This window comes from Triticum urartu, chromosome 7, assembly GCF_003073215.2.
Source record: "Triticum urartu cultivar G1812 chromosome 7, Tu2.1, whole genome shotgun sequence".
Classification (NCBI taxonomy): Eukaryota; Viridiplantae; Streptophyta; class Magnoliopsida; order Poales; family Poaceae; genus Triticum; species Triticum urartu.
Genome location: NC_053028.1, coordinates 121,617,876 through 121,689,964, shown reverse-complemented (window position 1 = coordinate 121,689,964; position 72,089 = coordinate 121,617,876). Strand labels below are relative to the sequence as shown.

At 44.6% G+C, this 72,089-nt stretch overlaps 1 protein-coding gene across 2 annotated transcripts; it reads right to left on the bottom strand.

The window, feature by feature from the left end:
* Positions 1–34,888: 34,888 nt before the first annotated feature.
* Positions 34,889–44,577, bottom strand: LOC125521202 (kinesin-like protein KIN-7D, chloroplastic). 2 transcript variants are annotated; one of them, XM_048686260.1, is made up of 23 exons: positions 44,179–44,577; positions 43,957–44,054; positions 43,514–43,603; positions 43,146–43,198; positions 42,775–42,840; positions 42,652–42,705; positions 41,741–41,800; positions 41,171–41,249; positions 40,516–40,583; positions 40,255–40,317; positions 39,978–40,082; positions 39,404–39,508; positions 39,215–39,322; positions 38,988–39,134; positions 38,667–38,849; positions 38,383–38,538; positions 37,653–37,883; positions 37,289–37,435; positions 37,094–37,213; positions 36,962–37,012; positions 36,342–36,389; positions 36,072–36,275; positions 34,889–35,627 (listed from the first exon to the last, which is right to left on the bottom strand). In XM_048686260.1, exons 1-23 carry the CDS (start codon positions 44,391–44,393, stop codon positions 35,112–35,114), a joined length of 2,967 nt encoding a protein of 988 aa, XP_048542217.1. In that variant the 5' UTR covers positions 44,394–44,577; the 3' UTR covers positions 34,889–35,111. The 2 variants fall into 2 exon arrangements, with proteins under 2 accessions (XP_048542217.1, XP_048542219.1); XM_048686262.1 differs by lacking the exon at positions 37,653–37,883.
* Positions 44,578–72,089: the final 27,512 nt, after the last annotated feature.

Sequence of the window (72,089 nt, the reverse complement as noted above, 5' to 3'; positions counted from 1 at the left end):
TCCCCTCATCCTGCCGACGACGCCGACGTGTTGTCCCAAGAAGCACCGGATCGAGGGGAAACAGTCCTGGAGGCGCCTCAAGGCGACCTTCCGGACTCCGGGAGCCGCGGGGACAGGGCCCCCGAGAGCTCCGAGTTCGGCCCTCAGCCGAACACCGCGCCGGACCCTCCAACGGTTCCGGGCTCGGGTAGGCGGCCTCCTTCTAAGAGGGGCAAGACGCCTGTGTCGGTGACTTCTGTCCATCCAGAGGCATCGGACAATCTGCTGGAAGCACTTCGCAGCGCTTCCATCGACGAGGAGCACCGCACTATCATGAGTGCGGTGATCCAGAAGGTTCAGTCCGCCAAGAGCGGATTGACTGAAGCCTGTGCCAGCCTTCTAACGAGATTTGAGGTAAGTGTTTTAAAATGTAGTAGAAATATTATCGCATAGACAGTAGCCCCTGATGCTTTGTTCGATGTTCACAAAGAAAAGCCGAACAGAGGATCAAATAATATCGCAGGAGTCTAATATAAGTATGTCAATATGCGTATGCAGGCTTCGCCGCTGGCGTCCGCCGCACTGACTGCGGAGGTTGCTGTGCTGAAGCAGGACCTCGAGGGGTCCAGGAAAGAGCTCGGCCTTGTCAAGAGGCAGCTCGAGGAGAACAAGGGTAAGTAATACCCTGTATATAGAAATGTATATATAAAAAAGGACGCGATTGCAAAATGACAGGATCATTGTATGTTTGCCAGGGGCCACGACCGAGGTGGCGACCCTGAAGCAAGCGCTAACCAAGGTCGAAGATACAGCGGCCAAGGAGCGCACCGAGCGAGAGAAGCACGAGGCTCGGGTGGGCGAGGTGCAGCAAGAGCTCCAGGCTCTCGTGACAAAGCACGAGGCGTTGGAGCTTGACTTGAAGACGCGAGAGTCTGAGCTTGCCGCGGCCCTTGAGAGCGCAAAGAGTGCCAAGGCCAAAGCCCAAAAGGCCCTCCAAGAGATCGACACGATGAAGAAGATAGCGGTGGGTAAGGCTTTCTATATGCAAAGCAAGCAAGTAAAAGTAAATTACCGATTACTTACCCGAATCCGGAGCTCTCCAGGAGCATTCACAGATCTGCCCCGCGGTGTGTCCGATGCCGCACAATTTTACCAAGCCGAGGACGGAAGCTCGACGGAGAAGCTGTTCTGGTCTCAGTATGTTGAGGCCGAACATCCGGTGCCAATGAGCGACCAGCTGAAGCAGATGGTCGAGCTACATAAGGCGGCCGATTAGGCCATGAAGAGCTTTATAGTCCGGCTGTGGCCTGGCGACGCTCTTCCGAACAGCTTCTTCGGCCTGGTGAGGCGGCTTGTGGATGCTTGCCCACGGCTGGAGGTCGTCAAGCGATCTGTCTGCATTGAAGGTGCATGCCGGGCTTTCGCCCGTGTGAAATTGCAGTGGGTCAAGCTAGACACCGTGAAGCTAATCAAGGAGGGGCCGCCGGAGGGCAAGGAGCACCGCCACCCTGAGATGTACTACAAGGGTGTTCTGCTGGTGCCCGTCTCATCGCGGACGAGTGTTCAAAAGATGTAATATTTGAATGAGACTTGCTCGTTTTATCCTGTATGTATGAAAACTTGTTTCATATGCGCTATGCAACGCTTGTTGGAATTTAAAATATTACCTTTTGTTTGGCTGTTTATCCAATCTGAGAGATGGCTAGTCCTCGGCTTCTTCCCCGATGCCATGAGTGCTGGGGTGTTCGGGATAAACCTGAGCACTCTTGTTCCCATGTTTGGGTCCTTCGAGGGAGGTGCTCAGCACAGCGAACAAGGCAACCGGACTAATAATGCTTTATCACTCTCACTTAGCCATAGAATTCTATAATTTTAAATTTCGGCGAAGCCCCTGGTATTCGAAAGGCCGAATTCGGGGCGCGATACACGCCTTTAAGCCGAACAGGGCCAGCCCCTCGCCCTAAGTGGCATAAGTCTTTAGGGACTCGAAAAACCTCGCCGAACAGCGACCAGTCTCTCGCCTTATCATGACAGTCAGTTTTAGCTTTCTCTACTGAGGTGCTAAGCCCGGCAGAACCGGGGCACAATCGCAGTAGTTCTCCTAGCGCTACCTTAGCCGATAGAGCGGAACGTAAGGTACCAAAACATAGGAGCCGGGCAAACCCAACATTTGACCAAAGACATGATTCGGAGCTGATGCATATAATGCTATAAGTTCGGGGTGCCGCACTTGTGAAAGTGTTCAGACTTTTCACACCGTATTGTGAGGTATGTAAGCCCCTGGTGTATTAGCCGTACCAAGGTGTACGGTTGCAAGGCGTCATTAATGAACACATAGATATATATATATAACAAGAATGCAATAATAGTCGTAATGTCATGCATTGTTTATTAAAAAATTGCATTAAAGCAGAGTGATACAGATAGTGCGATAAGCAAAGAGTAGGACTACGTCCCTTCCAAGGGCGAGCTGAGGAATGATATTAAATCGAATTTTTTGCTGGTTACTGTAATCAACCTGGGAATTCCGTGGTATGACGTAGTTTTCTGCCTCCTTGGTTGCTGCATCATGTGTTCGGCAATAGTGCTTCCGGACAGTGTTTCCAGAGATTAAGGTCCTGAGAGAAAAAAAGATAAATGACCAAATGGGAAGCCCCTAGTGCGGTTTACCGCGTTTTGGGGCGTGCTGCAGTTGTGCCCCCCTCCCCACCTGTGCCCATGGTACTTTTAATGCATAATTATGTACGCGCGGCACGAATATCGTCGTTGGGCTGAGATTGGGGTGGCCGCCGTATTGCTACACGAGCTCAGATCGCGCCAGGCGGTCTATTTGCCGATTGCCCCGAGCGCGCTTGAAGGTGTCCGGGCTTTGAAGCGCCGAACTGGTTGATTGCCTTGAAAGGCTGCTTTGCGCTTCTGCTGCGAGGTCGTGGTGTGCTCCTCTGTTCGGAGGGAGCGCTCTGTGTTTCCATTGACTGTAATAACTCCGTGAGGTCCTGGCATCTTTATCTTGAGGTATGCATAGTGCGGTACCGCATTGAATCTAGCAAATGCGGTTCCCCCGAGCAGCGCGTGATAACCACTGCGGAACGGGACTATGTCGAAGATTAACTCTTCGCTTTGGAAGTTATCCGGGGATCCGAAGACCACTTCCAGTGTAATTGAGCCTGTGCAATGGGCCTCTACACCTGGAATGATGCCCTTAAAGGTCGTTTTGGTGGGTTTGATCCTTGAGGGGTCTATACCCATTTTGCGCACTGTGTCCTGATAAAGCAGGTTCAGGCTGCTGCCGCCATCCATAAGGACTCGAGTGAGGTGAAATCCGTCGATGATTGGGTCTAGGACCAGTGCGGTGAATCTGCCATGACGGATACTAGTGGGGTGGTCCCTGCGATCGAAGGTGATCGGACAGGAGGACCAAGGGTTGAACTTTGGGGCGACTGGCTCCAACGCATATACGTCCCTGAGCGCACGCTTCCGCTCCCTCTTGGGGATGTGGGTTGCGTATATCATGTTCACCATCCGCACTTGCGGGGGAAACCTCTTTTGTCCTCCAGTGTGCGGCTGCCGGGGCTCCTCCTCGTCATCGCTATGCGACCCCTTGTCCTTGTTTTCGGTAATTAACTTGCCGGCCTGCTTGAACACCCAACAATCCCTATTGGTGTGATTGGCTGGCTTGTCTGGGGTGCCGTGTATTTGACACGAGCGATCGAGTATACGGTCCAAGCTGGACGGACTCGGCGTACTTTGTTTGAATGGCTTTTTCCGCTGACCGGGTTTAGAGCCTTTGAATCCGGCATTGACTGCCGTATCCTCAGTATTTTCGCTGTTAATGCGGCGCTTATGCTTGTTGCGACGTGACCTGCTATTGAGGTCCTTGGTATCTGAGGTACCATGGTTCTTTGATATGTTATTACTGCGAGCCAGCCAGCTGTCTTCTCCCGCACAAAAGCGGGTCATGAATGTCGTGAGAGCTGCCATAGATTTCGGCTTTTCTTGACCAAGGTGCCAGGCTAGCCACTCGTCTCGGATGTTGTGCTTGAAAGCTGCTAAGGCCTCTGCATCCGGACAGTCGACGATTTGATTTTTCTTTGTAAGGAACCGAGTCCAGAATTGCCTAGCCAACTCTTCTGGCTGCTGAATTATGTGGCTCAAATCATCGGCGTTTGGTGGTCGCACATAAGTGCCCTGAAAGTTGTCGAGGAATGCGGCTTCCAGATCTTCCCAACGGCTAATGGAGTCCGCTGGCAAGCTGTTAAGCCAATGCCGCGTTGGTCCTTTGAGCTTTAGTGGGAGGTATTTGATGGCGTGTAAGTTATCGCCGCGGGCCATGTGGATGTGGAGGAGGAATTCCTCAATCCATACTACGGGATCTGTTGTGCCATCGTATGATTCAATATTTACAGGTTTGAAACCTTCTGGGAATTGATGTTCCATTACCTCGTCTGTGAAGCATAAGGGGTGTGCGGTGCCTCTGTATTGGGCTATATCGCGACGCAGCTCAAATGGGTCTTGCCCACTGTGTTCAGCCCGGCCGGATTTGATTTTACTGTATCCGGCGTGACGTTTGTCATCTCGCAGAGTGGTGCGCCCTCGCGATCCGTAGATCGATCTTGAATGCTTTTCCTTGTCCTCCAATATGTCTCGCAGGTCTGGCGTATCTCCCCATGCCTTTTTATTTGAATGGCGTTGGGGTGGAGGCTGAGCTTTTGGCTGGAATGCCTCTCTATCGCGGCCACGAGGTGGCCGATCAGCCGTATCATACGCTTCTTCCTCCAGTCGGGGTAGTAACCTGCACCTTGGGTAACTCTTGGAGGGGCGCTCGAGTTTATATTCCTCGGCCATGAGGACTTCAGTCCATTTGTCAGCTAGCAGATCTTGATCAGCTTGAAGCTGCTGCTGCTTTTTCTTCAGGCTATTTGTCGTAGCCATATGCCGGTGCTTGAAGCGCTCTTGCTCGACGGGATCCTCTGGTACGGCGAATTCATCGTCGCCGAGGCTTGCCTCGTCTTCGGAGGGGGGCATGTGATTGTCATCCTCCTCCTCTCCTTCTGCCGCTCTCTCAGGAGAGCTGGCTCCTCCATCCTCCTGCTCTAAATCTTGCTGGAGGGGTTTGTTGTTTTCTTCGGCACTATCCGGAGTGTTATTATCTCCTGTGCCGGTATCACCACTTTTGCTTTGGCGGGACTTAGAGCGGCGCCACTGACGTCGGTGTTTGGGTTGCTTCTTGGAGGGGTCATCCTCCGCTATCCCGTCGCCATTGCCTTCTTTGGGTGTATCCACCATGTATATGTCATGTGACGAGGTGGCTTTCCAGTGCCCTATAGGTGCTGGTTCATGTTCGTCTCCTACATCGTCGTCCATACCGTCGATGTCTTCGGAGTCGAAGTCGAGCATGTCAGTTAAATCATCGACAGTGGCTACGAAGTGGGTGGTGGGTGGGCATCGAATTTCTTCGTCGTCCGCATCCCAGTCCTGTTGGCCATAATCCAGCCAGGGCTCTCCTGACAAAGAGAGAGACCTTAGTGAATTCAGAATATCGCCGAAGGGCGAGTGTTGAAAGATATCCGCGGCGGTGAATTCCATGATCGGCGCCCAATCGGATTCGATTGGCAGGGGCGCGGATGGTTCGGAGTCCGGAAAAGAGTCCGGCACCTTGGAGTCACGGGCTGCGCAGAGGGTTAGGCTGGTGTTTGGCTTGATCGCCGTTGAGACTGTAGCCCCTGAGGCGGTGTCTAACCACCCGTCCTCGACTGGCGCAGTTGGCTCCGAGCTAAGGGTTGGAGCTGATGCGGGCGCAGCCTCTGGGGTACTGTTCGGCGGCAGAGCTAGGTCATACCCATCGCGACAGTGCAGCGCGCCCAGCTGTGGCTCGAATCCGTCGAAGATCAAGTCTCCGCGAATGTCGGCCGTGTAGTTCAAACTTCCAAATCTGACCTGACGGCTAGGTGCGTAGCTTTCAATCTGCTCCAGATGGCCAAGCGAATTAGCCCGCAGTGCAAAGCCGCCGAATACGAAGATCTGTCCGGGGAGAAAAGTCTCACCCTGGACCGCATCGCTATCGATGATAGTAGGAGCCATCAAGCCTAACAGCGACAACACAGAGGAACTCTCAATGAAAGCACCAATGTCGGTGTCAAAACCGGCGGATCTCGGGTAGGGGGTCCCAAACTGTGCATCTAGGCCGGATGGTAACAGGAGGCAGGGGACACGAAGTTTTACCCAGGTTCGGCCCTCTTGATGGAGGTAAAACCCTATGTCCTGCTTGATTAATATTGATATTGATGATATGGGTAGTACAAGAGTAGATCTACCACAAGATTAGAGAGGCTAAACCCTAGAAGCTAGCCTATGGTATGATTGTATGTTGTGATTGTTGTCCTACTGACTAAAACCCTTCGGTTTATATAGACACCGGAGAGGGTTAGGGTTACACAAGGTCGGTTACAAAGGAGGAGATATCCATATACGTATTGCCTAGCTTGCCTTCCACGCCAAGTAGAGTTCCATCCGGACACGAAACGAAGTCTTCAATCTTGTATCTTCATAGTCTAACAGTCCGGCCAATGGAGATAGTCCGGCTGTCCGGAGACCCCCTAATCCAGGACTCCCTCAGTCACTCTAGCAACCCATCATCTACTTATTACTTCCCAATGCCTTCCTCTAGGCCCAAACAATGGTGAAGTGTCATGTAGTCGACGTTCACATGACACCACTACAGGAAAGACAACATACATCTCATCAAAATATCGAACGAATACCAAAATCCATGACTACTTATAGCAAGACTTCTCCCATGTCCTCAGGAACAAGCGTAACTACTCACAAAGCATATTCATGTTCGTAATCAGAGGGGTATTAATATGCATAATGGATCTGAACATATGATCTTCCACCAAGTAAACCAACTAGCATCAACAACAAGGAGTAATCAACACTACTAGCAACCCACAGGTACCAATCTGAGGTTTGGATACAAAGATTGGATACAAGAGATGAACTATGGTTTGAGATGAGATGGTGCTGGTGAAGATGTTGATGGAGATTGACCCCCTCCCGATGAGAGGATCGATGGTGATGACGTTGGTGATGATTTCCCCCTCCCGAAGGAAAGTTTCCCCGGCAGAATGGCTCCGCCGGAGCCCTAGATTGGTTCCGCCAAGGTTCCGCCTCGTGGCGGCGAAGTTTCGTCCCGTGAGCTAGCTTATGATTTTTTTCCTCCACGAAAGACTCCATATAGCCAAAGATGGGCATCAGAGGCCTGCCGGGGGCCCACGAGGTAGGGGGCGCGCCCAAGGGGGTAGGGCGCGCCACCCACCCTCGTGGATGGTGGGTGGCCCCCCTCTAGTACTTCTTTCGCCCAATATCTTTTATATATTCTGAAACGTGCTCCCGTGAAGTTTCAGGACTTTTGGAGATGTGCAGAATAGGTCTCTAATATTTGCTCCTTTTCCAGCCCGAAATTCCAGCTGCCGGCATTCCCCCTCTTCATGTAAACCTTGTAAAATAAGAGAGAATAGGCATAAGTATTGTGACATAATGTGTAATAACAACCCATAATGCAATAAGTATTGATATAAAAGCATGATGCAAAATGACGTATCAATATACCCATATCTGCTCAAATCATCTGTGAAGGTCAGGAATTAACGATACCTGCCACGAGCATCAACACTCATCGGTCCGCATACATCAGTATGTATTATTTCAAATAAGTCTGTTGCTCGGTCCATTGTTCCATACAACGGAGTCTTAGTAATCTTGCCCATGAGGCATGGTTCGCAAGCATCAAGTGATTCCAAAAGTCCATCAGCATGGAGTTTCTTCATGCGCTTTACACCAATATGACACAAACGGCAGTGCCACAAATAAGTTGCACTATCATTATTAAACTTATATCTTTTGGCTTCAATACTATGAATATGTGTATCACTACTATCAAGATTTAGTAAAAATAGACCACCCATCAAGGGTGCATGACCATAAAAGATATTACTCATATAAATAGAACAACCATTATTCTCAGATTTAAATGAATAACCGTCTCGCATCAAACAAGATCCAGATATAATGTTCATGCTTAACGCTGGCACCAAATAACAATTATTTAGGTCTAAAACTAATCCCGAAGGTAGATGTAGAGGTAGCGTGCCGACGGCGATCACATGGACTTTGGAACCATTTCCCACGCGCATCGTCACCTCGTCCTTAGCCAATCTTCGCTTAATCTGTAGCCCCTATTTCGAGTTGCAAATATTAGCAACAGAACCAGTATCAAATACCCAGGCGCTACTGCAAGCATTAGTAAGGTACACATTAATAACATGTATATCAAATATACCTTTCACTTTGCCATCCTTCTTATCCTCCAAATACTTGGGGCAGTTCCGCTTCTAGTGACCAGTCCCTTTGCAGTAGAAGCACTCAGTCTCAGGCTTAGGTCCAGACTTGGGCTTCTTCACTTGAGCAGCAACTTGTTTGCTGTTCTTCTTGAAGTTCCCCTTCTTCCCTTTGCCCTTCTTGAAACTGGTGGTCTTGTTGACCATCAACACTTGATGTTCCTTCTTGATTTCTACCTCCGCAACCTTTAGCATTGCGAAGAGCTCGGGAATTGTCTTATCCATCCCTTGCATATTATAGTTCATCACGAAGCTCTTGTAGCTTGGTGGTAGTGATTGAAGAACTCTGTCAATGACCCTATCATCAGGAAGATTAACTCCCAACTGAGTCAAGCGGTTGTGGTACCCAGACATTCTGAGTATATGTTCACTGACAGAACTATTCTCCTCAATTTTGCAGCTGTAGAACTTATTGGAGACTTCATATCACTCAATCCGGGCATTTGCTTGAAAAATTAACTTCAACTCCTGGAACATCTCATATGCTCCATGACGTTCAAAACGTCGTTGAAGTCCTGGTTCTAAGCCATAAAGCATGGCACACTAAACTATCGAGTAGTCATCAGCTTTGCTCTGCCAAACGTTCTTAACGTTGTCAGCAGCATCTGCAGCAGGCTTGTCACCCAGCTGTGCTTCCAGGACGTAATTCTTCCATGCAGGAATGAGGATAATCCTCAAGTTATGGACCTAGTCTGTGTAATTGCTACCATCATCTTTCAACTTAGTTTTCTCTAGGAACGCATTAAAATTCAACGGAACAACAGCACGGGTCATATATCTACAGCAACATAGACATGCAAAATACTATCAGGTACTAAGTTCATGATAAATTAAAGTTCAATTAATCATATTACTTAAGAACTCCCACTTAGATAGATATCCCTCTAATCATCTAAGTGATCACGTGATCCATATCAACTAAACCATGTCCGATCATCACGTGAGATGGAGTAGTTTTCAATGGTGAACATCACTATGTTGATCATATCTACTATATGATTCATGCTCGACCTTTCGGTCTCAGTGTTCCGAGGCCATATCTGCATATGCTAGGCTCGTCAAGTTTAACCCGAGTATTCTGTGTGTGCAAAACTGGCTTGCACCCGTTGTATGTGAACGTAGAGCTTATCACACCCGATAATCACATGGTGTGTCAGCACGACGAACTGTAGCAACGGTGCATACTCAGGGAGAATACTTATACCTTGAAATTTAGTGAGAGATCATCTTATAATGCTACCGCCAAACTAAGCAAAATAAGATGCATAAAGGATAAACATCACATGCAATCAATATAAGTGATATGACATGGCCATCATCATCTTGTGCCTTTGATCTCCATCTCCAAAGCACCGTCATGATCATCATCGTCGCCGGCTTGACACCTTGATCTCCACCGAAGCATCGATGTCATCTCGCCAACTATTGCTTCTACGACTATCGCTACCACTTAGTGATAAAGTAAAGCAATTACATGGTGATTGCATTTCATACAATAAAGCGACAACTATATGGCTCCTGCTAGTTGTCGATAACTGTGTTACAAAACATGATCATCTCATACAATAAAATTTAGCATCATGTCTTGACCATATCACATCACAACATGCCCTGCAAAAACAAGTTAGATGTCCTCTACTTTGTTGTTGCAAGTTTTACGTGGCTGCTACGGGCTGAGCAAGAACCGTTCTTACCTACGCATCAAAAACCACAACGCGGTATAGTGATTGCTTTTTGATCTTCAGAAAGAACCCTGTTCATTGAATTCGATTCAACTAAAGTTGGAGAAACTGACACCCACCAGCCACCTGTCTGCGAAACACATCGGTAGAACCAGTCTCGCGTAAGCGTACGCGTAATGTCGGTCTGAGATGCTTCATCCAACAATACGGCAGAATCAAGAATCAACTAGTGATGGCAAGAAATATATATATATATACCCATGCACACAACTCCTTTGTGTTCTACTCGTGCATATAACATCTACGCATAGACCTGGCTCTAATGCCACTGTTGGGGAACGTAATATTTCAAAATTTTCCTACGCACACGCAAGATCCATCTAGGTGATGCATAGCAATGAGAGGGGGAGAGTGTGTCTACATACCCTCATAGACCGAAAGTGGAAGCGTTATGAAATGCGGTTGATGTAGTCGAACGTCTTCGCGATCCAACCGATCAAGTACTGAACGCACGGCACCTCCGCGATCTGCACACGTTCAGCTCGGTGACGTCCCTCATACTCTTGATCCAGCTGAGGAAGAGGGAGAGTTTCGTCAGCACGACGGCGTGATGACGGTGATGATGAAGTTACTGACGCAGGGCTTCGCCTAAGCACTACAACGATATGAGTGAGGTGGAATTCTATGGAGGGGGCACCACTCACGGCTAAACAATCAACTTGTGTGTCTATGGGGTGCCCCCCTCCCCTGTATATAAAGGAGTGGAGGAGGGGAGGTGTAGCGACCCGACCTCAAACGGTCAAGCCTCTGTGTATCCGTGCCATCCCTGGATCGGTATGCTGGCACACACACAATACATCAATGTATATATCAAAGTGCAATCACATGTATAAATAACGTAAAACTGATATATACCTCATAAGTCTCAGCGGAAACAAACATAAGGGTGTGGAGTCCATCAACGCCAACGGCAAGTTGAGTGTAGACCGTAACCCTACAACGTAACTCTTACTCGTCGTAGAAAAATCCCTGCAACATAAGACGTTGCAGCCCTGTAGGTCAGTACATTGAACGTACTGGCAAGTCACATCATAAGAATAATGAACCTATTTGTACATGCAATTTGGCTGGTGGAAAGCTCTAAGTTTAGTTTTTGCATAAAGCTAGTTTTCCCTAGAATAAAATATATTATTCTACCACTACAACATAGGATGAGTTGGTAAACCCAACTAAATCCATTCCCAAAGTTTCATTTAAAACCCAACTGTTTAATTAAGAGTGATGAGATCTCCTAGTATTTCCACTACTAGATGCTCAAGTTGTCCGTAACCGGGGACACGGCTAATCGATTAGGTTTTAACACTCTGCAGAGGTTTGCGCACTTTTCCTCACAAGACTCGATCGCCTCCCTTGAAATTCTCGCACTACCTGGTGTTTGAGAACAGGATGACCGAGACATAGTCTTTCGAAAGTATTTCCCCTTAACCCACGGATAGGTCGGTACACCTACTCATTCTACATCTGCTAGCCCATCCCGGAAGGGGTCACACTAACTACTCAACTAAGCCACAGCCCATAGTGGCTTGTGGCTGCACACCTAAGCTTCTAGACATGAGAATACGATTGATCTCTTTGAGCCTGGGTGGCCGACCACTAGTGGTGCACCACCATGGATTAACCATGCATGTCCCCACTGTACTTCGCCACCATTCAAACCAAATACCGCCCAGGTAGTTCATTTACAAGTCTTCATCCTGATTACTACTTTGTCACTCATGTCTCACCATGAACACTTCCCAATTTCCACGTCTACATTTGCAAGGCAGAAATAAACTTACACGGTGGTGACAAGGTTGTATAGATCAGACCTACCTCAAAATGAACTACTAGGTAACGGCATAGCCATCTGGCAACAATAAATCCTACCATGCAATCCTACCACAAAAGACTAAGTGCATAATATAAAACATAGGTAATTGGAAGAATGGTCAAATGTGAACTTGCCAGTACGTTCAATGTACTGACCTACAGGGCTGCAACGTCTTATGTTGCAGGGATTTTCCTACGACGAGTAAGAGTTACGTTGTAGGGTTACGGTCTACACTCAACTTGCTGTTGGCGTTGATGGACTCCACACCCTTATGTTTGTTTTCGCTGAGACTTATGAGGTATATATCAGTTTTACATTATTTATACATGTGATTGCACTTTGATATATACATTGATGTACTGTGTGTGCCAGCATACCGATCCAGGGATGGCACGGATACACAGAGGCTTGACCCTTTGAGGTCAGGTCGCTACAGAGATGGTATCAGAGCACATGTTGACTGTAGGACGTGACCCTAGAAACTAGAAAGCCCTTAGGAAAGGATTTCTCTTTATTTCCAAAAAGATTCTTTACCTCTCTTCTTTTCTGAGCTTTACCAAATCTTTCCTTTTACCTCAAATAGTTAGACAATACCCTGTTCCCTTTGGACCACACGGAGGATGAAGTGAAGCCACTCCGAGAACGAGGATATCATACTTCACCATACACTATAAGAATTGAAGCTACAACAGTCGAAGCCTCTGAAGAATTGAAGAATTTGAAGACACTGACATATTCCAAGATTCATATGAACTTTAGAGGACCAAACCCTTGTTGTATACTCACGTTAGATGCGATGATTTGTGAGTTGTCATATTTCGTGTGTGTTTTTCCTGACAGCCACAAATAAAACTTGTTTTCAAAACAATATTGTGTGTATTGTGTGTATTGTGTGTATCTCTCTATCCCTCTCTCGTATCTCATCCCAAAACCCTTGGACCCAATAGATGATGAATGAAGATGGACTTGCATTCTCTGAACCGATCACTCAGTTGGAGGCAGAGCTATGGGTTCAAAACATGGAGAATCACTTCAGGAGCAATTTTGTTGCAAGGAAGAATGAGGTTCAATACGCTCTTCAGTACTTCACAAAAAGTGCTGCAACCTGGTGGAAAATGCATCAAGCCATACAAGGATGTGATGGAGCAAAAACCTGGGAGGAATTGAAGAAGACTCTATTGGGATCCCGTCTTATCCGGAAGCACGGTAATAAACCGATGAAGGAACCTTGTGCCTGCAAGATATGTGGAGATATAGGACATACCCATGAAGAACACAAGGATGGATGCCCTCATTGTGAAGCAAATCACCGAGCTGAAGAATGCCCAACTAGGCAGGTTACTTGTTTCTTGTGTGAAGGAACTACGCACTACCCTGCCCAGTGTCATATTTATCCCAAGGTACAAGAAATTACCAAGCAGCAGAAGGAAGCAAGGAAATAAGCCCTCAGGGAAAGTTTAAGAAAACCGGTGATGAAAGAAGATGTTGACGACCCTGCTGGAGAAAGCCTAAACCGATTTTACTCCAATGCTTGCTATTCATGTGGAGAAGGACATTTTTCACAGTATTGCACAAAGGAAAGCCAAGAGTATCTGGGAAACTTCCCGACAGAAGAAGTGGAGTTTGATCGACAAGAGATAGAGGAATTGATCGGAACAAAGAAGTCAAGGAAGAGAAAGAGCAAGTATCCCCAGAACAACACAATTTCCGCAGAAAAGGACCTGAGTCAAATCACTTGTTACAGGTGCAAGGATTTAGGTCATTACGCTAGCGAATGCCCAGCAAAGAAGCCAAGAACCCAAGGAGCCAAGATAACCACCAGGAAGCCCCTGGATTTGTCTGAAGTCATTCGTTTATGCTGCAAAGGAGTAGGACATTTTGCCAGAGAATGTTCAGACTCGAGGAAAGCTTGGGCTGAGTAGTTGAGATCTTGATATTGGAATAAAGCATGTAATAAGTCTGGGATACACTTTTATTTTGGGGATGTTGAGTTGAGTTATGAAATGGAAATTGTAATAGTTCGTGAAGAAATAAAAGTTGATATGTTTGAAATCTCATATGAGGTGTCATGAGTTCTTTGTTGATTGTGAGTGCCTCCCTCACCATGTCACCCAGACTTAAAACTTAAGCCCATGGGCAAGCTGACCCAAACCTTTCCCCCAAAATAACCACATTTCACCCAAGGAAATAGATACATTATCCTGAGTACCCCTTCTATCTTATACCTGCAGATGACAACCCTTTGTGAGTCTTTTATCAAGGGCCCGGAAACGATCATGACCCTGACCAGTGATCAGGATTACCCAAAAATCCTGAAGGACATGATGAAGCATATTCATCTTGAAGGAGATGCAGTCTACAAGGGTTATCCTTTCATGGAGAAGGGAGTTGAACTTTGGTATGTGGAGGTTCACCTCCACCGTGTGAAGGGAGTTTGCCCAAAGACTATGGGACGATACTTTTTCATTTCTCGAGTACCACGAGCAACATTCTTCGACTCTGTTTGTGAAGCTGCTATGGAAGCCATACATCAGATTGGAGAAATTCTTGAAGCGAGACTCCGTCACACTCAGGAATACCTGAGAGAGGTCCATGCAGAGATGATGGAGGTGAAGCTCATGGCCACCATGATGAAGCAAAACATCAATGATTTGAAGGATCACATAGCACAATTCTAGTGGGACTGAAGTATCTTCAAGTAGGACAAATGAATAAAGATGGAAGTAATGCTTGACCATACCAAACTTGTGGATGGCAGCTTCTGTAATAGAGTACTTGTGAAATTTGAGTTTTGAGTAGTGGTTAAGGATGTAATAAAGGATTTGATATGAAGAGAATATGAATTATGGATGAACCAATGCATTTTTTTGGCGATACTTGTCTGTGTGAACAATTGACCGATGGAAAGGAAAATGTTGTTCCATATAAAGTTGGAGTTTGGACAAATGGGTTGGAGTTTTGTTTTAGTTATGATGGTTACCCCAAGAGTATGAAGGAAAGAAGTACTATTGGATTTAAAGGAGATGTAATGTTGGAATATGGAACAATCGTAACTCCAAGGATGAGTTAAAGATATACAAGTGTTGAAGTGGGTCATAACCCACAGGACCCAGGATTTGATAAGGAAACAAGCACAATATTGTTGAAGAAAAGAAATTCTGGAAGAAGCTGTGAGTTCATCAGCAGCCGTTCCATAGGAGGTTACGTAAACCTGAGAGTTGTGAAGAAACAGTAGAGGTTTTGTTTGGCTTGCAGAACCAATGGAGTTACCCGAACCCAGTTCGTGGAGAAGAGAAGTTCTGCAATGCTTGTGAGGATGCCCAAGTGTTAGAATACGTGATTCACTATCTACGTATGTGGTAATGATTCAAGTACGGGATGGATTGGCCCCCATACCGGAGACTTCTATCATGAACTATCATATGTTGATGGAAAATTGGAGAGCCTTAAAACCCTAGAAGAGTGTTGATAGGACAAGCCAAAAGCCTTAGAATGGCAGGACGATGAAAACCCTGTACAGGCACCTGTTGCCAAATCGTAGGTTATGCGGTGAGGTTCAGCCCAGACCCATTTCCTGCAGGAGGAACCAATAATTGTTGACCACCATGAGATTTTTGATAGTTGTTTAGCATTCGCAACAGACCTGACAGCTAAGAAGCCCCAGTCTCGGAAGGATCATATTTTGATACAAGGACTCAAGATTTTGGGGAAAAGGTTATGCCCTACCGGAAGAGCCTCAAAGAAAGAGTTACTCCAAGGAGTATGAGAAGACCGACACCGCCAATGCAAAGGATGGAGTACATGAGTTTTGTTGGAACCGTGACCATACTTCTAAGGGTGGTAGCACCCCATACCTCTTGGGTTGATTAATGGATTTCCAAGAAGACCCCCCAAACCTACCTTCTTTCTAGCCTCTCTGAATCTCGAGGACGAGATTCATTTTAAGGGTGGTAGTTTGTAACATCCCAAAATTCTAAATTTTGGAATGTTATATTAATAAATTATTATGATTGTTTGTTTGATTGTTGTGTGATTGATTGTGTGAAAATGATTGGAAATTGAAAACTTTTTGAAAGTTGAATGAGAGGGAATAAAAGGACTTTCCCGAAACTTTCATCTTGCATTTTGGTCACCTGAGTTCAAATTCATTTCATTACAAAACCCTAGAGTGAAGATGATATGACTTCTTCCATTTAAAGAAATGAAAAGGGGTTTGAAAATGATTTGAATTCCATTTTGAAATATTCCAAACTTAGAAACTTTAAGCAACTCAATGAGTTCATGAGGGAAGAAAATGACTTCTTCATATTTGAAGAAAGAGAGTTGGAAGTTTCAAAGAAATAAATTGGAAGTCACTTTGAAGTTATTTGAAACTCATTTTTTCATTTGAAGTTGTTTGAAATTCCAAATTCAAATCCAATTGGGAGTTATTTGAGTTTCTATTCAAAATATTTTTTTCTCCTAAAAATAAATAAATGGAAATAAGGGTAAAATGATTCCCTTCAATAGAAAATTAGGAGAAAATAAATTTGAAATCATTTTGCTATTTTAAAAATGATTTTATTGATTTTAAATGCAACAGTAGCACTGTTTGACTTTTATGAATTTTTTTGGAATTTATTTGAACTTGGAAAATAGCTCATCTTATTCTTGGTATTTTTCTGAGCATTTTGGTATATAATATGCCTATGTAATTTTTTTGTTATTTTTGCTCTGTTATAGTTTTGTTCTGTAAAAAAAACACGCACGCACGCGCTCGCCAGCCGGCCCAGCCACAGGCCAGCGTGGCCATGGGCCAGCCGTAGCGCTAGGGCAGCTAGTGGCCTGCCAGGCCAGCGCCAGGAGGCCAGCGCCGCAAGCACGAGCCGCCGCTCCTCCCTTCGCTCGCTTACCCGCACCCACTGATGAATGGGGCCCGCTCCCCAGGTCACCCCCAACCTCCCGCTCCTCCCGCTGGATGAGCACGCGCACGCACCTGCCGGCCGAAGCTCTAGGGATAGAGCTTATCCCGCAGCCCCAAGCACCCCTCTCTGCGCCTATATAAGCCTCGAAGCCCCCTCTCTCCATTCTGCCACTTCGCATCGTCCCTCGCTCCTCACAGCCACCGCCTTCGTCAGTTGGATCTCGCCGGAGCCGAAACCCTCCGCCGACGATTACGTCACCGGTGGTGCACCCGAGCCGCTCTTTTCTTCGTCACCTAATCCCCAAGCCTGTGCGCATCGTTTTGACATATTGGTTTCCCCTAGGTCGCGCCGGCGCAGCCAAACCGACGACCCCGAGCCGCCGGAGTTCACGCAGCTCATCGGAGCTCCGTCGCCTCCCTCCGCCCCGTCCGGTGCACGCCGACACCCGCCGTCACCACCATCCGGTCGCCCACACCACGCCGGTCCCGTTTGCCTCCTTCCCCGCCGCCAAGGACCGCCGGAGCCGCCGCCCCGTCCGCCGCCCGACGCCCGACGCCAGCGCTGCCGCCCCTGTTCGCCGTCCTCGCCGTTGTAAGCCGAGCTGCCCGCTTCGTTCATTTAGATTAGGTTTTTTTGTTGTGTGTTTTGTTTTAGTTCGGTTAACCGCGGTTTTAGTTAAACCGGCCTCCGTTTTTCTTTTTATTTAACCGCGGTAGCTGTTTTCCTATTTAGTGGCCATTCGCCATGTAGCCACCGCAGCAAACGCTGCTTGTCCAGCCACGAGCCGCCACGTGGCCAGGGACCTAGTTGCTGTAGTTTTAATTACAGATTAGTCCCTGAGTTTTCAGTTTAGCCCCTAAACTTCGGATAGCCGTATCTTTTTAACCATAACTCCAAATTCGATGAAACCAGCGGCAAATTCTTCGTCATGATTAGATCTATCCAGTAGCATCATCTTTGTAAACTTTTTCCAAATTCAAGTTTGAACTTTATTCAGATTTGAATTCAAACTTCAACTGGCCATATCTCCTAAACCGTAGCTCCGATTGACGTGATTCTTTTTGCACCGTGTCACCATTACCAAACCCTATCACTTGGACCTATCTCACGATATTTTTCATACATTAGGATCTATCTATAGTAGTTTTACTCGTATGCCTAGTATGCACTATGGTCCACGTCACAATTTTTGGCACCCATGCCCTATGTTGTTTTGCACTTAGTATTTTCTTTTGATAGTTAAGTGTGTTGTGTGTTCATTTGGATTTTCCGAGTCTTTTCATGCTGCATGTTATTTGGTTCTACGAAATGATTGCTTATGTGGATGCAATGTTTTACTTTATAGATTTTCATCAGAGAGTGACGAATAGTTCTATTAAGTAAATTTCTGAGAGCGATATAATCTTCATCAACTATTACCAAGCAAGTTCACATTTGACCATTCTTCCAATTACCTATGTTTTATATTATGCACTTAGTCCTTTTGTGGTAGGATTGCATGGTAGGATTTATCGTTGCCAGATGGCTATGCCGTTACCTAGTAGTTCATTTTGAGGTAGGTCTGATCTATACAACCTTGTCACCACCGTGTAAGTTTATCTCTTCCTTGCAAATGTAGACGTGGAAATTGGGAACTGTTCATGGTGAGACATGAGTGACAAAGTAGTAATCAGGACGAAGACTTGTAAATGAACTACCTGGGCGGTATTTGGTTTGAATGGTGGCGAAGTACAGTGGGAGCATGCATGGTTAATCCATGGTGGTGCACCACTAGTGGTCGGCCGCCCAGGCTCAAAGAGATCAATCGTATTCTCATGTCTAGAAGCTTACGTGTGCAGCCACAAGCCACTATGGGCTCTGGCTTAGTTGAGTAGTTAGTGTGACCCCTTCCAGGATGGGCTAGCAGATGTAGAATGAGTAGGTGTACCGGCCTATCCACGGGTTAAGGGGAAATACTTTCGAAAAACTATGTCTCGGTCATCCTGTTCTCAAACACCAGGCAGTGCGAGAATTTCAAGGGAGGCGATCGAGTCTTGTGGGGAAAAGTGCGCAAACCTCTGCAGAGTGTTAAAACCTAATCGATTAGCCGTGTCCCCGGTTACGGACAACTTAAGCATCTAGTAGTGGAAATGCTGGGAGATCTCATCACTCTTAATTAAACAGTTGGGTTTTAGATAAAACTTTGGGAATGGATTGAGTTGGGTTTACCAACTCATCCTATGTTATACAGTAGTGGTAGAATAATATATTTTATTCTAGGGAAAACTAGCTTTATGCAAAAACTAAACTTAGAGCTTTCCACCAGCCAAATTGCATGTACAAATAGGTTCATTATTCTTATGATGTGACTTGCCAGTACGTTCAATGTACTGACCTACAGGGCTGCAACGTCTTATGTTGCAGGGATTTTTCTACGACGAGTAAGAGTTACGTTGGAGGGTTACGGTCTACACTCAACTTGCCGTTGGCATTGATGGACTCCACACCCTTGTGTTTGTTTCCGTTGAGACTTATGAGGTATATATCAGTTTTACGTTATTTATACATGTGGTTGCACGTTGATATATACATTGATGTACTGTGTGTGCCAGCATACCGATCCAGGGATGGCACGGATACACAGAGGTTTGACCGTTTGAGGTCGGGTCGCTACAGGAGGGCCGGCCCTCTCTATGGCGCGCCCAGGGGGGAGTCCTACTCCCAGTAGGAGTAGGTTCCCCCCCTTCCCTAGTTGGAGTAGGAGAAGAAGGAAGAGGGAGAGAGAGGGAAGGAAAGGGGAGGCCGGCCCCCCACCCAATTCGGATTGGGCTTGGGAGGGGGGCGCGCCCTCCACCTAGCCGCCTCCTCCTCTCTCCCAATAAGGCCCTATAAGGCCCATTGACTCCCCGAGGGGTTCCGGTAACCCCCCGGTACTCCGGTAAATGCCCGAACTCATCCGGAACCATTCCGATGTCCAAACATAGCCTTCCAATATATCGATCTGTATGTCTCGGCCATTTGGAGACTCCTAATCATGTCCATGATCACATCCGGGACTTCGAACTACCTTTGGTACATCAAAAACCATAAACTCATAATACCGATCGTCATCGAACGTTAAGCGTGCGGACCCTACGGGTTCGAGAACTATGTAGACATGACCGAGACTCACTTTCGGTCAATAACCAATAGCGGAACCTGGATGCTCATATTGGTTCCTACATATTCTACGGAGATCTTTATCGGTCAAACCGCATAACAACATACGTTGTTCCCTTTGTCATCAGTATGTTACTTGCCTGAGATTCGATCGTCGGTATCTCAATACCTCGTTCAATATCGTTACCGACAAGTCTCTTTACTCGTTCCGTAATGCATCATCCCACAACTAACTCATTAGTCACATTGTTTGCAAGGCTTATAGTGATGTGCATTACCGAGAGGGCCCAGAGATACCTCTCCGACAATCGTAGTGACAAATCCTAATCTCGATCTATGCCAACTCAACTAACACCATCGGAGATACCTATATAGCATCTTTATAGTCACCCAGTTACGTTGTGACGGTTGATAGCACACTAAGTGTCCCTCCAGTATTCGGGAGTTGCACAATCTCATAGTCATAGGAACATGTATAAGTTATGGAGAAAGCAATAGCAATAAACTAAACGATCATAGTGCTAAGCTAATGGATGGGTCAAGTCAATCACATCATTCTCTAATGATGCGATCCCGTTCATCAAATGACAACTCTTGTCCATGGCTAGGAAATTTAACCATCTTTGATTAACGAGCTAGTCAAGTAGAGGCATACTAGTGACACTCATTTTATCTATGTATTCACACAAGTACTAAGTTTCCGGTTAAAACAATTCTAGCATGAATAATAAACATTTATCATGATATAAGGAAATATAAATAGCAACTTTATTATTGCCTCTAGGGCATATTTCCTTCACATCAAACTCAACGTTCATGTTGCATTTCAGTGCGAGAAAAAATCAAGGGTGGAGGGGATACAATTGATGCCATTAGGGATACGCAAGGTAATTTTATTATTGTAGAATGCAATTACACCCCACACATATCAGATGTGGTTGTGGCTGAGGCGATTGCAATGAAGAATGGCCTTGCATTGGTCCAAGGTTGGGGTTTTATCACGCCATAGTCGAAACTGATACTCTAGAAGTTATAAATGCATGTTCGGGCTCGAAAACATAGTGGTGTGATGCACTGACAATCTTTATGAGTTGTGTGGATTTGGTAGTGGCAATTGGGAATGTTGAATGCAAGCATTGTCACCAACAAGTAAATCAACTAGCTCATGAGGTATCTAGGTCGTGTTTCGGTGTAAAACTCTGAGTACATTAGTTAATGAACCCCCTAGCCATATTCTTAGCGTCCCGTTGAACCATATAAGTGTCATTTGATGATCAATAAAGTTTGCATGTTGGTGTTCCCTAAAAAAATGTTTAGTATTTCCCAATGATATTATTCCAAATTGCCACCTTAACGAGACACAAATGCAAAGGGTTATAAATTAAATTTCATAGTCCCTAGGTAGACGTCAAGATGCGGGGACGGCCAGATAGACCGTAGGCGCGATGCTACAGTTCGAGTGGGGCAACATTGCTGCAGCCCACAGCTCGGTGCAACAATAGGAGCCTCGATGATGTACACGCCTGAGAGGGCGCATCGGCAAACAATAGCGTGGACCTTCGGGCGGCGACACTGTGGCCTGAAAGGGCAAAAGCAATGACAGCCTATTGCTCGATTGGTGGAGGTGTGTTTGTGCTTAGTGGTGATCTTCATGGGAACCTGTGGAGGTGCGTGCAGACGTTTGATCAGTCTAGTCAAGAGGCAAGGATGGATGCGTCCCGATCGAAGAAGGCAATGACGATGGCTGGCGTAGATTCATGTGTAGACGAAGCAACCTGTAAGGGTTGCTAGAACGTCACTCTCTTCTTTGTGCCGCGGTGTTGCGGAGGTGGCCGGTGTAGTCACCACCGACGTCGAAGTAACGACGTGTGAAGGTTTGATAGGTGGTGGGCAGTGCAAAGTGATCTCAACCCGGAACATGGAAAAAGAATTTGCCAGTCAAGCAACCAACAGGGAGAGAAAATGGTCAATGGATTAGAGATCGACCTCCTCGGGGCAGCGCGGCGCGGAAGTAGTGGTGAAGCTAAGAGCAATTCTAGCAGATGCCGCAAAACCTCACCGGCCCGCATAAATCCAGCAGTTTTTGCGTTTTTTTAGGCTCGAGTAGAAACGCTCTATCTAGCTCGGCCCGTAGTTTTTTTACAAGCGGCCTGCATATTTCCCCTCTGCCCCTATATCTATGGGTTGGGGCGTTTTAGGGTTCGCTAGTTCCATATCCTCCGCCCCTTCGTCGTCTCCTTTGCTCTCTCCAATGAGAGATTCCGAGTGGTCCCGTCCATTTCTCGCCGATCCATGGCCGGAGTGGCACGCAGGCGTGGGAGCCGAGGCAGATCGCCGTCGCACAAGTGCGCCTAACACAATGCGGAGGCCGACAGCTCCATACGGCCCGCCGTCGAGCCATGGCGCGCAAAATTGGCGGGCTCTACCACAGCAGCAGCCGGGGCACGTGGGCTCGCTTCTTCGAGCTTGGTGATGCTCTTTGGCCGCACGCCAAGAGTTGTCTCGAGGCGGAGGAGGAGCTCCTCGGTGCGCAAAAGGCGGTGGCGGCCGGAGAAGATGGCGCCGCCGAATGGCTCGCGGTAGCGAAGGAAGACCACGTGCTCGCCAACGCGTGTTGGAGGTCCGCCGAGGCCTTCTACCTCGGCGTCGAGCCATGGGCCGGTAATCCCTAGCTTTAATAAATTAGTTTACTACGTTTGTATGCTATGGAATGTAGATGAACTCCGGGGGTGAACTTTGTAGCGCGAAATTGGCGAAGCCACATATAAGCTAGGTAGTCAATTGACTACCCAACTTTTTGATAAAATCAACATATGCATGTGTACATCTTGTAGAAAATAAATAAAAATTCATATATCTGACTACACAACTTCAAATTGACTACACAATATTGAACTTATGGCACCACCAATCATTTTAAATTTGTAGTATCGTTTAGCATATTTGTTCTGTCGTGCCATGCGCGATACCACAAATTTGTTTTAGTCCTTTTGTGGTACACATTTTTACCGCATCTGCTAGAGTTGCTCTAAGTCTAAGAACTTATGGCTGATACCATGAAAGAGGGTTAATGAGAGAGAGAGAGAGAGAGAATTGACGTAATGCGATGTATGCATTATTGGGCCTCACCAGCGATTTATATATATAACAACTTTACAAGACTTAAAGAGTAAGATGTCTCTTCTAAAGATAAGGTAGAAGATTCATTACATTATGAGACGGAAAGGGTACCAAATATAGAAATTAAATTACTCCGGAAAAGAGGAAGTACATGCCATTATTCAGAAAAATGTACACGCCATTATTTAGCATGTTATAAAATGGCTGACCTGTACTTCAAAAGAAAATTGTGCAACCTGTACTCGCCATTTTTTTTAGCGGGGACCGAACTACTCACCTTCCCCGGTCCCTAGCCTGCCAAGCACAAGCTTCAACTCCGAGTGCACGACTAAAATGGATCAGTGCACGTGGCAAGCACGACAAAATCGAGACCGGGTCCAGCTAGACTAATTAATCGACAGGTCGATAAAGGTTATGAGTTTAGGGCATCTTCAACCGTTTATATATTAGTTTGTTGGTAAAATATGTCATGTCATCAACCAATATCTTAACATATACCAACTTCAATAGATTGTATCTAGTTTGTCCAATAAAATGTGAGATAATAAATAAAGTGCTCTTTCATTCTACATTGAAACTTATACAAGAGGTGTTGGTCATGTACATATAACATTCATCTCTTTCCTTATTTATTGTATGACACATCATCAAAAATTTTATATGATAAAATCAATCAACAACTATCTTATGACCATTGAAAATGCCCTTATGGACGGTCGTAGCCCATAACGCCCATCCCGTAATAATAAAATTGTGATTCATCAAGAACAGCTGAGATAGTAATAGCGGTTTGCTTCAGTGATGGTGTTTGTTGGCAGGTACTAGCTGTGAACAGGATAGCCACCAGCCACCAGCGACGGCTGCACGTTGCGAGCTGCAAGCCTGCAACCGTGTTCGCCATTTTTTTTTCCTTGGGGAGACCAGCTATTTTTTTAGGCTTGCAAATACTATTTTCGTCCTGATTTACCAGTCCAGCATGTATTTTGGGTCATATTCTGATCATAATTTTACCTGATAAAATAGTATAAGGTATACATCACAAAAAAAATCATTGGAAACTACTACACTAAAATTCGAATCCAACAATGCAATTTTGGTGACATGCATTAATTAATAATTTAATAGTTAAATATATGATTAAACTTTGACTAAAATTACGAGGGGGGCTAGTAAACCTGACCGGTCATTCGCATGTTTTCTTTGCGCTCGTTTTTTCTGCTGATGTTGATCGTTGACTAGTTCACCTGGTTGACCTGGTCGACAGTTGACCGCTTTACTTTTTTTAAGTTCCTATATTGGGAAATATTTAAAAATTGATTTTTTTCTGAAATTCATAAATTTTCCTGAATTCAAAGAAGTTCATGAACAAGATATTTTTTGGTGAAATTTTAAAAAAGTCCACGAAGTAAAAAAAAGATTGCAAATTCCGAAAAACTTCATGAACACAATTTTTTAAATCATGATTTTAAAAAACACTTGTGAATTCGAAAAGTTCACGAAGTTAAAAAAATCATGAAATTCAAGAAAATTAAATTAACATAAAATATTTCAAATAAACTAAAATAAAAATAAATAAAACGAAAAACATTAAAAGGCTGGGTTAGAATATCTCAGAAGCTTCCCGAAACAGCCTGGAAGTTTCGTAAAACTGGCGACAGCACTCTGTGGCAGCTTACATGGGCCGGCCCATCTACCTGCGGCTTGAGGGCCGGTATGCGGGTATGCCCGTATTTGGCACATAAAGCGAGTAATGGGCAACTAATCAGCGAGTACTCCTTGGGGAGCCTCCGCCAGGGTCACTTCAGCCGCCGTCACATGTCATGTGTTGGGTGCTCCCTCCAATTTTTTTATTAATACGTTTTCGGCTTTTAGATGTATTTTTCCTGATTTTTTCTTGGCTTTTCGATTTTCCCTGGTTTTCCTTACGTTTTGGACTAAAATAGAAAGAAACAAAAAAAATTGCATGAAAAACACATTTTCCTTTTTATTTTTATTTTTGTGACAGGCACATATTGACTTCTCGTGGAGACATGAAATTGCTTTCGCAAGAGGCACATTCGTACCTCTAAGAAAATAAAACGCGTTTTTTTTTTCTTTCACGAGAGGCACATATTTACTTCTCGTGGAGGCACGGATTTGCTTGCGCGAAAGGCATAGTCGTGTCGCTTAGAAAAGGAAATAAACATGATTTCTTTTTTTACTTTTGCAAAAGGCACAAATTTACTTCTCAAGGAGACGTATTTTCTTCCATGAGATGCATAGTCGTGTCACCTGGAAAAAGAAAAAAAAAGTGTTTTCCCATTTTTTGCGAGAAGCACATATTTACTTCTCACATAGGCATGGATTTGATTCGCGAGAGACACACTCAGAAAAAAGAAAAAACATGTTTTATTTTCTTTTTATTTTGCGAGAGGCACAAATACGCTTCTCGTGTAGGCACCGTTCTGCCTCAAGGAAAAAAGTGCTCCTGGTTCGGTTTTTTATCGTTTTTATTATGGAAAAAAGTTCAACGAAACCTAACAACATAGCATGTAGTTTGAAGATCTCGACGCAAGGAATCCAATGATGAAAATGGCTCGAGACTTAGACGCATGGTTTAAGAGATAATACATTTTGAATAAATGAATTTATGGAAAAAGGGAAAAGTCCATTTTGCGAAAAGTGGTGCACATGAAGTGAGCCACTTGTCACAACCTAGAAAAATGAAAATAACATTTTCAACTTAATTAGTGATTTCATCAAATAAGATTTGGCACCGGCTTAGAGCGACCCCGATGGTACCATCACGGACAGTGAGCTGGTCCACCAACCAAGGTAGGCTACGTGTTCTAAATAATGTTATCACGGTGTATAAAAAATGTTTGCATAACTTTGAAAAACATTGATATCATTTAGTAAAGTTTGTCCATTCAAAAAATGTTTGTGCATTCAAAAAATATCTTCTTCACATTTTTAACAAAAAAATATGAAATGTAAAAAAAATGCTTGTTTAGTATGAAAAATGTTTCGTATAATTCAAAAAATGCATGTGGCATTTTAAAAATATGTTCATATTTTTTTAAAAATGCTTATACGATGTTAAAAGAATGGTTTGCATAGCTAAAAAATGTACATGCCATTTATAAGCATGGTTCCCACAGTTTTTTTTATAAAAATGCCCGCATAGCTAAAAGTATATGTTCATGAAATTTGGCACAACAAATGTTTATACAATGTAAAAAAATGTTCCTGTAGTTTAAGAAAATGCTTCATGCCATCAAATAAATGTTAAATATGTATTTGGAAAATATTCTATTTGAAAGAGTGTTCGAAGCATGTATTTTGAAAAAATGTACAACCTGTATTTGGAAAATGTTCAACGTGTATCACAAAAATGTTCCACATGGGCTCTCAAAAAAAGATGTTCCACATGTATACAAAAATACACATTGTGTATGGAAAAAGTAGTGATGTGTCGGAAAAAACAAATAAAACCCGAAGATTACTAAAGAAAACTGGTGATGAAATGTGGAAAAAAACAAAGAACCCATTGAAACAAACTGAAAACCGAGTCGCTAGCTCGCTCAAGGGCGGATAAAGGAGAAGAAAATGGGCCTGCCCGGTAATGCATCGACACAAAATAGTCTTTTAGGCGAGACATATCGTACCATCGCAGTAAGTGATGTATAGCCCTGGAGGTCGCAGGCCTGTGGTCGCATGGTTTAATTCCTATTTGATGCCTGACGAAACGCATAGGGAGAGACATGTTGACCTTGCGTATTGATTCCACTGATTTTTCTTAGCATTCGTTCTATATGCTTCCATCGATTTTTCTTAGAGTTCGTTATGTAAGCCCGGTCTTTCTATTTCGTTTTCTTTGCTTTTTCCTATTCCTTTGATTCTGTCCGTTTTTCTTGGTTTTGGAGTGGGATTATTGTATTATTTTATGACTTTAGTATCATTTCAGTTTACTTATTTATATTTGTGTTGCTTTTGCTTCTATTATTTTATTCATGAATCTATTATTCTGTTCTTTTTGTATTTATATAATTTATATTTTTTATTAGTAAAAATACATTGTCTAAGTGTGTACATGAATATTTGAAAAATACAAGATGATTTTTATAAAAGTTTTGTAAACATTTTCCCTATACAATTTAAATAATTTTAAACATGGAGAACAATTTTTAAAACTTGACAACATTTTCCTATACATGTTGAACAATTTTTAACACACACACGTGGAAACTTTATTTAAACATGAAGAAAAAATTAAGTACAGAGTGAAAAATATTTAAAACTTTTCATGCATATGTTTCACAATTTTTTTAAAAAAATACTAATGTAATTTATAAAAGTTCATGTAACTAAATATGTTCAGAATTTTTTTGTTTTTAGCTAAAAAACGACAGAAAAAAGGTTCATTTTTTCAAAGTAAGTGAAACACTTTTCTTGAATTGCTGAACAATATATCATAACAACATATATTTTTTACATTTTGTTTTTTTGAAAATAAATATGTAGAAACAAAAAGAAGGGAAATTTTTCTGAAAACTGGAGGAGGAGGACAAGTAGCGGAAGAAGGAGAACTGGGGCGGCCCACTTGCCGAACGCATGTGCGTTTGCTCAACTATTTGAGGAAACATCTTCTAAAATGACATTTAAGGATGGCAGGGCATAGCAATTTTGTGATATTTACTCTATTTTATATGTTATGGAAAAGTAGTTGTGCAAACACCTATTTGGCAAGCAAGATTATAGTCTAATTGACCCCATACATTAAAAGACCTTTTTAACAACTGCTAATGGGTTTAAACTTTTTATTGTCGACTATACTAAAAAACATCATTTGGCAGAATAAATACATGTCTCAACCAAATAGCAGTTTTCATAATGTACCTGAATAACACTTACTGTAACAGGCATAAAGCTACTTTTGGTTATCCATCAAGCGGAGCCGAAAGAGAACGGGGATAGCTTCAAAAGTTCAAATCCTTGAGAGAAGGTGCTCCAAGATTCTTCTTGTATTTGATGTGGCTATCATTGGGACTCATTCTCTACTTTTAGTAAATAAAGAATGCATATATATGCAGAGTAAGAAATTGAAGTTGAATTTAGTTGATTGATCTTACCTGAGAATTAGCATTGCGTTCCAGAACATCCAGAACATTTTAAAACCATGCTTTATTTTTTCAGTTCTGCTAACTCGGTTGCCTGGACCTTTTATAAATCCTAGGCTCCTAGCCACCTAAAATTGCACACTAGTAAGCTTAAAGGTGCACTGTCCGAGATATTTGAAGTATGCAACTTTATTAAAATGTTGGTATTATAGTTTAAATTTTGGTTTGTAGTTATATGCAGAGTGATTGGAGCCATGAATGAGGATCAAATGCTAGAAATGAGACTGAGAGTTGATTTTTTTTTCTCCCCTGGCAACTGATAAATAGAGCTCTCTTTTTTTCCGTTTTGACAGAGGAAAGTAACAAACATTGAGATCTCGAGAACAGTGATAGATGATTCTTTCTATCTCTTGAGATGTGGTGAATGGCAAGTTGAAAAAAGATTCTAGATAACCTAAAGGGATCTTGATCTAAAAATACTCCTATATAGGACATTTTCTGGTCCTAGATCTGTAACTTTTTTGTGATGCTCCTGGCACTGTTAACCTTTCTGTTGTGCATAACTAGCGCCCATAAAGTCCACACTTCCGGAAAACCTTTAATTCCTATGGATGTAGTAACACTAATGTATGTGTACCTTTTCTGTACAATTATATGTGGTTTTGGCACAGATCAGCATCACCACAGATGGGCAGATGGACAGCCATAATAACGAAGTCAAAGATAGAAACAACCACCATAAATATGTGACCTGACTTTATCATGCTTTACGTCCAAATGTACTCCCAATTATAATTATGCCTCCTTTTGGACAGTGTATACGATAGTAGATCATATTTTCATGCCTTCTGCATCAGTTACATAATGAAAATATTGTAGTATCTTCTTGCCTTACACTCTCTCCGTCCTAAAAGGCTTGTTTTAAATTTGTCTAGATATGGATATATCTATACATGCTTTTTAAGACGGAGGTAATATAATATAAACTTATCTCAATACTATTTAATATTAGGGAGACCCACCGAAAGAAGTTAGAAAGATGCAAGAGCAACTCCAACTCGACAGTGGCGGCGGGGCTTTTTCGCCTATGGTTTGGATCCGAGGGTCCTGGGCCAGCGGCAACACGGTGCTTGGTGCACGTGTTGACGGTGGCGGCGAGAGATTCGAGTCTAGTCCCGATGGCGAGCCGATGGTCGGAGCTGCACTTGTTGCCAAAGCCGCTTTTGATGGCCAAGAATTCCCCGTTGTGCTATGATTTGGGTTACGGATTGATGAAGTTCATGATGGATCGACAGATGATATGTGGGCGGCCTCGCAAACTCGGGTGGCACAACGGGTTGTTTGCGAGTCGCATGGATCAACTGTCTTTACCGTGGGTTGTGTGCACGGTGGAGATTGAATCCTTTCTGTCACCCAAAGGCGGGTTGTTGATGGCAAGCAAGGCATGGGGCTACCAAATGGCCCTTTGAGGCTAACGCACGCGGCCTCCCATAGTGGCTGGTTAGCGGGATCCGTGAAGATCATCCGGCAATGGTGGAGGGTGTCCTCATACATAGTCGGTGGCTTCTCTTGACACTGCTCGACATCTCATGTATGTGGAAATGTTCGGTCATGTTATGATGCCTATGTCAGGGTTGTGCGAATGAGCGATTTTCGCTGTGCAGTTTCGTGGTGCCTTTTGAGCACATGCTCTCGAATTCTTGAGTGAAAACTCTGAGTCTAATCTTCATTTATTGTACATAACGGGTGTTTCCACATCATTCTCTTGTTGAAGACATTGTCCAGAGATTGCTCGTAATTTCTCTTCCGGGTGAAAACCTATGATCTAGTTTACATGGTTGGATCTTCAACGACAGCGTTTGTGCGTATTTCTCTTCTTAAGGCGTTGTTGTTCGAGAAACTCTCCGGGTGACGCTAAGGGTGGTGTTGATATTAATGGTTGTTGCATTGCGTCGTCGATCTTTTCGGCATGACTTTTGGGTGTCATGTATTTTTTTCCTTTTTAATAATTTTATTGTGTGCTACACGCCTACACATGTCTTAAAATTTTGAGATTATGTTGTTGTGAAGACCCATTGTATTTTAGGATGAAACAAGAATATATTTGCTCATTCAACCAGAGAAACAAATCCGCTTCATGTGAAATTCTTGCATCTCTAACTAAGCTGTATGAAAACCAGCAGAACCCTGCATCTAGATGTAGGGATTCATGGCATTATAAAGGCCATGCCAACCATGGCTAGCTCCTCCGACAACACAACAGAGTGGTTCATGCCAACCATGGCCCTGATCACGCAAGCAGCTCCATGCACGCCGACGCAGCCTAACTTCACGCCGTTCATCGCACCTCTTCACCGGCCGCGCAGCGGGAACAACCGCCACTCCTGGAACGAAGACTGGTACGAGACCAAGATCAGGACGAGCACGAGCACCACCGCCACGCCCCACGGCGACGAGCCGGCGTCCCACCGGCCGTACGAGGTGCCGCTCCTGTAGTACTGGTCCGACGGAGCCACCTGCTCGAGGAGGTACGCGAGTGCGCCCCCGCCTCGCCCTTGATGATCCCCGCTGGTCGCCACCCAGAGCTGCACGGCGACGATGAGCAGCAGCGGGGACAGGATGAGCAGCGGCCGGAGCTGCTGGACCATGCCCTCCACCGCCGCCTCGCACCGCGCGTACAGCGAGGTGGCGGCGAGGAGGAGGAGCGTCGCGAGCAGCAGGAAGAGGTGGAGCGGCGGGCGCGAGCCGCCGCCCCTCGCCGGCCGCTGCGCGTAGTAGAAGGGCGCGGCCGCAGGCTGGTAGGAGGAGTAGGGGCCGCCGTAGCCGTAGCCGCCGCTCGCCATCGTTCGTGTCTGCGAGAGCTAATAATCCTGGCGAAAAAGAGTTCCGATTCTTCTCTGGATCTCTGGATGAATCTGATCTGCTGGCTCCTCTTTTTCTTGCTTGCGCTGCTAATATGGTCGTGGTCGTGGAGAAGGGGCTCGTGTATATATATGGCAGGAAAAGAGATGGTATGGAAGTTGAAGGCGATATGATATGATGGGGACGCGAGAGGTAGCTTTACTTGGGATGAGAGGATTCCTTCCAAGTGATGGTATCCCTACCAAAGCGCAGCAACCGCAAATCCGTAGCGCATTGGAAAACAATTCTGCGAGGACCACATGTCATGATGGAATAAAATACTCCCTCCATTCCTTGAGAGTGAAGTGCATCCTAGGTCCTCGAACTATTTCGATGGTGTCATGTAGGTCCTCAAACTATGAAAAATGTCATCTAGGTCCTCGAAAATCTTTAAAGTGTAATAAGCGTGTGTGTATATGTGACACCTCTAAAATAGTTCAAGAACCTACGTGACACCTTTGAAATAGTTTGAGGACTAGGATAACTCACATATTGCACTTTGAGGATCTGAATAACGATTTTCACAGTTCGACGACCTACGTGACACCTCTGAAATAGTTCGAGGACCTATGACGCACTTCACTTATCCCATAATATAAGAGTGTTTTTTGATAAAGTTTTTTTTTTCATTCCATATCATTGGTAAAGAAAACAAATCATCCCCGGAGCAAAATTTTGAACCATCACGTTCACAACGACGCCTAGACGCCGGTGCACTAGAACATGTTGCTGACGTGATAACGGCAGAAGCGGCGGCTCTGGTTGTAGGACTGAAGCTTGCTCTCTCGATTGGTCTTCACACTGTTGTCGTTCGAATGGATAATCAAGCTGTTGTGGATGCTATGAATCTCAACACAGGCTATTCTATGGTTGCTGACCCAGTACTGGAAGAATGTCGATAGTTAAGTAATGAGTTCCGGAATGTCTTTTTTGAATTTTGTAATAGAGAGTCGGATATGGTAGCTCATTCTTTAGCTCAACAGGGACGTGTTGATCCACCATTTGTGTGGTCGGACTCACCCCCTAGTTTTGTCTCTCGTTACCTTGCGGATGATGTAAGCATTATTTGATGTTAATAAAGCCAACCGTAAGGCCTTCTTGTCGGAATTTGTTTTTAAACCAGCACCTTCACAACGACGCCTAGACGTCGGTGCACTATGTCACCGCATAATCGCCATCCAACACTCTACTGACCTACTCACACAGAACTAGCCGTCAAGAGCAGAAATCATCGGAAGGGAAGAGGCCATCTTGTCGTTTGCGACGGCCATATCGGCGTTGCCTAGATGCCATTCTGCAAGGGCCCTGATCCAAAACCGGGCAATTGGTATCTCTCGGCCGATGCCTTGGTCTTGTCAAGTTGTGCCCACCCTGGCCACCTTCTTCCTTCCCGAGCTCCTCCGCAAGCAGCGCTTCCTCTACGGCACCTCCCCTTCATAGCTCGCCCATGCGTGCATAATGCCTCCCCTGAGTGCCTCTGTCTCTTGCATTGCTTCCTTCCGAGCACATTTATCTGCTGCGACATGCCGACATCTCCCTTCCCAACACCTCCTCCTCCTAAGCACCACAGATAGCAGCTGTGTCATATATGTTTGATCATCGCCATAATAGTCGCTAGTATGATGATCAACACACAAAGAACACTCTAGCAGAGCCGTCATATGCATCAAGATCGCCAAAATATATGAAGCTCTATCATAAAATGACCTCGTAGCCTCCAAATATGGAGGTTGTGGAGGCCTCGTATGGAGATCGTCGTGATGTTTACATTGCTTTTTCATGTCGCATGTATTGCAATATGACACAGAGACGGATTTTATATTTCCGCTAAGAAGTTAATGGAAATGGGCGGTTGGAAATGAACAGTTTTTTTACGCCCACTCGACCACTCCAGCCTTCACTGTCTCTGTTTGCCTGTTCCGGTCGTCAAAGTAGTTGACCCTAGGGGCCGGCGTAAATTACCGCTGCCCAACGATTATGCGAGCCAATGGAGCGGCGACGGCGTCTGCTAGGTAGTACGACGACGAGGGTCCTTGGAAAGTGTCCTCGGCGTCGCTGTCGCCCGTAGTGCCTTGCCTGTGTCATAGCCTCATAGGTGCCGCAAGTACTTTAGGTGATGGCAAAAGTCGGGGATCTTTGTCACCAGATGGGGCTTTTGAGTTTTGATGATACCTTTGGGCGGTTGATCGTGCACTCACTACGCTCACGCCTACAATTATCGTACATGGAAAAGGCGGTTATCATCCGATTTCCGTTGGTACTTCAAAGTGAGTATATTATTGCTGCTGTTGCGTAGTGTACAGACGCATACTTGCTCCACTATTATTCCTGCAATCATTTGGCGGCCTGCCCTGATCGTGGGTGAGGGGGTCGCCGGACGCACGCACATGCGCGCGGCGACCCCGCCAACTTTTCGGGGTGCATGCCGTGCATGGACGTAGTATATGCGAGCCCGCGAGAAACAGTACAAGGAACATGTTACACGGCTAGATCAGCAGAGCCTCCGTAGTTTTGTATACGCGATTTCGTGTTTCGGTTTCGCCAAGTCTGACCTGCAGGCTGCAGCTGCTCTGAAACGGACCAGTCCAAAGCCAGAGCAAATAACTTACAAACTTGCACTCCACGACACTGCAGGCTAAGTTTGAAAACCGCGGCCCTGCGGCATGTTTCACTTTCACGCACTGTTTGCGTCCCCATGACCCCCATCGACGTTGAAAAACAGAAGAAGGGAGCCACTGCATGCACCAGGCTTGACTTGCAAGCTGCCACTTCTGCCACAGTATGTACTGTAGATCAGTAGACGATGTTACAGGGCAATGTCGCTTCGCCACGCACGCACGCATGGCGGCGGCGGCGTCAACGAACCGCAGCGGCGGCACGTAAGCGCGGTGCACAAAAGCGGGACTTTCGGCGTGGCGCGGCGACCGGCGAGGGTGGCTTGTCCAGATGCGCTTGTAAAGTTGCTCTGCGCCTCGTTTCCACGACCTGGCCGGTGCCTGCCTGCCTGCCTTGCACTGCACAGGATGAAGAAGTCTGCGGTCCCTGTGATCTGACCTGACCTCACCGATGGGAGCCGTCGCCGTTGCTTTCTCTGTTCGATAACGATGGCCACCAACGGCCAGCTGCGGCTCCGGTTCGGCCGACGACCAAGGAGAGATAGCTCGCACCCGTGGCCACACGATAACCAGAAAAGTGTTTGGCAAAGGAAACGGGCCGCGTACGCTTCTTTGCGATGAACAGGAAACAAGATACTCCATACATACTCGTATGTTTGAAGTTGATTGTAAGCCACAACACTGAACGTATAACCACATTCCACGTACTACGCTACATTGCCGGTCGCCAATGACCAAAAGTTGCAGTCACCAATCAGACCCGCAATGGGAATCGAACTGAAATTTTGATTTGGGCCAGTCAATTTGGCCTGGATCAGTTTGAAGTGTTAGATGAAAAACAAACAGCCCAGATTATGCCTTCTTCCTCCATGCGTTTTCCAGATCGCATATTTTTCATGCTGCCACCGCCACGCCGTCGCGCCCTCCCCTCAACCTACCCCCACCACCGGTCTTGCCGCCGCCCCCGGCCATCCCTCTAGCCCCGCCAACGTCCATTTTTTTCCTTCGGCAAAGCCCCACCCTAAGCCCTAAGATAGAAAATGGGATGATGATGGCGAGCCTTTTCTTTCTCTCAGGCAAGGCCCTTCCTTCTCCTTCATTCAAAATCAACTGACTCGAATTTGAAATTCAGCTGACTGACATTGTAGCTAAAGTGCAATACAATCATCACAGCATAGGCATAAAACCTGCATCACGATACCCACTGATTTGCACTAAAAACGAGTATTCCACAAATATACAAACTCATTCACACCATGGTACAGGTACAGTTCTCTTACACACAAAACCCCCACAACCTGCAAGCACAACACACGTACCGAAGATCGGGTGATCATATATATACAAACGACTATCGCTACCATCATCAATTGGATAATCTCGAGGGTCGTGGCTTGTGGTCCACTATACAATCGTGTGTATGGCATCTGAATCATCTTCGCAATTTCCCTCAGCCTTCCTCAGTTTCGCCACCAGGGTCCATATATTTGCGAGCTCGCCCTCCAGGAACGCCTCCTTCTGCTTCGACTCCTCGATTTTCTTCTGAAGTTCAGCTTCTCTCTGGTCCTTCTCCGCGAGCATGGCCTCCAGAGCTTGCTCCCTCTGGCTGCTTGAGTTCGTGTCCCTTTTACCACCCGGTTCGTGCCGTTCGATGTGGCCGCCCTTTCGAGCTGCCTTCGGGCTATGGCTTGCTCTTCGTGGAGTCGAGTTTCTCGCCGACTCCAACTCGCCGGCGAGCTTCTCGTTCTGCTTGACGAGCTTGGTGACTTCTTCAGAAAGTGCTCTCAGTTCCACACCCGCGGCTGAGGCCAGGCCCTTGGCGTACGTGCTTTCCTCCAGAAGTTCCTGGTTACGGGCCTCTAGCTGAGCTTTGGCTTCAGTCAGTTCGCACAATCTCTGCTTCAGTTCGCCGATCTCTGACTGAAGAGGAATACAAGTAACATAAGAGCACCATATATACTTTTGGTCCCCAATCACATAAACTAGCTAAATGAGTAACGTATAAACTAAAAAGAGGTAATGTGCCGTATTAGATAAATGGAAGAGCAGCATCCGCGACAGGCTAATTGTGTGATGCCCTGTTTTGAAGCACTAATTTGCAGGATTATATTGGATTTGAAGAAAACTAAAAACTGTATTGCTAATTAGCAATAACTAAGGACATGACAAGTGTACGTGCAGTATCATGACAAGCAAAGGGCAAAAGGTATAATGTCATCTAGGCCAATCTTATCATCAGATGCATGACAAACAGAATACATGTGCCAAGCACCGGGCTATATAGGCTTCAGTTCAGAGGATAGGAAAACTGGACTTGCATCTGAACGGAAGGATGATGGACCAGAGTGTAGAGACAAGCCAAACCTGTGATGTGTTTTCCAGTGGCTTTTCAGACACATCACTGGATAATGGATTATCATTATGAACTTGCGATCCAACGTCATGGCCGATGCCTGTTTGCTGCTGCAATCTGATTCTTTCTGGTAAAAACTCGTCAATTTGAAGAGCTTGGACGATCTGTTCTTTCAAGTAAACAACCGTTTCTCGCAACTCTTCACATTCGATTGCCTGATAAAGAAAACTTGTAAGTTACAAACTTTTGCGCTTATTTCTAAACATATAATCAAATATAACCTTTTTCTCTAGCTGGTCTTCCAGTATCCTGTTATCTGCTGTTTTCACCTGCAGTACATACAGAAAATGACCTTGCAATAACTGAAAGAAACTTATAGCAGCACATTCAACATACAAACTTTTTTTGTTACCAGCCATACAGTTCAATAAGAGAGGATGAGCATATAGCAGGCCAACTTGGGTAAACAAAGGGGTGCTCTCTTGTGAAGGAAATACAGTTTTGGGTGAGAGAACACCAGTACATAACTGAAAATTTGGAATCGCTGCATCAAAATTTCTAGTTTCAGTGCTCCTTCCCAACAATACTACACCAATTCAAAACGCAATGGATTCAGTATGGTTTTACTACAGAAATTCGGAATACTTTGGTTTTCATGTATGTGTCCCCTCTTTTGGAGTATATGCTAATGTGGACAATTTTGTACCTGACAATTGCAATTTGTAGTTTCAAATACCTTAACTTTAGTGCTCATTCCATTTTTCTGATAAAAAGCTGAAATAGCTCTTTTCGAGAGAGGGTTGAGCTTCATCAAACAGTATTCATAACATGCAGCAAAACTGGTCACATTTGTATTAAGAAGAGAATAAAAGAGGAAAGATTCAGTAGAACGCCTCCATACCTCAAGTTGAAAGGCCTTCTCATTGAGTTGCTTAAGTATCTTAGTGTAATACTGAAGACAATGAAATAGTCTGTTATGTATGCATATCAAAAGAGCAAGATCAAAACCGCATATAGTGCACATAAACATTACCGATGAAAGTTTTGAAGTGTCAAGCTTTTCTTGACTGTCTAACACTGAATGAACATTTTGATTTTCCAAAGATATTATCTGCCGCTTGCATTTAATCTCATCATTGGCCATCTTTTCCATCTTCAGACAAAGGCACAATTTTGAAGAACAAGTGTGCTAATAAAATAGCGAAAAGTGTACCAGGGAGAGGTTTACCTCAATCTGTTTGTTCATTCCGCTTATTCCAGCTTCCTCTGTGAGGTGCTTTACAACGTTTGCGTGGAGCACAGCCTCCCCTGACGAAATCTTTAACTGCTCCCTCAGTAGATCAACATCATCTAAGATTTCACTTTTTCTGCTGACCTGAGCCATACAATAGAGCAGATTATGTGAAACGATAACATGCTTTTAGGCTATCTACGCACGCTTGCACTAGACTACTTATATCAATTACTTGCTTTGATTCCCAGTCTGCTAAAGTTCATCTTCTGTATTTCTCCTACTTTTTCGTTTTGTGTTTAGAAATGCAACCCATTTTGTTTGTCTAAATGGAATGCAAACAAAGGGAAAATGTGCTCACACTTTGTACGGACAGTATTTCTTCTACAGGAGAGCTGTCAGAAGGAATTCCAAGATCAACGCTCAAAAAATCAGCTGGTACATTCTCATCAAGCATAGAATTCCACGTCCTCTGTTCTGATAGAAAATTAATCCCATCCTCCAGACGTGTTGGAGGAGCAGTGAATGATTTGGTCAAACTAGATTTACCACCATCAGAACATGCCAGGGTAGCAGAACCACTATCACGCTTCTGCATACAGTTAAAATATAAAGATCAGAGTGAAGGAGAACTCTGACAAAGCAGATGGGTCATTCGTTCTGGCTTGGCTCCGGAAAAAGAACTATAACCTTATCCATACTAAAAAGTTTCTCACGGAATCTGAGATGACACATATACGGCCACGCACATCATGTTGTGATGCACTACATCTATACACCACATTGTCTAAACTAACCATTCTTATGAGGCCATATGGCTTGATATAAGCTGGGTTCTGACATGTAATATCAGAAGGAAAACACAACTGTTCACCATGCTAAATACTCCCTCCGTTCCCAAATATTTGTCTTTCTAAACATTTCAACAAGTGACTACATACGAAGCAAAATGAGTTAATCTGCACTCTAAGATATGTCTACATACATCCGTATGTTGTATCCATTTGAAATGTCTAGAAAGACAAATATTTGGGAACGGAGGGAGTATAATGTTTAAATACAGTTAATTAAAAAGTATCTGATTTGTGTACCCGAAGTTTGAACCAGTTAAGGAGTCCTTTACGACTTTGCTTCTCCTCCTTAGGAGACATTTCAAGTGCTTCACCAAATCCTTCCATCGGCATAACCAGCTCATTTCTATAGTTATTCATGACAATATCTCGCCTTCTATGCGGGAGATATGCCAGCTGCAATTTTAGCAGACAAACTTTAGAAAAATAAAGGCATTACAACTAATGAAAAAGACATCATGGTAAAAGATAAATGCAAGCTGATTGAATTATATTATTTTGTAACATTATCTGAATATTCAAACCTCTCCTTCACCAAAAGAATGTCTGCGCCTTGTGCCAGGATGTTGAGATGATCTAGTAGTCTGGGTTGCTCTGGTGGAAACCAGGATTAGTTTTGTTAGACGCTGTATCCTGCCAAGCAAAGCAGCTTTGGCTTCTTCTTCTTGTTCCAGTCTAGATTGAAGCTTGACATTACCATCTTCTAGCTTTTCATGTGATGAATAAGTAGTTACGAACTTAGAATCCATCAGTGATGCACCGAAATATTTCCTTCAAACATGATAAATAAAGTGAAAGACAACAAATCCATAAAGCACTAAATGAGACAATAAAAAAAGTATCACCTTCTGTTTCCAAAGAATGATATTATCTTCTGTGACATCTTTCAAAGGAGTGGCAGTAAAGATCCCTCTTTTCAGTTGTTCTAGCTCTTCCCTTAGTTGACGAATTTCACTTTGGTACTTCTTTATTAGAGATTTCTCATCAATAATCTGAAAACCATGAATACAGTTACAAAAGAAGTCAGAGATAAACACATAAGGCGGAGAATCTGTTAAGCAAGCATGTCCACCTTGTTTTGTAATGCTTGGATCTCAATGTGCTTTGATCGGTGGGCAAATTTTAACGTGTTATGAGTTTCTTCAGAGTTGCTCGATGCTGGAGTAACCGTGCAAATCAGCTGCACAAAATCAATACACAAATGATTGCGATACCAAAAATGAAAGAATATAACTTTTAAGCAGTATCCTGAAGAACTCACAGAAACACGTCCTTGGCCACTCAAGGATGACTGCAGCAAACGTGTTAATTTTGAGTTCCGGAATGGAACATGAGTAGCTTTTCCGTCAGTCAGTTTTGATATCACCTGGAATATCCACAAAAAATTATGTTAGATAAGAAACTAAGAAAGTACAACTAATCCTCATGACTTGACCAGCTTCTGCCCTAAATCACTAGGAAAAATTATAAACAATAAATAAATAAATACACATGGAATGGAATAATAGTGGTTCTGCTAAATTTTTAATACACTGTCTTGTTTTTCCGTGATGTTGTTACTAATACACTGTGCACATTGAACCCTTTCTAATTTTCTTACAAATGCCTCTAGAAAGTGAAATAACTAACCGACATCAGGGATGTAGAGCTGTGGCATTGGGAGCATAGACAGGGTTTAGGCTATAAAATCCCAAAGCCACGGTCTACACACACAATGCGCAGGCAACAACATATATAAGTTTATAGAATTTTAGTATCATGAGCATAACATGTTTATAGCTCTATATTAGGAAAGATTCTTGTCATCAAATTGTGATTACAGGACCGAGGCCCACCGTTCCAAGAGTCAGCAGACTTTTATTGATATAAGACCCTTCCTTCCGGCGTGCTCCTGTTGTTTCAGCCCTTGAACTCTCTGAACCTGCCAGATCGATGAGGTTCTGCAAATGAGTGACAAAACTAAGAAATGATTATGTTTTGGGTGCATGAATGCACATAATGTTCAGATGCTGCAATAAATGGACACAAGTGCATATGGAGCGTGCATATAGATATGTACAATTAATTAGAGTAATGAGAGTGATTGTGAACAGGAGGGGGGGGGGATCTCACCAGCTGCGAAAAAGTAACCGTTTCTCCTTCATTAGACTCACAGAAGGGGCTGCTCTCTACTGTCTGTGTGAAACAATAAATTGAAAAGTTATAGAAGATGTATGCCGAAAGAAATATGTTAAAGACTTCCATGTAACTACACATATTATGACAAAAATATCACAAAATTACATTGAAAAAGGTTTGCACGGAGCGCACATTCTTTGACGTGCCTACTGCAGAATCATTAGTTTATGAACATAAAGAAATCACTTGTATTACCAGTGTGAAAATTGTGTGGCTTCTGCTACTTAGAAGATTAAAGTTAGTGGATCCAACATGCCTATGCTCTGAAAAAAATAGAACACAGTAAAGTCATAAGTACATTGTTCCGCATGTGCATTTCACCCTAAGAACAGCAGTAAACGAAGTCCGAGGAGCCGTATACCAACAAGTGCAATTTGTGTGTTTATCATAGTGCATTTTTCAATTAACCTGGATTATATGTTTGCAGTAAATTATTTGGGATACCATCTAGTAAGTCAAGGCAACATATACTGTTTATCCAAAATATAAAATGAACAAGTGACATGTTTGCAATCTGTATATATAAATATACTCATTCTTCTGTCGATGTGTTGATATATGGCGAACTAGACATGTGCAGATGTGCTATATCAGCAATCCACGGGTATTCTACAGTAGCTAGAAAGAAATATCCAAATGGCTGTGTTCCCTTATGAAGTATCATCAGATTTACTTTTATACAAAATTTAACATCGTTACATGATAGTTTGTTCCAGGCATATTAACGAAAGACTATTAGATAAGAATTATCCTCATAACTACTGTCGACTCATAGTGATATCCTGATATTCTTCATACAACCTTGCTGGTAAAGGTACATCAAAGAAACAACAAAATAAATAAAAGGAACCTTCTCCGGCTGCAATAAGGGACAAAACATGGGTAGGAGATAACACTACTTCTTCCTTTATGCCCTCAACAAATGTTCCCTGTGAGAATGAACTATAATCAAGAAAATACGGTAATATAGTTCAAGACAGTCACGTGCTGCATATGCTGTAAGCAATTGGCATTTTATGTGTGATTGCCCGTGTTATAAGATTTCAAAATAATGTCATCATGTTCCTGCATCATCCATCAAGCAGTTTTCATATGTTGGGAAAAAACACTCCAGGAAGTACACGAATTTGTGGTCTAAATTAACTTAAATGTTTGAGTAGGAAAACGATGACCTGTACTTAGACCAATACTTAGCAACCTGCATTCTTGTGTACCATGGACAACACTATATGGAGACAATCAACCAGTAATAGTCCTCAAGAAAGTTCAGTGTTCAGTTAGTTAAATTAACTTTTAGAAGCAGTAAAAAAATATTTCAGAAGAATTATCTCAGTAACTTTTAAAATTTACTAGTTAACTAGAAAAGTACACAGATTGTGTGATAGAGACACCTGTTACTTGAAAAAGAGATGTTTCAAACCTGAAGATCCTCCCTAATTCGTAAATTCTTCCCTGCAGGATTTAGGAGATCGTTCACAACCTATAAAGGTTGAGGCTCCCAATTAATACAAGATAGAAAATTATTATAGAAAAATGCACATTTAGTTGACTGTTCAGAATGAGTCACTCAGTTCAAAATAAATATTATGGAGAAATTATTTCAGAAAAACCATGTTCCTAGATAATAAATGTGTAACTCCCCAGGGTACGTGCAAAAAAGTAAGAAAACCAGGTAGGCATAAAAAGGTAAGTTTTACACTTGCATCAACCAATTTCCGTCTTTCAGGAACTACTCTTTATTGGTAACTTGCCAAAGTTATTGTTACAAAAATGGATTATAGTATCACTCAGGATCCAGACGACATGGTTATGTTGGTTTTCTCTTTTTGTAATTTACTCTTCAGCGGTTGGCTTGATAATAAATAAAAGGGCCCAGATTATAGCCTATAGGAAACTAAAAGTTGAGCTTCATCCTCATCTTAGCTTAATGACCACCGTTGGGCCTAAATGAGACTTAGCATTACTGATCAGTGCATAACTACACTAATACCGGCTCGACTACTATGATTTGTGTATATCATTAACAAACCTCTTTCACATGCTTCCTAGTACTATTAGCATGTTTCTATTCCAGGCTAAGCTATAAGCAAGAAGCAAAATAAATACTGTGTTAAGAACCCAGGAAAAAAACTGCATTTACATGTGTGACGTTCATGCCCATCGCTTTAAGGTTATCTAAACTGAAGTTTGTTACATCTTACTGTGACATAGAAACACTGGTTAGCTGCGGGTGTTATGAAAACAATCAGGGAGTACAAACCAACCTAGGTGCTGACTAGAATTAAATTTATCAAGGCTGCACAATGAAATGCAGAATTGGGAACAACCAACCTCGTTATAAATTTCCAGGTATGATACACGAAGAAGAAACTCCCGATTCAGGGTCTACAAAGTAAAACCAAATCAATACAATGATTTGGTCGAATCATCATAGGGTATGGATTCGAGTAGTACCTCTTGTATTATGCCAAACGCATCTTTCACGGCCAAAGGTATAATCCCTGGGGATCTTTGATCTCCCTGCTTGTAGCGCAGCGCAAGTGTATGTGAAGAAATCAAAAATGTTTGGCATATACACATTATAGTTTAATGTTTGTATAGAGAAAAGGGCATACATGGTTATCATCACTAGTTATAATGAAAACTGAAAACAAAATGCTATGTTACACATCTGATGATTAGAAGAACAAACTCTACATCTCAGCAAAAGGTGTATGTCAAACAATTCGGGCTGCATAGCATTGCCCAAGCACAAGACTGGGATTCCATGAATTTTTGAGGAAGGATGGTATCTAAAACAAGCTTCTTGCTACAAATGTACGTACATGCATCGTGTGTGTCTTCCCACTGCTTGTAACCCCATATGCAAATATTGTACCTGACAGAGTGACAGTGAAAACAAAAGGGAAGTTTATCATTCCTCCCCAGCAATTGAGAGCAGTAATTGTGTAATGGCATCCTAAGTTCACCACTGAAGACTAATATGAATAAATGAACTTTCACATGAATCAGTAATTTATTGAGTTCAACCTGACAGACTACAGTGATGCTCATAAATTACCCCAAAGCAATTTTGCATTCAGATAAACTAGTGCAACATTTAACAAATTACCAAGAGAACACCAATATGTAGCCCAACAAGAATCCTTTACAAAACAGAAAGCAGAGGAACAAGAGTATACATGATCAGTACCATTTATTCCTTGCATGGCACCACTGACAACATGTTGAGCCGCAACATCATATACCTGTTGTGTTGTCGTAGTTGGTCCAAACACACGATCTGGTTGTAAAACCTCCCATTAGCCACTTAGAAAAGAAATTTGAAATTGACAACAGAACTTTGTTGTTGTCACTTATGAATACGGCTTCGGTACTGACTTCAAGAAGAAACATTTGATGATTCCATTGAATACTCTGCCTACACAGTTATATATCAACATTGCTGTATAATTTATCTATTGTGTTACGCTGTTACTCCAGCTGTCTAGCATATATGCAGAGCACCAGAATTGTGTCATTGTTCAGAAGGTAGCAATTATTGTTCTGTTACTGCTTGCCGTCCGCAAGCGTTCCACTGATTCTCCGACACTTCAAATTCAGTGAGTCTCGTCATCAATCACTCAGTTTACATACCATAGGCATAGGCGATGTTGGGATTGTGCTCGCTCCGCACGATGGTCTCGCCGTCCGCGTACCACGCGATCTCCTCCCCCTGCCGAATCTCCCGCGAACTTCCACACACACACACACACACACACACACACACACAAACAAAACCACCAGCAGGGTCACTCCACATTGCCCGAATCCAAAACCCAGCCAAACCACGTACGCGGTGGTGCAGCCGAAGCAAACCTGAGCGGCCGGAAGCGGACGGTGGCGGTGACGCTCTCCTTGGCCGACGGCGCCTCCCCGGCCCCCGGCTCGTCGAACGCCTCGGGCGAGAACTCCACCGCGAACCGCGACCGGGGCGTCGCGGTGGTGTACGTCGGCGAGTCCGACTGAGCCCCATCCCGCCCCGCCGCCGCCGCCGCCGCCCCACGGGAGGCATTCCGGCGCGGCGACGCCATGGCCGCCACCACCGCAGACGCGCGGGCTCGGGCCTAGCGGCGCGTGCGAATGGGAGTCGCCATTGGCGCTGGCGCAACCGGCATTGGATCTATGCGGCCGTGCGGGAGGGGAGGCGAGGCGAGGCCGCGCGCGCGCGCGGTTTGGCTTGGCCTTTTGGCCGTGGCGTGGCCGTGGGGCGTGATACGGTTTGGTTCGCTTGGCTTTGAAGCGATGCGGGGGAGCAGGTAAAAAGGATTGATTTCTCGAAGGGAAACGGGCGAAAAGGTGAAAAAGACGGCCACCTTTTGGTTGAATTTCCAACCCACTTTTGCAAATTTTAATTGCGCGTTGGTTACTCGATGCAATGTGTGCCTTTTCTTCTAAAATCACAGTTTTTTTTCTTTTGTTGAGGGAAGCTAAAAATCGCGGCTAATGTGGGATCATGAACTGAGGATGGTTAGATCGACGATCCCCGTGATGAAGAGTGTTGCTACACGTACGATGAAAATTCATCCGAAGTTGTGTACGATAAGACTAATCTGTGCTTGTGGGCCACATCAGATTGAATCAAGCCTCTCTCTTGTCGTACAGAATCGGATGAGAAAAATTGTATGTAAGACAATTTCGCGCGATGAAAGCTGCTGGTTTCAAGTCCTAGACTTGCATGGATACGCGTATGCTTCTGAATTTATTTCAGACTTTTAGACTTTATTCGTTTAGTGAGAGACGGACGTTTTCATCGGACTGCATGATGTCTGTGAGGCGTAGTTTTCGAAGATGCTCATATGTACACACACGGCAAAACTTCATCCCGAGCTAGCTGCCCAACCCATTCACAATCAGCGCTCATGCGGAGAGACTGTTGCCGTTGTCGACTCGTTGACCCCTCCAAAATACTGTACAACAACGAACTCGCCAGACTGACTGGTGATTTTGTCTTGGCAGTTGACGACGCAAGTCCGGACCTGGCAGAGCAGGTAGGTTCCGACAGATTAGAGCGCGCTGTACATCTCGTGGACGCGGGACGGCAACAAACGTCGGCTCGGTGCGTGCATATGCATGCATGCCCGCGGGGACCGGCGGCTTGGCGTCTCGCGCGGCCGGCCAGCGATCCACCGCCGGCCGTGTGCCCCGTTGCTTCCGGCTCAGGGCAGCCAGCGTGCCCGGTCGCGGTCTGCTGCCAACGCACGCGACGCGACCTAACGGGTCGCAAAACTGGCAGTGGCCGTACGTGCGCCACTCGAACGTTCTGTATTGACTCGATCGATGAACGGCACTCGTGTTCGTGCGTGGTGCTTTGACATTTCATTGACGACGCTGGGTTTTGGTGCCGTGTCGGCGCTGTCGGCCCTGACAGCGGGCCCCGCCTGTCACATTTCGCGCCAGACGACTCCCAACCGTGCGTTTGGTGCTATCGGCAAAAAAAAAACATTACGTTCGTAGTACCAAATACCGATGGCTTTCGCAAACGGTTAGTCAAACGGCGGTTTTCTGAGAGCCCTACGCTCTAAGTTTTTTCCCCTAACCCTAAAACCTCTGGCGGCGCTGGAGGCGATTAGGGTTTGGACGTGGAAACAGCCTTCGTCCGGTGATCTATCGCCGGTGCGAGAAATCCGTCGAAGGGGAGTACTTGCGCATGGCAGGATCCACCTCTGCGGCGGGGGCGGCGCCGGAGAGCGACCCTTTGGCGGGCCGCGCGGCCAGGAAACAACTGGAGGAAGCTTTAGGGAAACTTGATATCTCCGAGAAAGAGGCTACTCCTTTGATACTTGATGATCGCATCGAGGACGGACCGGGGAAGTGGTTGTTGGCTGGTAAGGTGCTACACCGTAATCAACTCCATATACAGACTATCACCAACGCCCTGCGTCCGGCATGGGGAAATCCACGAGGTCTTCAGTTCAGATCTGCCGGGATTAACATCTTTGTGGCAGAGTTTGAGAACCAGAGAGATAGGGATCGTGTTTGGGGGGGATCCCCATGGCATATCAATAAGAATGTGGTGGTGCTAGCGGAATTTGATGACTGCATGAGGCCGGATGAGGTGAAGTTTGATAAGTTGCAAGTATGGGCTAGGGTTGTTAACCTGCCATACAATTTGCGTGAAGAGGCATGGTGGAAACCAATAGCTCAACAGATAGACAAGAACGCTCTTTCAGTTAAATTTGACCACAATGGTGGGTTTCTGCGAGCGAGAATTTCCATCGATGTTGCAAAGCCGATCAGGCGTTGGATCTTGATAGACTCTGCCAGGAGGGAGAAGGTAGATATGTACGATATCCAGTATGAAAATATACCTTACTTCTGTTTCTCCTGTGGTAGGTTAGGGCACTCAGACTTGTATTGCCCAACTCCTGGTTCTAGGGACGAGAAGGGAGAGCTCCCGTTCGGCCCAAAATTACGAGCTCCTGACGAGTCCCGGAAGTCACCGAGTAGTGATAATTCTTCTAAGGATCCATAGAAGGGTGCCAGCAACAAGCCAACGACTAGAAACTCAAGCACCAATAAGGAGCCGAGGGAAGAGGTTATTTCCCCGATTAAGCACAGGCCTCCACCAAAGAGGAAAGATGCTCCGAACCAAGTATACAGACCGGTGGTGAAAACCTTGTTGCTCACAGATGGGGAACCGAGTACAGCCAATGGAGGTGATACTGTTGGCAAGGATGGTGAGACTTCTGCTAGCAATGAAGTGGAAGGTGATGACTTTGTACGGGACCCAAAGAAAAAGAAGCCCACTCCAGAGAATTCGGCAGAGACCGCGCCGCGGTCCTGCCCGATATAATGACATGCTTGAGCTGGAACTGCCGGGGGCTTGGGAACCCCGAGGCAGTTCGCGAGCTTCGCAGTATAGTGAAGCTAGAATGTGACGCCCCAAGACCGGAGCTTCAGAGTCCTTCCAGGGTTTCCGAGATTCGTTGTGTGATTTGTTTCGTCTGTTGCATTCATCTTTGCATCGTGTGCATTGCATCATGTCATCATGCCATCATGTCATTTCTTTTTCTTAGCTCAACTAAATAAATTGTATGGATCTCCGATCCATTTAAATCGAGGGAAGAGTGACTTCTCTTTATAACTTTATCCTCCTAATATTTAAGGAGCTATTATAAATATTCCATTATTTTGGAATCATCGTAACACAGGTGCAAATAATTCCTCATGTCTATTCCTCTTCGAGTTTGACCTTCAAACCTTGCCAATATCTCTCATCTCTTTTATCGAGGCTCCTCCTAAAACCTCAACATTTTTGGACACTTCTATAACCAAGCCCTAGTTCAAACCCATTTGAATTAAATTCAAATGTGTTTGAATGACATCTTTCAATCATGTCTCCCCTATTTTTTGTGGACCGTGCACATTTTTACGAGCCCGTGAAAATTATCCCTGTGCCCAAACTCTTTCTCTAACCTTTCTTTTCTTCCCTTTTTATTTCTCTTTATTTTTTCTGTTTTGAAAAGGGCGAGAAGAGGAGTGAGAAGAGGGAGCTAGGCCGGCCATTTACCTCTAAGCCCATCAGCCAGCCCACTTGGGCCTCCCCACTCTAGCCGGTCAGGCCCAACCCGCACCGGACCTAACCCTAGCAGCCTTAGCCCTCTCCCTCGATCCCCATCTCCCACTCCCTCGCATCTTCCCTCGCGCCGCCAGAGTCCTCTCGCCCGAACCCCATCTCCTCGATCCCCATCTCTCCTCCTCTCCGTTCGTCTTCCTCACCGGGAGCCCGAGCTCCGCCGGAAGCCGCACGCCCGCTGGAGCAGAGTCTTCGTCAGCCACTGCCTCGTTCCCCTTCAAGCTCGAGCCGAGCTGTTCATCTCCTGCCGCAGGAGCTCTGCACCGCCCCACGCCCTCAAGTGCCCCGCCGGCCTGCGACGCCGCCGCCAACCTCCACCAGGAGCCCGCGACCCCTACGCCTCCTTCCGCACCCATTCCCGGTGCCACGAGACCGCTACTTCGCCTTCCACTCGCAAGTCCGCCCACCACCGGTGTCGTTGTTGACCGCCGCCAAGCGCCATCCCATTCCCCTGCCTCCCTGCTTCGTCCGCCGTGCCTCCATGCTGCAGCGCCACCGTCCTCGACCTCCCCGTGTTCCCGACCTCCTCGCGTCCCCTGGTTGCCTCTCTCTGCAGCGAACAGCTGCAGCTCAGCGCCTCAGCACCCCTGCACCCCAAGTCCGTCGCTACCTTGCTGGAGAACGTTGTCCTCGCCAGAATCCTCTTCGTCAGCCGATGCCTCCGCTTCGCCTGACCCGGGCCCCTGATTCATCTCGAACAGCAGCAGTAGCTCGCCAGCTTGTCCCCGTGGGCTCGAATTCAGTCAAACGCCATGGTCAAGACCACCTCCGTGAGGAATGCAAGATGCATCCTCCGTGCACCCCCGCTTGTGGCTATTAACATCAAGACCGTCTAGGTTTTTCTCCAAGCACCACCCTCGTCAAGTACTACTACAAACCCGGAGATTTCGGATGCATCAAGTCCCCGAGGAGACCCGTTTTTCATCAAGTTCGACTACCCGTATCATCAAGTACCACTACGGCCAAAGATCTCGGAAACGCCAAGCACCCCTTCGAGATGAGGAGACCGACAAGTTCAAATGACCCCAAGTACCTCTCCGAAAACGAGACGTATACTGCTACCGTCGCAAGAATCGAGACCGACAAGTCCGAAGAAGCAAGTACCACTCCGAACCATGTACGACGACCGTCGCCGAAGACCCGTGTAACGCAAATGTCAAGTTCAACTACCGTCGCGTGAACCGCTACTTCCCACGGCGACCCCGTGAACAACTACTTCCCCTTCGACACGTGTACCCCTACCGCCGAACTCGATCCGTTCCGATAATGCATGCTTCGAAGGTATAACCCCGAGACGACGTCCTTGAACGAATGCTTGCGATGTATGAGATGCTCGTGCTTGCACTGTGCTCGATTTGTCGGTGCACGTTGCCCTATTTTACCTTGTCACCGTCATGTGGGAACCCGGTAACCGGGAGCACCCCACCTTCCCTCTTTTGCACGCTCCCGTCACACTTTCTTTTGCACCGACGTCTCAATCGAGTTACCGGAACCGGAACGCTGTCGTGGCACCGTTTTCGTTATCGTTGCCGTGGCACCCCTTTCCTTTCTACCACGGTGACAAATGTTTCATAATGCTCTTGTCAACTTTTAATAAAAATTGCATAATCTTGTTCATGTTATCCGCATCATGATAACAACAATTAAAATGTTTAGATTGTTGTTGCACCAAATTACTAATGCATATGGGGATTTACCGGATTTGTTGTTTGTTATATCCGGCCCCATTTAAATGGGTATAGTTTTCTTATGCTTCACCTCTTGTTAGGTTAACCAACATTTAAATTTGTTGAGTACCTAACCGGAGAGAACTAAATAATTAATGTGGTGTTTTGTCAATATGCATCCCGATGCATATTGAGCTCCACTTAATTTGTAGGATTGCTTGTGCACTTTGCCATGCCATGCCCTCTTTAAACCGGACATGCATCATACTTATTTGTGCATCATGCCATGTCTATGTGGTGGTTGTTTACTATGTTGTTTGCTTTCTTCCGGTGTTGCTTTCGGTTGGTCCGATAACGTCGCGTTTGTGAGACCCGTCGTCTACGTCCGTTTGTCTTCTTCATGGACTCGTTTCTTCTTCCTTGCGGGATTTCAGGCCAAGATGATTTACCCTCGAATCACTTCTATTCTTGCTTGCTTAGTTGCTCGCTCTTTTGCTATGGCCTATGCTGCGATACCTACACTGCTTATCATGCCTCCATATTGTTAAACCAAGCTCTAACCCACCTTGTCCTAGCAAACCGTTGTTTGGCTATGTTACCGCTTTGCTCAGCCCCTCTTATAGCGTTGTTAGTTGCAGGTGAAGATTGAAGTTTGTTCCTTGTTGGAACATGGAGATGTTCCTTGTTGGAACATGTTTACTTGTTGGGATATCACAATATATCTTATTTAATTAATGCATCTATATACTTGGTAAAGGGTGGAAGGCTCCGGCCTTATGCCCTGGTGTTTTGTTCCACTCTTGCCGCCCTAGTTTTCCGTCCATATCGGTGTTATGTTCCCGGATTTTTGCGTTCCTTACGCGGTTGGTAATAATGGGAAACCCCTTGGCAGTTCGCCTTGAATAAACTCCTCCAGCAATGCCCAACCTTGTTTTACCATTTGCCCACCTAGCCTTCTTTTCCCTTGGGGTCCTTCGTCAGGTCATCTTATTTTAACCCCCCGGGCCAGTGCTCCTCTGAGTGTTGGTCCGACGAGCTGCTGCGGGGCCACCTCGGGCAACTCGAGGGTTTGGTTTTACTCATAGAGTCTCATCTGAGTGTGCCCTGAGAACGAGATATGTGCAGCTCTATCGGGATTTCTCGGCACATTCGGGCGGTGTTGCTGGATTTGTTTTAACCATTGTCGAAGTTGTCTTGTAGAACCGGGATACCGAGTCTGATCGGAATGTCTCGGGAGAAGGTTTATCCTTCGTTGACCGTGAGAGCTTGTCATGGGCTAAGTTGGGACACCCCTGCAGGGATTTGAACTTTCGAAAGCCGTGCCCGCAGTTATGGGCAGATGGGAATTTGTTAATGTCCGGTTGTAGAAAACCTGAAGTTGACCTTAATTAAAATGCATCAACTGTGTGTGTTACCGTGATGGTCTCTTCTCGCCGGAGTCCGGGAAGTGAACACGGTGTTGGAGTTATGCTTGACGTAGGTTGCACTAGGATCACTTCTTGATCATAGTTTCTCGATCGTGCTTTGCCTTCTCTTCTCGCTCTCATTTGCGTATGGTAGTCCACCATATATGCTAGTCGCTTGCTGCAGCTCTACCTCATACCTTTACCTTACCCATAAGCTTATATAGTCTTGATCGCGAGGGTGTGAGATTGCGAGTCCCCGTGACTCACAGATACTTCCAAAACAGTTTGCAGGTGCCGATGACCGTGCAGATGAGACAACCAAGCTCAGGAGGAGCTCGATGAAGACTGTCCTTTGTGTTGTTTCGTTTGAAGTTGATCAGTAGTGGAGCCCAGTTGGGGTCGATCGGGGATCTTGTAGCATTTGGAGTCTTCTTTTATTTTGGTTCCGTAGTCGGACCTTGATGTATTGGTGGTAGTTTTTGTATTTGTGTGAAGTGGCGATTGTAAGCACATGTATCTCTTTCCCTTATTACGATGTTGGTCCGACCGAGCAGACTGCGGGGCCACCTCGGGGCAAATCGAGGTTTGTGTGAAGTGGCGATTTGTAAGCCAACTTGTCGATGTCTTGTAGAACCAGGATCTCTGATCGGAATGTCCCTTATGTATTACATGGGTTGTTTGAAGATTACCTCACTTGCGACATTGCTTTCAATGCGGTTATGCCTCTAAGTCGTGCTTCGACACGTGGGAGATATAGCCGCATCGAGGGCGTTACATAGAAGGACCCACTCTTCTCTTTGTGATGGAAACAAAAATTCAAGCTAAAAGAGTTGAGGCTTTGAAGTTTACCCTCGGTTTTGGAGGGTGTTTTGCAGTCGACAGTGTCGGCCTAGGTGGTGGCATTGGTCTGTTTTGGTCACGTGATGTGACTGTTGAGTTGAAAAATTTCAGCAAGTGTCACATTGATGTGGTGGTTCATAGTAACCATCAGAGTGCTTCGGTATTGGAGGTTTACTGGTTTTTACGGGGCGCCGAGAGCTTCAGATCGTGGTGAAAGCTGGCAGCTCATGCGCACTCTCTTTGCTATACCCCATGTAGCATGGTTGTGTATGGGGGATTTTAATAAAACTCTCTATGCATCCGAACACTTTAGCAGAAGAGCAAGATCGGAAACACACATGCGAGCGTTTCGGACTGTTATGGATGAGGTTTCCATGCAAGATTTAGGCTGGTCGGGTACACCATATACGTGGGACAACCAGCAAGCAGGTGCAGCAAATGTAAAGGCACGCCTAGACCGAGCTTTTGGGAATGAAGATTTTCAGCTACTTTTTCAACATATACGGGTCAGACATCTCCCCTTCTATTGAGTCTGATCACTGTTTTGTCGTAGCTGAGATTAAGGATATGCTATCTTACGGGCCACGGGCTAAGAGACAGTTTCGTTATGAGAACGTTTGGCAGACGCATTCGGATTACGATCGCCTGGTATGTGATACTTGGCGGGGAATTCAACACACGCCAGGGCTCCAGGGGATTGCATCGGCCTTGGGGTCCCTCCGGTCTATTCTTGAGCCATGGGGTTCAAAGGAATTTGGTTGCTTGGCATGCACGGTCAGGAAAACTTCAAAAGAGATTAGACCGCATCAGGTGCTCTACCATGGGGGTGGGACCAACAGATGAGGAGAAAAGTACTGTAAAGAAGCTGAAGGAAGCGCTATACCAAGAGGAGGTGTGGCTTCGCCAGCGTTCACGGGTTCCATGGCTCCTCGAGGGCGATCGGAACACTTCCTACTTTCAGGCACAAGCTGCCCAGCGCAAGAGAATGAACAAGATACATGGCTTTACGGCGTGCAGACGGTACAATATGTGAAACTGAAAGAGAGGCAAGGCCGAGGTGCTAGCTTTCTACCAGAACTTGTATCAAACGCAAGGTTTTTCTGAGGCTAGCGACTTATTATCTCATGTGCCCGTCAAAGTGACTCAGGGCATGAATGATGATCTTACCAAGCCATACACCGCAGATGAGGTCAAAGTGGCTTTGTTCCAAATGGCTCCATCTAAGGCCCCTGGTGTTGACGGCTTTACTGCAGGGTTTTATCAGCGGCATTGGGACTTGCTCGGCAATGACGTGACTTTGGCAGTACTAGATTTTCTGAATGGGGGCGAGTTACCGTCGGGATTGAACGATACCAGCATCACTCTTATTCCCAAGGTACGACACCCACAGTCGATCTCACAATATCGTCCTATTGCTTTGTGCCCGGTCCTTTACAAGATCGCGGCCAAAGTTATTACTAATCGCTTGCGATACATCATGGATGATATTATTAGTGAAGAGCAGAGCGCTTTTGTTCCTGGTCGTCTCATCACGGACAATGTACTTGTTGCATATGAAAGTATACATACGATGAGAAGAAGGAAGAAAGGGAAGAACTTCTCTTGTGCAGTCAAGCTAGACATGATGAAGGCTTACGATCGGGTGGAGTGGCATTACCTCGAGGCGATTTTGTCTCGTCTGGGATTCAGTATTAATTTCGTTCGCCTGATAATGAAGTGTGTCACCTAGGTTCGTTTTTCGGTTCAGGTTAATGGAGAGCTTCTTCCATTCTTCACCCCATCTCGGGGTTTTCGACAAGGTGATCCAGTTTCTCCATACCTGTTTTTGCTTTGTGCAGAAGGTTTTTCCTCATTATTGAAGTTTTACAATGATGGATACATTGATCGGGGACTAAGAGTGAGCTATAGATCACCCTGGGTCTCTCATTTGCTGTTTGCAGACGACAATCTAATCTTCATTAATGCAAGCGCTGCCAGTGCTTTTCGTCTGAACGAAATTCTGAAGATCTATGGTGATGCTTCGGGCCAGTGTGTGAACTGGGACAAAAGCTTTATTTATTTCAGCACCAATACCCCGGACACCATCAGGCAAGATTTGAAGTCGACCTTGAATATTCAAGTCGAGGCTTTCAGTGAGAGATACTTGGGGCTCCCCACTGCGGTTGGACGTATCACCAGTGGTACTTTTGATCATATTAGTGAGAGAGCTCGTGGGAAGATGCAAGGGTGGTCGGAAAAATTGCTTGCATGTGCTGGACGAGAAACATTGCTCAAGTCTGTAATTCAGTCTATTCCCACTTATCCCATGAGCACTTTCCTTCTTACCAAGAAAGTTTGCAAGAGTCTCACTTCTCCCATGGCAAAATATTTTTGGAGTAGCTCTCTTGATAAAAAATCAATGCATTGGGTTTCCTGGAAGGAGTTATCTAAACCCAAGTGCGAGGGTGGGATGGGGTTTTGAGACCCGCATCTGTTTAACCTAGCTATGTTGGGCAAACATGGGTGGCGTTTCATCACCAACCCAAATTCGCTTTGTGCGAGAGTACTCAAGGGCCGTTACTTTCCGGATACCGATTTCATGCACGCTCCAGTTCCCAAGTCAGCCTCGGCAACTTGGAAGGAGATTGTGGCGGGAAGGGACACCTTGAAAACAGGCTTGATCTCCAGAGTGGGAGATGGTTCTACTATATCGGTTTGGGAGGACAAGTGGATCCCAGGTACGATTACAATGACTCCAACTCCAAGACCTACAAGTACAAACATTGAGAGGGTTTCAGACCTCATAGACACGTGGAGTTGGTCTTGGAAGATCAAGCTGATCAGGGATAATTTCACGGCTCAAGATGCCGCGGCCATACTTAATATTCCTATCAGGCAAGGCAGTGGTGATGATTTTCTTGCTTGGGCTTTTGACATATCAGGTAACTACACTGTAAAGACGGCGTACCGTGCTCTCGTGACTCAGAACGAGCGTTTGGCTCTAGAGGAAGGGATGGCTACCGAAACCTCATCGGATGAGCAACAGTTGTGGAAATCCTTATGGAAGCTGAATGTTATCCCAAAAGTAAGAGTGTTCTGGTGGAGAGTGCTTCGTGGCATTCTTCCAGATGAAACAACTCTCAACTATCGACACATTGCAGATGTTCGCCAGTGTAATGTTTGTCGTTCTGCGGAGGAGGAATTGAAGCATGCGCTATTTGTTGGGGACGTAGTAATTTCAAAAAATTTCCTACGCACACGCAAGATCATGGTGATGCATAGCAACGAGAGGGGAGAGTGTGATCTACGTACCCTTGTAGATCGACAACGGAAGCGTTTGGTTGATGTAGTCGTACGTCTTCACGGCCCGACCGATCAAGCACCGAAACTACGACACCTTCGAGTTTTAGCACACGTTCAGCTCGATGACGATCCCCGGACTCCGATCCAGCAAAGTGTAGGGGAAGAGTTCCGTCAGCACGACGGCGTGGTGACGATCTTGATGCACTACCGTCGCAAGACTTCGCCTAAGCACCGCTACAATATTATCGAGGACTATGGTGGAAGGGGGCACCGCACACGGCTAAGAATATGATCACGTGGATCAACTGTGTGTCTAGGGGTGCCCCCTGCCCCCGTATATAAAGGAGCAAGGGGAGGAGGCCGGCCGGCCCCTATAGGCGCGCCAGAGGAGTCCTCCTCCTAGTAGGAGTAGGACTCCTACTAGGAGGGGGAAAGAAGTGGGGAGGGAGAAGGAAAGGGGGGCGCCGCCCCCCTCTCCTAGTCCAATTCGGACCAAGGGGGGAGGAGGCGCGCAGGCCCACCCTGGCGCCCTTCTCTCTCTCCACTAAGGCCCATATGGCCCATTACTACTCCCGGTAGGGTTCCGGTAACCCTCCGGCTCTCCGGTTTTCTCCGAAATCACCCGGAACACTTCCGTGTCCGAATATAAGCCGTCCAATATATCAATCTTTATGTCTCGACCATTTCGAGACTCCTCGTTATGTCCGTGATCACATCTGGGACTCCGAACTAACTTCGGTACATCAAAACTCATAAACTCATAATATAACTGTCATCGAAACCTTAAGCGTGCGGACCCTACGGGTTCGAGAACAATGTAGACATGACCGAGACACGTCTCCGGTCAATAACCAATAGCGGAACCTGGATGCTCATATTGGCTCCCACATATTCTACGAAGATCTTTATCGGTTAGACCGCATAACAACATACGTTGTTCCCTTTGTCATCGGTATGTTACTTGCCCGAGATTCGATCGTCGGTATCTCAATACCTAGTTCAATCTCGTTACCGGCAAGTCTCTTTACTCGTTTCCGTAATACATCATCTCGCAACCAACTCATTAGTTGCAATGCTTGCAAGGCTTATGTGATGTGCATTACCAAGAGGGCCTAGAGATACCTCTCCGACAATCGGAGTGACGAATCCTAATCTCGAAATACGCCAACCCAACATTTACCTTTGGAGACACCTGTAGAGCTCCTTTATAATCACCCAGTTACGTTGTGACGTTTGGTAGCACACAAAGTGTTCCTCCGGCAAACGGGAGTTGCATAATCTCATAGTCTAGGAACATGTATAAGTCATGAAGAAAGCAATAGCAACATACTAAACGGATCGGGTGCTAAGCTAATGGAATGGGTCATGTCAATCACATTATTCTTCTAATAATGTGATCCCGTTGATCAGATGACAACACATGTCTATGGTTAGGAAACATAACCATCTTTGATTAACGAGCTAGTCAAGTAGAGGCATACTAGTGACGTTTAGTTTGTTTAGTGTTCACACAAGTATTATGTTTCCGGATAATACAATTCTAGCATGAATAATAAACATTTATCACGATATAAGGAAATAAATAATAACTATTTATTATTGCCTCTAGGGCATATTTCCTTCAGTCTCCCACTTGCACTAGAGTCAATAATCTAGATTACACTGTAATGATTCTAACACCCATGGAGCTTGGTGCTGATCATGTTTTGCTCGTGGAAGAGGCTTAGTCAACGGGTATGCTACATTGAGATCCATATGTATCTTGCAAATCTCTATGTCTCCCACCTGGACTAGATCCCGGATGGAATTGAAGCACTCTTGATGTGCTTGGTTCTCTTGTGAAATCTGGATTCCTTTTCCAAGGCAATTGCACCAGTATTGTCACAAAAGATTTTCATTGGACCCGATGCACTAGGTATGACACCTAGATCGGATATGAACTCCTTCATCCAGACTCCTTCGATTTGCTGCTTCCGAAGCAGCTATGTACTCTGCTTCACATGTAGATCCCGCCACAACGCTTTGTTTAGAACTGCACCAACTGATAGCTCCACCGTTTAATGTAAACACGTATCCGGTTTGCGATTTAGAATCGTCCGGATCAGTGTCAAAGCTTGCATCAACGTAACCATTTACGATGAGCTCTTTGTCACCTCCATATATGAGAAACATATCCTTAGTCCTTTTCAGGTATTTCAGGATGTTCTTGACCGCTGTCCAATGATCCACTCCTGGATTACTTTGGTACCTCCCTCGCTAGACTTATAGCAAGACACATCAGGTCTGGTACACAGCATTGCATACATGATAGAGCCTATGGCTGAAGCATAGGGAACATCTTTCATTTTTCTCTCTATCTTCTGCATTGTCGGGGATTGAGTCTTGCTCAATTTCACACCTTGTAACACAGGGAAGAATCCTTTCTTTGCTTGATCCATTTTGAACTTCTTCAAAACTTTGTCAAGGTATGTGCTTTGTGAAAGTCCAATTAAGCATCTTGATCTATCTCTATAGATCTTAATGCCCAAATATGTAAGCAGCTTCACCGAGGTCTTTCATTGAAAAACTCTTATTCAAGTATCCCTTTATGCTATCCAGAAATTCTATATCATTTCCGATTAGCAATATTTCATCTACATATAATATCAGAAATGCTACAGAGCTCCCACTCACTTTCTTGTAAATACAGGCTTCTCCAAAAGTCTGTACAAACCAAATGCTTTGATCACACTATCAAAGCGTTTATTCCAACTCCGAGAGGCTTGCACCAGTCCATAAATGGATCGCTGGAGCTTGCACACTTTGTTAGCTCCCTTCAGATCGATAAAACCTTCCGGTTGCATCATATACAACTCTTCTTGCAGAAATCCATTCAGGAATGCAGTTTTGACATCCATCCTGCCAAATTTCATAATCATAAAATGCGGCAATTGCTAACATGATTCAGACAGACTTAAGCATTGCTACGGGTAGAAAGGTCTCATCATAGTCAATCCCTTGAACTTGTCGAAAACCTTTTGCGACGAGTCGAGCTTTGTAGACAGTAACATTACCGTCAGCGTCAGTCTTCTTCTTAAAGATCCATTTATTCTCAATTGCTTGCCGATCATTGGGCAAGTCAACCAAAGTCCATACTTTGTTCTCATACATGGATCCCATCTCAGATTTCATGGCTTCAAGCCATTTTGCGGAATCTGGGCTCATCATCGCTTCTCCATAGTTCGTAGGTTCATCATGATCTAGTAGCATGACTTCCAGAACAGGACTACCGTACCATTCTGGTGCGGATCTTATTCTGGTTGATCTACGAGGTTCAGTAGTATCTTGTTCTGAAGCTTCATGATCATCATCATTAGCTTCCTCACTTATTGGTGTAGGTGTCACAGAAACTGGTTTCTGTGATGTACTACTTTCCAATAAGGGAGCAGGTACAGTTACCTCATCAAGTTCTACTTTCCTCCCACTCACTTCTTTCGAGAGAAACTCCTTCTCTAGAAAGTTTCCGAATTTAGCAACAAAGGTTTTTCCTTCGGATCTGTGATAGAAGGTGTATCCAATAGTTTCCTTTGGATATCCTATGAAGACACATTTCTCCGATTTGGGTTCGAGCTTATCAGGTTGAAGCTTTTTCACATAAGCATCGCAACCCCAAACTTTTAGAAACGACAACTTTGGTTTCTTGCCAAACCACAGTTCATAAGGCGTCGTCTCAACGGATTTTGATGGTGCCCTATTTAACGTGAATGTGGCCGTCTCTAGAGCATAACCCCAAAACGATAGTGGTAAATCAGTAAGAGACATCATAGATCGCACCATATCTAGTAAAGTACGATTACGATGTTCAGACACACCATTACGCTGTGGTGTTCCGGGTGGCGTGAGTTGCGAAACTATTCCGCATTGTTTCAAATGTACACCAAACTCGTAACTCAAATATTCTCCTCCACGATCAGATCGTAGGAATTTTATTTTCTTGTTACGATGATTTTCAACTTCACTCTGAAATTCTTTGAACTTTTCAAATGTTTTAGACTTATGTTTCATTAAGTAGATATACCCATATCTGCTTAAGTCATCTGTGAAGGTGAGAAAATAACGATATCCGCCACGAGCCTCAACATTCATCGGACCACATATATCTGTATGTATGATTTCCAACAAATCTGTTGCTCTCTCCATAGTATCGGAGAACGGTGTTTTTGTCATCTTACCCATAAGGCACGGTTCGCAAGTACCAAGTGATTCATAATCAAGTGGTTCCAAAAGCCCATCAGTATGGAGTTTCTTCATGCGCTTTACACCGATATGACCCAAACGGCAGTGCCACAAATAAGTTGCACTATCATTATCAACTCTGCATCTTTTGGCTTCAATATTATGAATATGTGTGTCACTACTATCAAGATTCAATAAGAATAGATCACTCTTTAAGGGTGCATGACCATAAAAGATATTACTCATATAAATAGAACAACCATTATTCTCTGATTTAAATGAATAACCGTTTCGCATCAAACAAGATCCAGATATAATGTTCATGCTTAACGCTGGCACCAAATAACAATTATTTAGGTCTAATACTAATCCCGAAGGTAGATGTAGAGGTAGCGTGCCGACCGCGATCACATCGACTTTGGAACCATTTCCCACGCGCATCGTCACCTCGTCCTTAGCCAATCTTCGCTTAATCCGTAGCCCCTGTTTCGAGTTGCAAATATTAGCAACAGAACCAATATCAAATACCCAGGTGCTACTGCGAGCATTAGTAAGGTACACATCAATAACATGTATATCACATATACCTTTGTTCACCTTGCCATCCTTCTTATCCGCCAAATACTTGGGGCAGTTCCGCTTCCAGTGACCAGTCTGCTTGCAGTAGAAGCACTCAGTTTCAGGCTTAGGTCCAGGTCCAGGTTTGGGTTTGGGTTTCTTCTCTTGAGTAGCAACTTGCTTGCTGTTCTTTTTGAAGTTCCCCTTCTTTTTTTCTTTGCCCTTTTTCTTGAAACTAGTGGTCTTGTTGACCATCAACACTTGATGCTCCTTCTTGATTTCTACCTCCGCAGCTTTCAGCATTGCAAAGAGCTCGGGAATAGTCTTATCCATCCCTTGCATATTATAGTTCATCACGAAGCTCTTGTAGCTTGGTGGCACTGATTGGAGAATTCTGTCAATGACGCAATCATCTGGAAGATTAACTCCCAATTGAATCAAGTGATTATTATACCCAGACATTTTGAGTATATGCTCACTGACAGAACTGTTCTCCTCCATCTTGCAGCTATAGAACTTATTGGAGACTTCATATCTCTCAATCCGGGCATTTGCTTGAAATATTAACTTCAACTCCTGGAACATCTCATATGCTCCATGACGTTCAAAACGTCGTTGAAGTCCCGATTCTAAGCCGTAAAGCATGGCACACTGAACTATCGAGTAGTCATCAGCTTTGCTCTGCCAGACGTTCATAACATCTGGTGTTGCTCCAGCAGCAGGCCTGGCACCCAGCGGTGCTTCCAGGACATAATTCTTCTGTGCAGCAATGAGGATAATCCTCAAGTTACGGACCCAGTCCGTGTAATTGCTACCATCATCTTTCAACTTTGCTTTCTCAAGGAATGCATTAAAATTCAATGGAACAATAGCACGGGCCATCTATCTACAATTAAACATAAATAAGCAAGATACTATCAGGTACTAAGTTCATGATAAATTTAGGTTCAATTAATCATATTATTAAAGAACTCCCACTTAGATAGACATCCCTCTAATCCTCTAAGTGATTACGTGATCCAAATCAACTAAACCATGTCCGATCATCACGTGAGATGGAGTAGTTTCATTGGTGAACATCACTATATTAATCATATCTACTATATGATTTACGCTCGACCTTTCGGTCTCCGTGTTCCGAGGCCATATCTGTATATGCTTGGCTCGTCAAGTATAACCTGAGTATTCCGCGTGTGCAACTGTTTTGCACCCGTTGTATTTGAACGTAGAGCTTATCACACCCGATCATCATGTGGTGTCTCAGCACGAAGAACTTTCGCAACGGTGCATACTCAGGGAGAACACTTCTTGATAATTAGTGAGAGATCATCTTATAATTCTACCGTCAATCAAAGCAAGATAAGATGCATAAAAGATAAACATCACATGCAATCAATATAAGTGATATGATATGGCCATCATCATCTTGTGCTTGTGATCTCCATCTCCGAAGCACCGTCATGATCACCATCGTCACCGGCGCGACACCTTGATCTCCATCGTAGCATCGTTGTCGTCTCGCCAATCTTATGCTTCTACGACTATCGCTACTGCTTAGTGATAAAGTAAAGCATTACAGGGTGATTGCATTGCATACAATAAAGCGACAACCATATGACTCCTGCCAGTTGCCGATAACTTGGTTACAAAACATGATCATCTCATACAATAAAATTTAGCATCATGTCTTGACCATATCACATCACAACATGCCCTGCAAAAACAAGTTAGACGTCCTCTACTTTGTTGTTGCAAGTTTTACGTGGCTGCTACGGGCTTAAGCAAGAACCAATCTTACCTACACATCAAAACCACAACGATAGTTTGTCAAGTTGGTGCTGTTTTAACCTTCGCAAGGACCGGGCGTAGCCACACTCGGTTCAACTAAAGTTGGAGAAACTGACACCCGCTAGCCACCTTTGTGCAAAGCACGTCGGGAGAACCGGTCTCGCGTAAGCGTACATGTAATGTCGGTCCGGGCCGCTTCGTCCAACAATACCGCCGAACCAAAGTATGACATGCTGGTAAGCAGTATGACTTATATCGCCCACAACTCACTTGTGTTCTACTTGTGCATATAACATCAACACATAAAACCTAGGCTCTAATACCACTGTTGGGGAACGTAGTAATTTCAAAAAAATTCCTATGCACATGCAAGATCATGGTGATGCATAACAACGAGAGGGCAGAGTGTGATCTACGTACCCTTGTAGACCGACAGCGGAAGCGTTAGCACAACACGGTTGATGTAGTCATACGTCTTCACGGCCCGACCGATCAAGCACCGAAACTACGGCACCTTCGAGTTTTAGCACACGTTCAGCTCGATGACGATCCCCGGACTCCGATCCAGCAAAGCGTCGGGGAAGAGTTCCGTCAGCACGACGGCGTGGTGACGATCTTGATGTTCTACCGTCGCAGGGCTTCGCCTAAGCACCGCTACAATATTATCGAGGATTATGGTGGAAGGGGGCACCGCACACGGCTAAGAAAACGATCACGTGGATCAACTTGTGTGTCTAGGGGTGCCCCCTGCCCCCGTATATAAAGGAGCAAGGGGAGGAGGCCGGCCGACCCCTATAGGCGCGCCAGGAGGAGTCCTCCTCCTAGTAGGAGTAGGACTCCTACTAGGAGGGGGAAAGAAGTGGGGAGGGAGAAGGAAAGGGGGGCGCCGCCCCCCTCTCCTAGTCCAATTCGGACCAAGGGGGGAGGAGGCGCGCGGCCCACCCTGGCACCCTTCTCTCTCTCCACTAAGGCCCATATGGCCCATTACTACTCCCGGTAGGGTTCCGGTAACCCTCCGGCTCTCCGGTTTTCTCCGAAATCACCCGGAACACTTCCGGTGTCCGAATATAGCCGACCAATATATCAATCTTTATGTCTCGACCATTTCGAGACTCCTCGTTATGTCCGTGATCACATTCGGGACTCCGAATTAACTTTGGTACATCAAAACTCATAAACTCATAATATAACTGTCATCGAAACCTTAAGCGTGCGGACCCTACGGGTTCGAGAACAATGTAGACATGACCGAGACATGTCTCCGGTCAATAACCAATAGCGGAACCTGGATGCTCATATTGGCTCCCACATATTCTACGAAGATCTTTATCGGTCAGACCGCATAACAACATACGTTGTTCCCTTTGTCATCGGTATGTTACTTGCCCGAGATTCGATCGTCAGTATCTCAATACCTAGTTCAATCTCGTTACCGGCAAGTCTCTTTACTCGTTTCATAATACATCATCTCGCAACCAACTCATTAGTTGCAATGCTTGCAAGGCTTATGTGATGTGCATTACCGAGAGGGCCCAGAGATACCTCTCCGACAATCGGAGTGACAAATCCTAATCTCGAAATACGCCAACCCAACATTTACCTTTGGAGACACCTATAGAGCTCCTTTATAATCACCCAGTTACGTTGTGACGTTTGGTAGCACATAAAGTGTTCCTCCGGCAAACGGGAGTTGCATAATCTCATAGTCATAGGAACATGTATAAGTCATGAAGAAAGCAATAGCAACATACTAAACGATCGGGTGCTAAGCTAATGGAATGGGTCATGTCAATCACATTATTCTTCTAATAATGTGATCCCGTTGATCAGATGACAACACATGTCTATGGTTAGGAAACATAACCATCTTTGATTAACGAGCTAGTTAAGTAGAGGCATACTAGTGACGTTTAGTTTGTTTATGTATTCACACAAGTATTATGTTTCCGGATAATACAATTCTAGCATGAATAATAAACATTTATCATGATATATGGAAATAAAATAATAACATTTATTATTGCCTCTAGGGCATATTTCCTTCACTATTACACTGTATACATGCACAGAGCTTCTGGGAAGAGGCATGGACATGGCTCGGTCTTCGCCTTCCTCCTCTCCACTCGGTGACGTGGGCTCGAGATATCACTCGTGATCCTCAGTTCACATCCGATGATCGTGCCAAGATCACCACTATTATGTGGGCAATTTGGCACTCCAGGAACCGAATCAAACATGGTGAAGAGGGGAGAGATCCTGTAACATATATCAAAAATATTAAGGAGGCTATCTCCCTCCTCTAATTACCACGTAAGGAAACCCGGGTCCTACCGGGTTATGGTTGGCGGCCCCCTGAAAAGGTTTCGGTCAAGATCACGACGGACGGCGCTTTGGAGCTGGTTGAAGGTCGGGGCGGTGCTGGAGGAGTAGCCAGATCATCCTCGGCTCTCCTAGGTTCATGGTGTAAACCATACACGGGAGTCTCGGACCCCCTGATGATGGAGTGTTTGTCACTACGCGATGGAGTCCGCTTTGCTAGTCTTCGTGGATTTCAGCATGTGATCATGGAAGTCGACTGTTTGGAGCCGGTGAAGTTCTGGCAATCTCGCCACAGTTCTCGTTCAATTGTGGCTCCTTTACTTTTAGAAATAGGAGGAGAGCTATGTACCTCTTTTGCTTCTTTTGATATTCTTCATGTAAATCGAGCGGCGAACGTTCCGGCGCATCTGTGTGCGAAGCGAGCTTGCGCACTGAATGTGACTGAAAGCTGGCTCGATGAAACTCCTAGCTTCTTGGTGACCAGCCTTCTGGCTGACTGCACCAAGTGTGCTTTCATGAAATAAAGCTCTCTAATTTTCCCACAAAAAAGGCGGTTTCCTGATAATAACAGCGCAAATGTTCAGATCGGATGGACGTGCATGTAGCGAAAAGCTTCCAATCTTTAGTCCAAAAAATGACATTTTGCCAATGAAAATCTATCTTTAGGACGGGAGATGTCCTACTTATGTTCAATTTACCGGGATGGTATGTACCTCCACGCCAAATGCATCATTATCCAAAAAAAACTAAGAGCATCTACAACCAGACTTAGCAAATCTGGCCGTCTAAACGTCCGCGGACGCGTATAGCCAATGTGCGGGCGTGTCTGTTTTGAGCTTCTATATGTCCGTCCGTACAAATGTAGTTGTTCACACTTCCTTCCTTATATGTTCGATCACTTACAAGTATTTGATGGAGATAGAGAGAGAGAGAGAAATGGACATCTCTTGAAGCTTTTTTTTTGAAACGAGGCAAAAGACTTGCCATTTTCATTGATTAAGAAGAAGAGAATTGCCCGGTTAATTAATGGAAAACCGGGCTAAAACCGATACAACACAACCCACATGACATGGGCACCACTGGCCACTGACATGGAACAGAATCCACGACGGCACATGCCAACAGATGGCCACACTCGCAAGCAACCGACAGCTCCGACTTCAACGACGAGAAACAGAAGGGAAATATGCAGGACTTGCGCCGACCGTGCCCTCCGTAAACGACCGCCGAGTGTATGTCATCGTCACCACCTGGACTCGCTCCATCGCAGCTCCGACTTCAAAGCAACCAAGCAACCACGGAAGAGCACCTCGGACACGCCGGGAAGAACTGACTACCGAAGACCACGCCGCGACCCAAGCTCCTCTCGACGCCATCATCGTTGCCAAACAGAAACCAGCGCCCTGCCTCAGCAAACCACGCGGCGAAGATGCCGCCATCGACGGCGAAGATGCCATCATCCACCAGTCTCTCAGTCGTAGCCGGCTCCGAGACAATGCCCCCAAGGAGGAGAAAGACGCTATGACGCCTCCATCGCCCGATCCAGCGGATCTGAGGTTTCCCTTTGAAGCCAAAGCCATGGGTTGAAGGAGGAGCACCTCCACGATGACGCTTCCAAGAAAGATCGCGGCACCCGCAGGCGCCGCCGCTGTCGGCTCCGGTGAAGACCAGAGCAAGGATTTCTCCCAGAAATGTACCGACCACCTGCCACCACTAACCGCCGCTGATACGTCTCCAACGTATCTATAATTTTTGATTGCTCCATGCTATATTATCTACTGTTTCGGACAAATTTGGGCTTTATTATCTACTTTTATATTATTTTTGGGACTAACCTATTAACCGGAGGCCCAGCCCAGAATTGTTGTTTTTTTGCCTATTTCAGTGTTTTGAAGAAAAGGAATATCAAACGGAGTCGAAACGGAATGAAATCAACTAGAGAAGTTATTTTTGGAAGGAAAGCTACCGGAAAAACTTGGAGTGCACGTCAGGAAAGGAACGAGGGAGCCACGAGGCAGGGGGGCGCGCCCTCCACCCTCGTGGGCCCCTCGTGGCTCCCCTGACGTATCTCTTTCACCCATATATACCCACGTACCCTAAAACTATCCGGGAGCACAATAGATCGGGAGTTCCGCCGCCAGAAGCCTCCGTAACCACCGAAAACCAATCTAGACCCATTCCGGCACCCTGCCGAAGGGGGAAATCCCTCTCCGGTGGCCATCTTCATCATCCCGGTGCTCTCCATGACGAGGAGGGAGTAGTTCTCCCTCGGGGCTGAGGGTATGTACCAGTAGCTATGTGTTTGATCTCTCTCTCTCGTGTTCTTGAGGTGGTACAATCTTGATGTATCGCGAGCTTTGCTATTATATTTGGATCCTATGATGTTTCTTCCCCCCTCTACTCTCTTGTAATGGATTGAGTTTGCCCTTTGAAGTTATCTTACCGGATTGAGTCTTTAAAGATTTGAGAATTCTTGATGTATGTCTTGTCGTGCGTATCTGTGGTGACAATGGGATATCACGTGATTCACTTGATGTATGTTTTGGTGATCAACTTGCGGGTTCCGCCCATGAACCTATGCATAGGGGTTGGCACACGTTTTCGTCGTGATTCTCCGGTAGAAATTTTGGGGCACTCTTTGAGGTCCTATGTGTTGGTTGAATAGATGAATCTGAGATTGTGTGATGCATATCGTATAATCATACCCACGGATACTTGAGGTGACATTGGAGTATCTAGGTGACATTAGGGTTTTGGTTGATTTAGTCTTAAAGTGTTATTCTAGTACGAACTCTAGGGCTGTTTGTGACACTTATAGGAATAGCCCAACGGATTGATTGGAAAGAATAACTTTGAGGTGGTTTCGTACCCTACTGATACGTCTCCAACGTATCTATAATTTTTGATTGCTCCATGCTATATTATCTACTGTTTTGAATGTTTATGGGCTTTAATATACACTTATATATCATTTTTTGGGACTAACCTATTGACCCAGAGCCCAGTGCCAGTTTTTACCCTGTTTTAGGGTTTCGAAGAAAAGGAAAACCAAACGGAGTCCAATTGACCTGAAACTTCACGGAACTCATTTTTGGAAGGAAAGAAGCCCAGAAGACTTGGAGTGCACATCGGGGGATCTGCGAGGAGGTCACGAGGCAGGGGGGCGCGCCCACCCCCCTAGGGCGCGCCCTCCACCCTCGGGAGCCCCTCGTGGCCCCCCTGACATACTTCTTCCGCCTATATATCTCCATATACCCTAAAAAACATCAGGGCGCACAATAGATCGGGAGTTCCGCCGCCAGAAGCCTCCGTAGCCACCGAAAGCCAATCTAGACCCGTTCCGGCACCCTGCCGGAGGGGGCAATCCTTCTCAGGTGGCCATCTTCATCATCCCGGTGCTCTCCATGACGAGGAGGGAGTAGTTCTCCCTCAGGGCTGAGGGTATGTACCAGTAGCTATGTGTTTGATCTCTCTCTCTCTCTCTCGTGTTCTTGATTTGGCACGATCTTGATGTATCGCGAGCTTTGCTATTATAGTTGGATCCTATGTTTCTCCTCCCCCTCTTCTCTCTTGTAATGAATTGAGTTTCCCCTTTGAAGTAATCTTATCGGATTGAGTCTTTAAAGATTTGAGAACACTTGATGTATGTCTTGCCGTGGTATACCCGTGGTGACAATGGGGTATTCTATTGATCCACTTGATGTATGTTTTGGTGATCAACTTGCGGGTTCCGCCCATGAACCTAGCATAGGGGTTGGCACACGTTTTCGTCGTGATTCTCCGGTAGAAACTTTGGGGCACTCTTTGAGGTCCTTTGTGTTGGTTGAATAGATGAATCTGAGATTGTGTGATGCATATCGTATAATCATACCCACGGATACTTGAGGTGACATTGGAGTATCTAGGTGACATTAGGGTTTTGGTTGATTTGTGTCTTAAGGTGTTATTCTAGTATGAACTCAAGGGCTGTTTGTGACATCTATAGGAATAGCCTAACGGATTGATTGGAAAGAATAACTTTGAGGTGGTTTCGTACCCTACCATAATCTCTTCGTTCTTTCTCCACTATTAGTGACTTTGGAGTGACTCTTTGTTGCATGTTGAGGGATAGTTATGTGATCCAATTATGTTAGTATTGTTGAGAGGACTTACACTAGTGAAAGTATGAACCCTAGGCCTTATTTCCTATCATTGCAATACCGTTTACGCTCACTTTTATCATTCGTTACCTTGCTGTTTTATTATTTCAGATTACAAATACCTTTATCTACTATCCATATACCACTTGTATCACCATCTCTTCGCCGAACTAGTGCACCTATACAATTTACCATTGTATTGGGTGTGTTGGGGACACAAGAGACTCTTTGTTATGGTTGCAGGGTTGCTTGAGAGAGACCATCTTCATCCTACGCCTCCTACGGATTGATAAACCTTAGGTCATCCACTTGAGGGAAATTTGCTACTGTCCTACAAACCTCTGCACTTGGAGGCCCAACAACGTCTACAAGAAGAAGGTTGTGTAGTAGACATCAAGCTCTTTTCTGGCGCAGTTGCCGGGGAGGTGAGTGCTTGAAGGTATATCTTTAGATCTTGCAATCGAGTCTTTTAGTTTCTTGTTTTATCACTAGTTTAGTTTATAAAAGAAAACTATAAAAAATGGAATTGAGTTTGTCTCATACGCTTCATCTTTTTAATATCTTTCGTGAGTATGATGGAAAGGAAAATTGTGCTCAAGTGCTAGAAGAAGAAATCTATAAAATGTTTGGCACTAAATATTTGAATGATGAGCATGATTGCAATGTTGTTAGTACGAATCCTTTGAATATCCATGATACAAATGATGATTGCACTAGTTATGATGAAAATGTCTCCTATAAACATGTCAATTTTTGTGGAGTGCATTGGGTTTGTAAGTACACACCAAATAGGGAAGATAGATATTGCAAGAGGCATAAGTACTTAGAAACTGAATTGTTGTGAGAAAGTCTTGATGATTGTGCTGAAAAATTCAATATTTTTCGTGCCCCTTGTGAACTTTGCAATGAACATGGTCATTTAAATCTCCAATGCAAATTGTTTCATGACCGAATCGTATCCAAAAATTGTGATAATTTGATTACCCTTGAGCATCATAAAGAGCTTAGTCTTCTTATGGGCTACGAAGAAATGAAACGTATAACTAAGGATATTCCAAAATTTGCCCTTGATAAAGTTCTTCATTTTGATCTAGAGAAAATTTATATGTATTGTGCGGTGAATTGTATTAAAAATCCTTATATTGCCAACTACATAAAAGATGAAGAGAATACTGATGAAAGGGAAGAGACTTCCCAATATACTCCTATTATTTCTTATGATGAATCAGGTAACGAGGAGGAGCCTCCTATTCAACCAATCTCATTAATAAGGAGCTCCAAAAAGAGGATTGAACCCACACATAATGTGGTGAAGAAGAAGAAAAGAAAAAGGAAGAGAGGTAAAAAGATGTCTCTCCCAAATAATGCTGCCCCTATTACTATTGTGCCTCATGAAAATATAATTATGGAAGATAATGATACTTCTTATGATCTTGAAAATCTTTTTGGCACTTGCTTGGAAGAATATGATAATTTCTATACTATTGGTGCTATCCATACTATTAATTATGAGAGTGATTATGCTTATGATATGAAAAGGCCCAAACTTGGGGATGCTATGTTTGATGAAGATGATGTTTTTGAGAATATATTTTCTGCAATTAATGTTTATCCTAAGCTTGGGGATGCTACGCTTAATGAAGATGATATTTTTAGTCTCCCAAGTTTTGATATGCAAATTTATAATGATGATAGCATGCCTCCTACCTATGATGATTATTGTGATGATACTTATGCTATAAAAAGTAGTGATTATATTTATAAAACTTGTCATGATTATGATTACCCTTTTTCTGAACATTACTCTTTTAATGTGGAAACAATTTATAGTATTCAATCTTATGATACTCCCACTATTCCGATTAAGAATAAATTTGCTTATGTGGAGAGTAATAAAATTTCTATGCTTGTAGATCATGAAAAGAATGCTTTAGGTGCTGGTTATATTGTTGAATTCCTTCATGATTCTACTGAAAATTATTATGAGGGAGGAACATATGCTTGTAGGAATTGCAATAATATCAAGTTTCCTCTCTATGTGCTTAAAGTTTTGAAGTTATGCTTGTTTTGCCTTCCTATGCTAGTTGATTATTGTTCCCATAAGTTGTTTGCTCACAAAATCCCTATGCATAGGAAGTGGGTTAGACTTAAATGTGCTAGTCATATTCTTCATGATGCTCTCTTTATGTTTCAATTCTTATCCATTATGTGAGCATCATTGAAATCATCATGCCTAGCTAGGGGCGTTAAACGATAGCGCTTGTTGGGAGGCAACCCAACTTTATTTTTGTTCCTTGCTTTTTGTTCCTGTTTAATAATAAATAATTCATCTAGCCTCTGTTTAGATGTGGTTCTATGCTTTTAATTAGTTTTTGTGCCAAGTAGAACCTTTGGGAAGACTTTGGCAAAGTCTTGTTGATCATGCTGTAAAAAACAGAAACTTTAGCGCTCACAAGAATTGCTGCCATTTTTATTTGGAGAGTGCTATTTAGTTAATTCTTTTTTCAGGTGATTAATAGATAAATTCCTCAGGTACAGCAATTTATTTGAGAATTTTATGAGTTCAAGAAGTATACGTTTGATCCAGATTACTACAGACTGTTCTATTTTTGACATATTCTATTTTTCATGTGTTGTTTACTTATTTTGATGAATCTATGGCTAGTAAAATAGTTTATAAACCATAGATAAGTTGGAATACAGTAGGTTTAACACCAATATAAATAAAGAATGAGTTCACTACAGTACCTCGAAGTGGTGATTTACTTTCTTATACTAACGGAGCTTACGAGTTTTCTATTAAGTTTTGTGTTGTGAAGTTTTCAAGTTTTGGGTAAGGATTCGATGGACTATGGAATAAGCAGTGGCAAGAGCCTAATCTTGGGTATGCCCAAGGCACCCCAAGGTAATATTCAAGGATAGCCAAGAGCCTAAGCTTGGGGATGCCCCGGAAGGCATCCCCTCTTTCATCTTCGTTCATCGGTAACTTTACTTGGAGCTATATTTTTATTCACCACATGATATGTGTTTTGCTTGGAGCGTCAATTTATTTTGTTAAGATTTAATAAAAATTCATGAGAAAAAAATTGCTTATGTCGAGATTAATAAAAATTCTATGCTTGTAGATCATGAAAAGAATGCTTTGTGTGATAGTTATATTGTTGAATTCATTCATGATGCTACTGAAAATTATTGTGAGGGAGGAATATATGCTTGTAGGAATTGCAATAATACCAAGTTTCCTCTCTATGTGCTTAAAATTTTGAAGTTTTGCTTGCTTTACCTTCCTATGCAAGTTGATTATTGTTCCCATAAGTTGTTTGCTCACAAAATCCCTATGCATAGGAAGAGGGTTAGGCTTAAATGTGTTAGTCATATTCTTCATGATGCTCTCTTTATGTTACAATTCTTATCTCTTATGTGAGCATCATTGAAATCATCATGCCTAGTTAGGGGCGTTAAAAGATAGCGCTTGTTGGGAGGCAACCCAACTTTATTTTTGTTCCTTACTTTTTGTTACTGTTTAGTAATAAATTAATCATCTAGCCTCTGTTTAGATGTGGTTTTATGCTTTTAATTAGTGTTTGTGCCAAGTAGAACCTTTGGGAAGACTTGGGGAGAGTCTTGTTGATTATGCTGTAAAAAATAGAAACTTTAGCGCTCACGAGAATTGCTGCCATTTTTATTTGGGGAGTGCTATTTAGTTAATTCTTTTTTAATATGATTAATAGATAAATTAATCAGGTCCAGAAATTTATTTTAGAATTTTATGAGTTCCAGAAGTATACGTTTGATCCAGATTACTACAGACTCTTCTGTTTTTGACAGATTCTGTTTTTCGTGTGTTGTTTGCTTATTCTAATGAATCTATGGCTAGTAAAAGAGTTTATAAACCATAGAGAAGTTGGAATACAGTAGGTTTAACACCAATATAAAT

Coding starts and splice junctions, on each gene's coding strand:
- LOC125521202 (XM_048686260.1), bottom strand. CDS start 44,393: ATGGCGTCGCCGCGCCGGAATGCCTCCCGTGGGGCGGCGGCGGCGGCG. Junction 37,214..37,288: donor GAATGAACAAACAGATTGAG/GTAAACCTCTCC, acceptor CTTTGTCTGAAG/ATGGAAAAGATGGCCAATGA. Junction 35,628..36,071: donor CACTGGAAAACACATCACAG/GTTTGGCTTGTC, acceptor ATTCCTCTTCAG/TCAGAGATCGGCGAACTGAA.